Source organism: Pleurodeles waltl, chromosome 11 (genome assembly GCF_031143425.1).
Source record: "Pleurodeles waltl isolate 20211129_DDA chromosome 11, aPleWal1.hap1.20221129, whole genome shotgun sequence".
Lineage (NCBI taxonomy): Eukaryota > Metazoa > Chordata > Amphibia > Caudata > Salamandridae > Pleurodeles > Pleurodeles waltl.
The window spans coordinates 767,500,487-767,572,575 of NC_090450.1; positions in this window are offsets into that span (position 1 = coordinate 767,500,487).

Consider the following 72,089-nt stretch of genomic DNA (forward strand, 5'->3'; position numbering starts at 1 on the left):
CAGGGTATCACTCTTCATCAGCCAGCCTAGTTTAAACCCTAGAAAATCAGGAAAGTCTGGGAAGTCTGACCTGCTTGCCTCACTCAAAGACCAAGGAGACCCCTAAACCTCCCCAGTGCACAGTCCATTGCGGCCCCACCAGACGTAATCCAAAGAATATGGGGCCACCACCCAGTTCACCTGATCTGTAGGTGTAGACATTGGGATGAGAGCAGGACAAACTCGTAAGTCAAGGGGAATGTCAGCCACAGTTCATATCTGCTCATCATTCAATCAGGACATTGGCCAAGCAGGCAAGACCGTAGCTCTCTCACAGCCTGTTCCTCTGTTGGCTTGCCCCTCTGGTGACCCGTAGTGGTGCCGTCAGTTGGGGATGCCGGTGTCACCCTTTACCACCATCCACACCTCATACACTCACTGCACCACCCCTTGGACTCCAACTGGTCCCAGACTCCAGCCATAGACATTAAAGAGTAGAGTGGTATCAGAGTTGATGAGCCACAGCTTATCATAGAACCTCAAGGCATATCGCAGATCCATCTGGCGAAGCTGTTGTTTGACTTGCATAAAGGAGCTGGGCTGGGATTGCACAGTTCACAGGACGATTCTCCATTTGCCAGAGTGCCTTGGCATGTGCCACCTGTAAAATGTGATCTCGGTCTTGGTATCTGAAGAGCTGTGCTGCCACCGTCTGAGGCAGACCCCTGGGGGGGAAGCCAACCGGGCACTCTGTGATCATGCCCAACTGAACAGAAAGTGGATCCCTATCCCTCGAGCACAGTGTTAAGCAACCATCTGCCCTTTCTGTGAGCCCTACTATGCAAATGTTATTACTTCGCATGACTGTCAGTGTACCCAGCTCAGCTCCACAAAAGGGTCACCTCTGTCTGAATAGCCCTCAACTGAGTTTGAATATTTATCACTGAGGGGCACAGGTCAGTCAGTGAAGACTCATCGGATTCCACCCTATTCCTTCACTTGGTTGGGTCTGCCCTAAGCAGAGCCATCTGAACCATCAATGCGTCAACTTGGGATCCAATGTGCTCGTAACGTCCTTAATGGCTCTCAGGAGCTCATCAAACTTTGCTATGGTGGGGGACCCGGAAACCAACTCATTAGGCCCCTCAGCTTCCAGCAGCACAACGCCTGGCAGAAGATGAGACACCCCTCCTCCAGACTACTGGCCACCTTTTAAAGAAAGCTGCTTGACTATGATGGCAAAGCACTAACACACAGAGTTAACTTGGTGGAATGCCACTACCATGCTCACAAGTTAAGGTCTCCTGAGGCCTGCATGGCAGAGATGCACACAGTACTCACAGGACCTCAACCAGGAGGGTAAATTAATGAAAGGTGGTAGTGCAGGAGATGCATTATCGAATGGCTGTAGCACCTGGCACGGGCTATGCAAACACCCACCTGCCATAATCCCCAGCACCACTCAAACTAGGGTGGTGTGTCACCATTCCTGGCTTTAAACCTTAATGTCTGTGGGGGAGCAGTGTCGCATCCACCACTACATATGTGCAGCGCTCTGCCAAGTGGAGTGTCACATATCCAAGAGTGACAGAGGGGTAGCGCAGACTAGTCTCCAGCATCTGTATTTCACAAAGGGACCCAATAGCCCAGGTGCAAATGAATAGCCCAGAGCCAACAAGGTAGGACCTCTCAGAAACACCAGGCCATCTATCCCCTGGATGGGGCCCCTCAAGGGCAGAGCAACAACGTGTGTGCCTCTACTGAGCACAGGGATACTATTCATCAGAAGCCAAAAGTCATAGTGGGAGGGACAGCATAGGCCAGACTGAAGAGAACATATGTCGCAGGTCAGCAATGTGCTAGGCCCATCCACCTGGGCCAATGGCAGTCAAACTAGCAGGTGAAGATGGGTACCCCTGCACCAATGGGGGCCTCCTGGAGCCAGTGGTACTGCCAGAGAGCTCAGCTAACTTCTCCTATATTTCTCCTGCAGTCGCTCAGCATAACCCACTTCCAACAGGCTGCGGGATCGCCCCTTCCACCACACACACAGTCAGACACACCACAGTAGATACCCAGCCTTAATCCAGTCCGCTGCTTCTTTGTGCCTGTTGAGGGGTTGGGGACACATCTCGGACACCCTCGCGTCAGTCTAGGTGAGGCACTGTGTCTGCGCCAACCCTGACCCAATTACCCAGGCCCACCACAATGGGCCTTCGCCAGCAGTCATACAGGTAGTGCCAGCTGCCAAAAACACTGTCAAGGAGAAAGGATCTTCAGCTCAGAGCCCCCAGCACAGATGGGGGCAGAGCAGAACAGTTGTGCATCTGCAGCCAGGCCAGGAAACAAACATCCTCGGCGGCAATCATAAGCTGTGATTACATGCCATGCCTCAGTGGAGAAAAGGCGTTGTTGTGCCCTCAGGAATGTGCATTGGCCTTCGTCATCACTTGGCATTTACCACCTGTCCAGATGTTGGTGGGACAACCCAGGAGTATCGGATGGGAGTCCACAATGCAGCAAAATGTTTTCTGATGTATGAGACATGCGGAGTCCCCTCACCAAACATCTGTCGCAAGAGCCATCTTGGTCACACCCCAGACCCTATTGCCTATAAAGGGAGGCTGTATGATACCTAAAAGTAGGACATTGTAGAACATTTCCTTACAGTGAAACATCCCCCCAAAAAATATTATTATAAAGCAAGGCTGGCTGCTGCCAGAGGATCACTTCACTACATTGTTGCCTTTAATAAATGCTAAATTCAAAGTAATAGAAGCTAAAGGAATGTGTCTCCCAGTCATTTCAATTGTAATTTAAAATCCTTTTTAATTATTGGATTATAAATTATTATTTTGCCACTTTTAGAAAGTTGATATTTCCCTACCCGAGTGGACAACTGCCAGGGCTAATTATGGCTTTCCCACTGGGAAATGTGTATTGGAGTCAGACAGTAAACAAAAGGCACCTGATTGTAGAGGGGAAGGGTTGTTCCTGACAGGATGGCTCGGGAGGAGCTCTATCGTGCCCTGATTACACTGCAAAGGCACCATATTCGAGCACATACAAAAGAACTTGACACCAGGCCTGCCCTTCTTTTTGCTTCACTAGCCAGACCAAAGCCAAACTCACAGAAAAGGGAGAAATTGACCAGATTCAGCTTTAGGGTTAGACAAAAGAGTGTTTACCCTCCCACAGGCTGGTACTGGATATAAAAGTGTTATCCCCAAATTATGAAAGTGAATGAGGCCCAGGGCCTAGACAGCGAGGGCAGTACCACCGTGGACAGTTGAAAAGACAAGTCCTTGATTCCTTGATGGACTAAAGACTCTGTCTGTGCAGGATGGGTTGGGATGGGTCTTTGCAGGGCTAGTAACTCTGGCCCCTTTACATACCCTGAAAGCCATTTTGGTGAAGACCTGGACTTTTGTACCCCAGCAGGAGGAGGGTAGCACCAAGAGCTTGACAAAAGCAAGCACATTCATTTTTAGGCCAGGAGGGCAGCTGAAATGCCTCTTATTTCTAGCCATTTCCATGAGGTGTAAAATGAGCCCAAGGTCGAAGAGGTTGGCTCAACTTGGCCTGCGTTATGGCATTTTAAAGGATTTGACCTTTGACTTTGAAACTAAGGGGCAGATTTAAAGAAGTGGTGCTGCATCCAATGCAGCACCACATTTCATGCACCCCTTAGCCACCATGTGTGTGCCAAATTTAAGATTTGGTGCACAACAGTGGTAGTTAGAGAACTAGCACCAACATTTTTGATGTTATTTTGGCTCTTTTCAGGATTAGCATCAAAAATGTTTACGCTAATTCTGCAAAGCACATTGAGGCCCATTGTAAATAATGGTGTGCCTCCTTTTAATGTCTGCTCTGTGCAGGCATTAAAAATGATGCAGAAATGGCACTAAGAAATCTTTGCGCGTTTTTTTCAGCCCCCCCCAAATGGGGAACACCCCCCTTGCATACATTATGCCTGGTACAGGCATAATGAGGCACAAGGCGTTACAAAGTGGTGCAATGCATGCATCAAACCAGTTTCTAAATCTGCTGTGGCGATTTTGGCCTCATTGGGCTACATTAGCATAAAAAATATGCTAATGTGGCGCAAGAAGGAGCTAGGCCCTCTTTAATCTGGGCCTAAGTGTGTGGCGTCTTAAGGCAATTTCTTCAATTTACCCCAGTGCTGAAGTTCTGGATTTAAATTTATCAATTATTTCACCGGGGGGCCTCTCCTGAAAGCTTATCTCCCCGAAGGTCTTCATCTCACCAGGGGGCAACAAGAACAGAACTAGCCCTGCCGGTCTAGTGCATTCAAGAATTCCATCCTGGGGACCCAGAAGAAAGAAGCTGCTCCCTGCCACAGAAGCACAAGGTAAATGCTTCAGAGTGGCAGAGGCAGGAAAAGAGATGTTCATCAGCTCTTATTCAGCACAGAGTTTTGTGTGGGGAGCTGGCCAGGGTCACAGGGACTTTGAGCTTCTCCTGTGGTCTCAGACATGCCCAAAGCATTGGGGTGTTCTGGGTGGGACTATTTCACCCCTTTTAAAACAGGTGGCACGGTGGCCTCAAAGCAAAAAGAAAGCATGTAAACGTGCTCATTAAATTCACTGCTCTACAAAGAGTGCTCCCCAAAATGGACTGAAAGGGCCCAATTAGTACTGCCTTTCCACTTGTGGTAGCCCCATGGGGGGCAGGGCCACTAATAAAGAGACTTGCCTGAGGGGGCTGCAAAATTTGGAGGGCCATCACCCCCCAGAGAATTTTTGAAAACTACTCTGCAGTCCGTACTGAGGAGCCACCTGCTCAATTCTGCTATGAGTAGTTGTTCATCAGAATGAGACTTGAGTAACTGAAGCCCCAAAGAAAGAGTTTTCCAGCACTTCAAGGCACAATAATGAAGGGGTAAAAAAAGCTTGAATTGTGGCTGCTAATATGCAGATCAGGTGAGGACAAGATCTCAAAGGGAGTCACTAGCGCTGATTTCAGCCCATGCTTAATAACTGAAATTTTCTTGAGGGTGCAGGAGATGGTGTTCACTGGATACCCTAGAAAATCTGTTATTTGGGTCAAAGAGCAGGATGACTTCTTGTGCAAGGGGATTACCATCCAATCCAGATAGCAAGCAATTGTTGATATGGACTGAATGACCAACAGAAACAACTTAATTTTATATATATATATATATATATATATATATATATATATATATATATATATATATGCAAAAAATAATAGAGAACTCTGGGTAGTTCCCAAGTTTAGGTGGAGAGCCCTTGTGTCTGGACAAAGATAACCTCTCTGATGAGCTCTAATGAGAGCAAAACACGTGTCAGGGGCTGCTTTTACTCATTCCATGTTGGCTTGGATGGTATTTTACCAGTCCAAAGCTGTAATACTGTGCCTGGAGTGTTAAATGGCTTTTGCCATTTTACAGCTCGGCAAGGTTGACACTGTGTCAAACTTATGCTTATAGACTTTGCTGTACAAATGGCAAAAGACTTTGTCACTATCTAGCTCGGCATGGATAGCACTGTGCTGATCCAATGATTAGAAACTTTGCTAGATAAACAGACATTTGAGGTGAGCAAATCTAGACTGTTGCTGGTGTTGCAGAGTGCTCCTTACTAGAGCTGCTCTCCACCTAAACTTGGGAACTACCAAGAGTTCTCTATTCTTTTTTGCATAATTTATGCAGCACTCTAACCCTGAAAGGGATTTGTTTTGACTTATACTGTGTGCTCCCTTGTGTCTAGACAAAGCTAAACCTCTCTGATGAGCACTAATGAGAGCGAAACACGTGTCAGATGTTGCTTTTACTCAATCCAGGTTGGCTTGGACGGTATTTTACCAGTCCAAAACTGTAATACTGTGCCTGGAGTGGTAAATGGCTTTTGTCATTTTACAGCTCGGCAAGGTTGACACTGTGTCAAACCTATGCTTAAAGACTTTGCTGTACAAATGGCAAAAGACTGGGTGAGATGTAGGAAGGAAAACATTTGCGAGTCGGAAACTGCGAGTCATTGCAACTCGCAATTTCCGACTCGCGAAATGGGATCCAACAAAAAAAGCGACATCAATTTGCGACTCGCAAATGATGTCGCACCGCAGATTGCGAGTCCGCTGTTAGTGAGGTCGCTTTTTGCGACCTTGCTAAAAACGAACTCGCGAATTGCGAGTCGGGTATTGCAAATTGCGACTGTGCCGCAAATTGCATGCATGTGCAGCAAAACAGTTGGAAAAACACTTCCTGGCTCTTGCTGATGACATCAGAGCCAGGAAGACATCAAATACACCTGGGAGGAGGGAGGACCACACCCTTTTCTAACTGCTGAGCAACTACCTGGAGGAACAGCTGCAACAATGGAAGACACAGGCAGTGCAGGAAGGAAGAGGAAATTGAAATTCTCTGAAAAGGATGTTGAGGTGCTGACAGAGGAATGCTGCCAGCACCATGACCTGCTGTTTGGAAAGGCAGCCCTGAGTGTCCCAGACACTGAAAAGAGGAGGATCTGGCAGGACATCCAGGAGAGGATCAATGCCATAGGGGTGAGCCACAATAGCATCGAGGAAATTAAAATACGGTGGTATGACCTGCGCTCCAGGACATAGGAGAGGGTGACAGAGCACCTCAGGGAGATAAGGGGCACCGGAGGAGGCCCATCCACCATCCCACCACCCACAGCCATGGAGGAACTGGTTGAACAGACCCTGGAGCCTGAGGCAGTGTCAGGAATGGGAGCACTGGACACGTCAGCACAAGGGACATCAAAAAGTGAGTACCATGAAACATACATGTACACCTATAAATGCTATACCCGCACTCACCCAGTACACAGCAGCATGCACAACCAGACTAGCTCCACTCCAGATTAGCACCCACCAGAATGGTGCATTATGGGCAATGTAGTACAGTAGTCAGCTTATAGGCAAATATTTATTAGGAAGCATAAAACAGATGTTAGATACTGACAGTCCCACAGGTCTCCCACAAGACACCCCCACCAGCCACACCATCCAGGGTGAAGAAAGCAGGCCACAGGCAGGGCAGGAGGCTGCAGCAGCCACTACAGGGCCCAGCACCAGACCACCACAGTTCTCTCCAGATGAAGAAGTGGACATGGAGGAAAGAGACACAACACCTGGTCCCAGCCACATTGTGAGACAGCAAGAGCCAGAATCACCACAGCGTCGCAGACTCCAGGTCCAGGCAGTGTCCCAGGAGGATATAGGTGACGTATCCATGTCTGCAGTTGAGGCATCCCTCCTATCTGGTCAGCACCTGCAAACAAGGCAGTTGAGGATTATTTCTGGGGCAATGCATAGGATGGAGCACAATTTTACACATGGCCTGGCAGAAGTGAACACACAGTTCACAACACTGAATGACAATGTCAGTGACCTAGCACTATCCATACGCCAACTGGTGACGGAACTGGTGTCAGAGAGACAAAGTGCAAGGCACTGTGAGTGCCAACTGGTGCAGAGATTAGACCGCATGGCTGCATCCATTGTCCGTCTTGCAGTGAACACCACAGGCCTGTCACAACGTACTGTGAGCTTGCAGGTGGACCTTGGCCACTTTGCAGTGGATGTGGTTCGGGGACTGGGCCTCCTTAGCCACGCTGTGGACATGCTGGAGGCCAGGCAGGTGGCAAGGGACACGGCTGAGACACCTCAGGACAGTTAGGAGGGGTCCACCATCAGCAGCGCAAATGCCACAGACACACGTGTCGTGAGGAGTGGCAGTGCACGTCAGGGGTCTGCTGACCCACCTAGCACAAGCCATGCTGGGCGTACCAGGAGGAGGTGTTAGGCACAAACACTGCAGGACTCATGAGGCACATGGAGTTAATGTGTCCTCATTGAGGGTGGACATGTGCAGCCCCTTACCAACAGTTCAGTTATATAGTTATTAGGTTCACTTATTAAAATGTTTTGTTTGATCCACTTCACAACTGGGCTCTTTGTGTGTGACATTAGTGTGTGTGGTGACAGTTACCACGTACCTTCCATAGTATTGGTTTGCAATGTGGTCCCGTCTCTGTCTGCCTTGATATGCAATGCTTCTATCCCCAGACTGGCGATGTGGTAGCTCTTGCTCGTCATCCTCCGAATCTGGGTCTTCAGGTTTGAGATGTAGCCCACGTCTGGTGGCAATGTTGTACAGTATAGCGCATGCGCCAACTATCTTGAAAGCTGTTATTGAGGCATACTGGAGCGCACCTCCACTTCTGTGGAGGCATCGGAATCTTGCCTTTGACAGTCCAAAGGTCCTCTCTATGACATTTCTGGTCCGCCTATGTGCACTGTTACATCACCTCTCATTCTCATTGCTGGGTGTTAGGTACGGGGTAAGTATCCATGGTCATAGCGCATATGCACTGTCACCTGTGTGGCAAAAATTAACTATGTTAGCAGGGCATTAATGGTTTCTACAGTGACCTGTGTGTATGGCTTCAGGGTGTCTGCAGCAATACCTAATAGATATCCGTCTCCAAACTCCCCACGTTCTAGGCGTTGGTGTATCCCACTGTGCCTGAAAATGTAAGAGTCATGTGTACTCCCTGGAAATTTGGCTACCATGTCAGTGATGACATAATGGGCATCACATACCACCTGGATGTTCAGTGAGTGTGTACACTTCCGATTGCGGAACAGATATTCCAGATTTGCAGGAGGGCATATTTGTATATGTGTCCCGTCTACACACCCTATTACTTGTGGGAAGTTGGCAATTCTGTAGAATTCCAACTTGGTGCTGTTGATTTCTGCCTCATTCCCGGGTAGGTATATGTATCTGGACATGTGTGTGAGCATGGCAGCTAGGAAACATCTGAAGAACCGTGAGAGTGCACTTTGGAATACTCCACCTGCCACTGCAATGAACCCCTGATAGCTACCCGAGGCCAAGAGGTGCAGTGAGCATAGCACTTGCACATGTATGGGGATGGCGCTGCCGCTCATAGTCTGTCGTTGAAGCTGCGGATTGAGTAGATCAATTAATTCTAAAATTGCTGCACTGCTGAGTCTGTATTTGTCATAAATCTCCTCCTCAGTTTGTTGGAAAAGTGTCTGTCTGGTTCTGTATATCCTCTCCTGTCTCTGGCTCCTCCTCCTCCTCTGCTGTGTGTCGTGGACTCTCCTCCTCCTTGATATCACATATATTTCAGCTATTTTGAGTAACCCAGATGCCTTCTGGGTCTCCTTTTATACTTTGGTTATGGTTACCACCTGCTCTGACTTAGTGGTAATTTGGGTGTGCAAAATGGGCTTTTTGTGACTAGTCGCAATTTGCGAGTGGCTTTTTCATATGGTTTGTGACTCGCAAATTGCGTCTACCTATTTGCGGGTCACACAATGGAGTCGCAATTTGCACTTCGGAAATGGGATTTCTGCATCCCATTTCTGATTTTGCGGGGTCGCAAATTGCGATTCGGGCCATTTGCGACTCGAAATTTTTTGCTACATCTGTCCCTTTGTCACTATCTAGCTCGGCATGGATAGCACTGTGCTGATCCAATGATTTAAAACTTTGCAGGATAAACAGACATTTGAGGTGAGCAAATCTAGAGTGTCGCTGATGTTGCAGAGTGTTCCTTACTAGAGCTGCTCTCCACCTAAACTCTGTTTTGATATATATATATATATATATATATATATATATATATATATTAGAATTGGCATCATTAGCATGGTCTCCCCTAAATGTTGCCTCTGTTTCCCCAGTTGTTGATGTATGCTGGACTCTATTTTTGATGTTTTTGTTACTCTGGCCACTTTACCACTGCTATCCAGTGCTAAAGTGCACGTGCTCCTATGTAGAATGTAGGTGCAATTGACTCTCCAGGATTGGCATATTTGATTTACTAGTAAGTCCCTAGTACAGTGGACTAGAGGAGCCCAGGGCCTATAAAATCAAATGCTACTAGTCAGCCTGCAGCACTGGTTGTGCCACCCACATTAGTAGCCCTGTAAACATGGCTCAGACCTGCCACTGCAGTGTCTGTGTGTTCAGTTTTATACTGCCAATTCAACTAGGCAAGTGTACCCACTTGCCAGGCCTAAACCTTTCATTTGTATACATGTACGGCATCTTTAAGGAAGACCCAAGGTAGCCCCCAGGCAGGGTGCAGTGTATGTTAAAGGTGGGACATGTACTTATGTGTTTTACGTACCCTGACAGTGAAATACTGCCAATATCAAGTTTTCACTGTTGCAAGACCCATTTGTCTCATTGGTTAATATGGGGGCTGTCTTTAAATATTAATAAAGTGCAGATTCCCCTTGGGAGCAGACAGAAATTTGGAGTTTAGGGTCTCTGAACTCACAATTTAAAAATACATCTTTTAGTAAAATTTGTTTTTAGATTATGGCTCTCATTACAACCTTCACAGTAAATCCCGCTTACCGCTGTGCTGACGGCCGTCAAGATAACGTGGCCGCGGCAGAAATCCGCTACAGGTATTACGACCCACATCCCGTAATCCACACAATACAGACACCCACACAAGTCTGCCAGACCAAAGGTCAGTGATAAACTGGAGATAGCAAAACCTACACCGTCACACCAACAGAAATATGCCCACAGTATCATGACCCACAAATCAACGCGGCGGTCACTCAACCGCGGTAATCCATTGGCGGTACACACCGCCACCCTCAAAATACACACACATTTACAAAACACAACCACATTGGACAATTCAAAATACACACACCTAATACACATACACACACCACACCCACACACTCACACCACTATAAAACACCCACCCACATCACCCACAACCCCTTAAAACGACTTTATTGTAAGAAGCAGAGAGAGAGAGAATAGCAAACAGAACACCAGCATCCACAGGCACACAACACCATCACTCATACAACATTCATGCACCTCAAAGAACACACACCAACACAACACATCACGCAGCACAACAAACATCACCTCACACATCACCCATACCACATTATGGCACCTCAAAGATACCCCATGTTTTCTGAGGAGGAGCTCAGGGTCATGGTGGAGGAAATCATCCGGGTAGAGCCACAGCTATTCGGATCACAGGTGCAGCAGACGTCCATTGCTAGGAAGATGGAGATATGGCGGAGAATTGTCAACAGGGTCAACACAGTGGCACAGCATCCAAGAACACAGCATGACATCAGGAAGAAATGGAATGACCTACGGGGGAAGGTGAATTCTGTGGTATCCAGACACCAGGTAGCCGTACAGAGGACTGGTGGTGGACACCCACCTCCTCCCCCACAACTAACAACATGGGAGGAGCAAGTCTTGGTGATCATACATCCTGAGGGCCTCGCAGGAGTAGCGGGAGGACTTGACTCTGGTAAGTTAAGACTTTAAGAATATATCCACCCCACCCTACCTGCATGCTATCACAAACTCCTACCCCAACGCTCACACCCATCACCTCAACCCCCCACAGATACCCCACTATCACAATCCACACATCCCAAAACCAAGCCCTGCATGTAACACCAATGCATGGACACCCATCACCAAAGCATGTCCAGTACAGATACTTACCCAGGCCCGAAAATCACCAATGACACAAGGGCAAAGACAATAAGGCAAGCACAGGAGTAGAGGGTAACTCACCCATTGCACAAGATGGCACACACAGATACAATAACTATGCATTTACACCCCAACAGGACCCCTACCCAACGTCACCGGACAGGAGGTGCCAGACATATCCAGTCCCCCCACAGAAGACTACCACAGTAACAACAGCAGCTCGGCACACCTGAATCAAGATGACCAGCCCGGCCCATCAGGGACCTCTGGACAGTCGGTTCCCCTGCCACAGTCACAAACCACCACTGATCCTCCTCCTCAGGAAACACTAGCACAGCAACCACCGAGCGGGCCTATCCCTCTGTCCCCAGGACACGTCAATCAGCAGTGTGTACACCACTACAGGGACCCCACTAACCCAAGACAATCAGGGACCTGGGCTCAATGGTAGTGGGCACACGATTCAGGGGACAGAGGCACAGGATAACAGGGAAGCTGGGAGGACCTCTGTGCGACAGGGGCAGGACAGGCCCAGGGAACCCACTCTCCACGAGGCACTCTCCAACATCATGGGAGCATAACACCATTCCCAGGAGACCATGGGCACAATACTGGCCAAGTTTCAGGAGACCCAGCGGCTGCACGAGAAACAGCACCTGGGGACCAGGGAGGACTTGAAGTCCATTAACACCTCCCTGGTCACCATTGCAGGGGTGCTGGCAGACATGGCCAATACCATGAGGGAGACAGTGGCACACCAACGGGCCCCTGACACTAGCCTGAAAAATGAACAGCCCTCCACCTCCGCCGGCACTAGTGGACAGGAGGTCCTGCCACAGGACCAACAGGCCACCAGCACCCCATCCCCTGTAGAAGGAGAACCAGCCCGCAAACGGTCCCTGAGGTCCAGGAACAAGACAGAGAACATTGTCAAGACCCCCGCCAGGAAATAAGACTCTTCTGATTGTCACCTTTCTGTCCCACTATGTCACCCTGACAACCTTGAACTGCCATTACTCCACCTCCTATGCACCCTTGGACAATGCACCTGTGATACCAATAGACTGGACTCCACCATGGACATTCCTCCACCATCACCCCAGCCCGTTGCACATCCCCCTCCATTATTAGCACTGAAATAAACACCCTTGAATCACAAAACAATCTGGAGTCAGTCTGTACCTTCACAAATGTGTTATGACAACCTCTCTGAAAAATAGCAATGTCAATGTTCATTTTCACATACCAATGTTCGACAGTTGTTGGGCAGCAGTAAACATAGTAGAAGGCAGAAAGTGTACCCAGATCTGTGAAATGGAAAGCCAAAGTGAACTGTCAGGGTCCATACACAGAGGTAAAATGGCAGAATCATGCAATGTCCTACTGTAGTCTGATATGAGAGGAGAAGTGCCAGTCTCTTACCTTTGTCTCACTGGAAGTATTTAATGATGATGTTGTTTCGGTTGTCTATATCTTCTTCTTCTGCCTCCTCCTCCTCACTGTCCACAGGCTCCACAGCTGCCACAAGACCAACATCAGGCCTATCCTCTTTCAGAAAAGGCACCTGGCGTTGCAAAGCCAGGTTGTGCAACATACAGCATGCCACGATGATCTGGCACACCTTCTTCAGTGAGTAGTATAGGGAGCCACCTGTCAGATGGAGGCACCGGAACCTGGCCTTCAGGAGGTCGAATGTCCGCTCTATAATCCTCCTAGTTCGCCCATGTGCCTCATTGTAGCGTTCCTCTGCCCTTGTCCTGGGATTCCTCACTGGGGTCAGAAGCCATGACAGCTTGGGGTAACCAGAGTCACTGCAAATATCGAGGAACAACTGTTAGACACACACCAACCCTTAGGGACTCTCCCATACCCAGACACCAATTTAAACTGTGTGGGGACCTTGGCCTCACCTAATAGCCACACACGGTGCCTCTGGAGTTGCCCCATCACATAAGGGATGCTGCTATTCCTCAAAATGTAAGCGTCATTCACTGAGCCAGGATACTTGGCATTCACATGGGAGATGTACTGGTCTGCCAAACACACCATCTGCACATTCATGGAATGGTGGCTTTTGCGGTTTCTGTACACCTGTTAATTCCTGCGGGGTGGGACAAATGCCACATGTGCACCAATGATGTTGGGAATATGTCCCAGGGCATAGAAGTCACCTTTTACTGTGGGCAACTCCTCCACCTGAGGGAAAACGATGTAGCTGCGCATGTGTTTCAGCAGGGCAGACAACACTCTGGACAACACGTTAGAGAACATTGGCTGTGACATCCCTGATGCTATGGCCACTGTTGTTTGAAAGGACCCACTGGCCAGGAAATGGAGTACTGACAGGACCTGCACTAGAGGGTGGATTCCTGTGGGATGGTGGATAGCTGGCATCAGGTCTGGCTCCAACTGAGCACACAGTTCTTGGATTGTGGCACGATCAAGTCTGTAGGTGATAATGATGTGTCTGTCTTCCATTGTCGACAGGTCCACCAGGGGTCTGTAAACTGGAGGATGACTCCATCTCATCATCTGCCCCAGCGGACGTGCCCTATGGAGGAGAATGGTGAGCAGAGGGTCATACACCACATAGCTTGCACAAGGGTGTTTGGAACAATTGTGATGTAATCGGTGTGTGGCGCTGTCTGTCCGTATTCCTGCCCAAAAGTGCTGTGACACAGTTAGTTGCCCTGCCATGTGGCCCCCTGAAATGGTGGCTGCCTGACCTGTAAGGAGGGACAAGGGGAATTGAGTTAACTGCGCTGGTTGTTGTGCTGCATCGCTGTAGTCGGACGAAGACCGCAGCACAATTCAGCATTGGTTATCATTGGGCCCTATGGGTTCCAGGAGCCAATAACGATGTACGCCGGTGGTAACGGTACGCACTGCCATGGATGTGAGTGCCATTTTCTATCTGTACACTCACTTGAGACCTGACCTTCAACAGGAGAGGACCTACACTGCAAGTGCTGCTGTGACCTGAGTCTGGAAGCGACAATGGCTATAGTGTCTGGGGAAAGGGCCCCTGCCTTCACCGCAGAGGAGTTGGACAACCTGGTGGATGGGGTCCTCCCCCAGTACACGCTACTCTACGGTTCTCCAGACAAACAGGTGAGTACACTGTGAGCATGATGGATGAGACACGAATGTATGGAGTTGCGTAGATGGAAGCTGTGGGGGTGGGCTGAGGCCATCATGTGAGGATGGTCAGTGTATGTGTTTCTGGGCCAGGGTGGGAAGTTGTGGCCAATGAGTAAGAAGAATCGGACAGGGGAGTAAAATCCATTCTTACTTCAATTTTCCTCTAGGTCAGCGCCCACCAGAAGAAGAGTATTTGGTGTGCCATCACCAAGGAAGTGCGGATCCTGGGGGTCTACCATAGAGGGAGCACCCACTGCTGCAAAAGATGGGAGGACCTGCGCCGCTGGAGCAAGAAGATGGCAGAGGCCCAGCTAGGGATGGCCTCCCAATGTGGAAGGGGTGCCTGTCGCACCATGACCCTCCTGATGTACCGGATCCTGGCAGTAGCATATCCTGAGTTGGATGGGCACTTGAGGGCATCACAGCAGCCACAAGGGGGTGAGTACAGTCTCATTCAGCTGACTGCGCGCTGTATGAGGTGTGGAGGAAGTGGGCTGTTGGTTCGCCTAGACCAGGGCAAACGTGCCAGGGTAGATCCATTGTTAGGCAGGCTCTGTGGCACTCCACCCCAAAAGTGGTAGTGGCGATCTACACCTAGCCAGGCTCCTGTAGGTTCTAGGTGTGCATCAAATGGGCTTAGGCACAGTCCCCCATGGACATGTGATTTCCCCCTGAACTGTTAGTGCATGGCTTAGTGCATAGGGCTGCTCCCTGTGTGTTGTGTTTGCCAACAGTGGTGTTGTTGCAGGAATTGACCATGTGTCTCCTCTGTCTTTCACCCCTTTTTGTTTTGTCACCCTGTCCTTGTGTGCATTAGCATCATCTGGCAGAGGAGCAGTGGCACCGGTGCAGGAGGGAGCTGCAACCCACATGGCCCAGGAGAGTGAATGTACGGATTCTGAAGGCACCAGTGGGACGGAGGGTGAGGGCAGCTCCACGACGGGAACAGGAGGAGACACCAGCGACAGCGACTCCTCCTCTGATGGGAGGTCCCTTGCAGTGGCGGGCACCTCTGTGCCCACCGCATCAACAGGTACAGCCGCCACCTCACCTACCAGTATCTCCCTCTCAGCAGCCCCTCAGCGTGTTTCCCGTGCCCACTCACCCAGGAGGGTGGGCATCTCCTTCGCCCCAGGCACCTCATGCCCTGCCACAGTCAGCCCTGCTGCCCTCAGTAAGGAGGCTATTGACCTCCAGAGATCCCTCACTGTTAGGCAATCAACCATTTGGAATGCCATCCAGGGTGTCAAGAGGCATGTGCAGCAAACAAATGCATACCTGGAGGGCATTCATTCTGGCGTGGCAGCCCAACAGAGAGCAATTCAGGCTCTGGCCTCAACACTGATGGCAGTGTTCTCTCTGTTTTGAGGCAGGTGTCATGTGTGGGCTTCGCCCATGCATTTTGGGACCACTGGTCCACGGACATTGAATGAACAGTATCCGGACTTGTGTAGTTGCTGTACATATTTGTATATACTGATCTTTTACAGTTATGTTGGCCTATCTGGATTTTCGATGATTAATCTTGTTACAATCATATCATTTGGTCCTTGGGTTCTTCTAGAGGGTTTACGGGGTGTATATGTAATGTTGATGCATGTATTTGTGTGTATGGTGTTGGGGGTGAGAGTGGGGGTGGGGGTGTTGCGTGTTGCGTGTGTGTGTCACTCTCTTTTTCCTCCCCCCCCTCCCCTGTGTGCTAGGTGCAGTACTCACTGTGGTCGTCGCCACCGTCTTTGATGTTCCTGGTAGAAGAGGAGATGAACCAACACTGGTAACACCTGTAACTCGGGCTCCATGGCGTCCTGGTTCCTCGTTGGGTGTCGAGAGGTGAGTGGTTTCCGATCCAAGTATTGTTTCCACTGTGCTTTTGTTGGCGTTGGTACCGCCCCGGAAAAGCTGGCGGATTGGTGCTTTGTAATACAGTGGGCGGTACATTGTCTTCCACCTTGCTGTTGGCGGTTACCGCTGCGGTGTTTGTTTCTACCGCCGTGACGGTCGGAGTGTTAAAGTGGCTGTCTGTGTTGGCGGTTTCCGCCATGGTCGTGATTCCATTTTGTTTCCACCGGCCTGTTGGTGGTATTACTGCCGCTTTATCACCGACTGCCAGGGTTGTAATGAGGACCTATATGTTTGAAAATGCCACTTTTAGAAAGTAGGCATTTTCTTTCTTAAACCATTCTGGGACTCTGCTTGTTTGTGGATTCCCTGTCTGGGTCAGTATGACAGTTGGGTTGTTTGCACCTCTCTTCTAGACAGTGACACAATGGGAGCTGGGGTGTAGCCTGCATATCCTGATGGGCCTTCTGGGCTGGAAGGGAGACTGGGAGTGGTCACTTACACCTGAAAGGGCTGTGCCTGCCTTCACACAATGCAGCCTCCAACCCCTTGGTGTATGTCTGGGGCCTGGCTTGGGCAAGGCAGGATCTTTAAAACAACAGAGAATTCTCCTTGTAGTAGGCCTACTTCAAAAGCAGAAAGGGGTATAAGAGGAGCACTCAAAACCCCTAAAAATCAGATAAATTCTGGAATCAAAAGGAACCTCTGCCAAGGAGAAGAGCTGAAGAGAAGTGCTGCCCCTGCCTGTTACTGTACTTTGTTGGGCTATCCTGCAGTTACTGCTTCTGGCTGTGAAAGGGGACAAAGACTGGACTTTGTTGTGCATTCCTCCTTGAGAAGAATCTCCAAAGGCTTGAACTGAGCTTACCTCCTGTTGTTGAAGTCTCAGGACCATCAAAGACTTCCCCTGCCAACACCTGGACTCTCTGCTGAGACTCCTGCCAAGTGGTGCCATATACAGTCTCTGGGCCCTTGAGAGGTGAAGCTGGCAGCTAAAAACTGAACTACTGATGCAAAGACCGCCTTGTGGGGAAACTTTCGATGCACCACCTGCCTCGCGTCTGGAAGATCGATTCAACGCGGCTGGAGAAATAAGGTGGAACACCCGCAGTGGCTGCTTTTAATGACGCAAGCCCCCACGCAGCGCGGGTTCTTGACACCGTGTGACCGGATTTCAATGCAACATCGCTGGGCGTGTAAAATCAATGCAAAGCCTGACTGGACCAGAAGTGCCCGTCTGGATCAATGCATCCCTCTCTTGAGGGAGAGAAGAAACGACACACGCTGACCCGACTGAAGGAGGAACAACGCATGTTCTCACTTGCTGTTGAGAAATCAACGCATCGCTGGCCCTTTTCAAAACCTACTTGCCCGTATGGCTTTATTTTGACACTACCCAGGTACTTTTGTGAAATAACAGCGTACTCACTGTTTTCTAAGGATTAAGATCTCTTTAAATTCATAACTTGACTTGTGTATGTCGGATTTTTGTAGTTTTGGTCTTGTTTTGTTTAGATAAGTATTACCTATTTGTCTAAACCTGTGTTGTGTCACTTTGTAGTGTTTTCACTGAGTTACTGTGTGTGTTGGTACAAATACTTTACACATTGCCTCTGAAGTTAAGCCTGCCAGATCATGCCAAGCTACAGGGGGGTGAGTGAGGGTTAGCTAAGGGTGATTCTCCTTTACCCTGACTAGAGTGATGGTTCTTGCTTGGACAGGGGGTAACCTGACTGATAACCAAAGACCCCATTTCTGACATATATGGAACCACTCCAGTATATAGGTGCACCACTATTACACAAAACCTTGGTGAAACACCAGGGGGTGGAGCATAAATGAAGGGAACAGCATTTGTGATTTCCAGGTTTGGTGTACCAATTAAAATTTGAGGAAGGAGTGGTGTTTGGGGCAGATAGGAATGTAGAAAGTAGACAACCATTTGATCAAGCCTTCGCAACTGGTCTGTGAGAAGCAGGGGGTAATGTAAACAATTGGATGATTTCTATCTTGAAGTGGTGGGAAACCACTGTATGATTGATAAAGTGGAGATTTATGACAAGCCAGAGGCCCTGTTCTTGTCTGTGACAGGTGAAGGTGAAACTTGAAAAAAGCATGCCTGCAATCTCTTGGTCCAAAGGGGTAGCTTCTTCCACCAAGAAAAGACTGAGAATGGGACAGCAGGCCTGAGTGGGGTGGGTGACCTAAAAGTTTATGCGTTAGCTGGACACTGCCTCAAGTTTGCCAGTTTGGAAGGAAGAGCGCAAAGACTTGCCTGTGGTGGGACCAGTGGGAAAATAAGAATGAGGAGCTGTCTTTAACTTGGACTGGAGGAAGTATGATTGCTGTTTGAAGCAACATCCTGCACCTGAAAGGGGATGGCATTCATGTGGAAAGAAGGTAGACAGATGGGAGCCAAAGGCAAGGTTGGGTTACCCAAAGAAGGAATGGTGGTTGTTAAGGCCGACTTCTTTCATGGCTTGTCAAACGTCCCTAAAGATCACCAGCTGAAGAAGAAAGTCTGAGTCTTAAAAAACCCTTCTCGAGCTGGCCTTGGCCTTATAGATGAGGGTGAAGAAGGATGATTGCTTAAGAACATTTTCAATACATTTTCCCCCAAAAAAGAAGACCATCTGATGGGTTTGGGATGTGACTGATTGCCAGCCCTCTAAAATCGGGTCCAGCCAGAAGCAAATAGCCAGACGCCTCTCCAAGGAGATGGGGGTGTAGCCATCTTTCAGGAAGACTAAGGAATGGTAGGCACAGCTTTTATGGTTATCTAGATCCAAATCTGAAAGGGATACTGAGAACATTCCAGAACATGTGAGAGGTAGAAGAGGAGGCCAGTGGAGTTAAAAGTATGATCCAGAGAAATCTTGAAGGCACAATTGGCAATCTGTTGGGGATTGTGACCTTGGTGCTGGAGAAAGATTACAAAGAGAAGACTGATATCTAGATAGAGTATGCCTTTCTCAGAATGGAGGGAAGAGGATGCTCTTGATTGAGGGTACCACTACAAAATCTCTGAAAGTGGGCTGAGAACCAATTATAGACAACCTCTGCCACCTGAGGTTTATGTAAGCAGGTCCAGGATCTGAGATGCACGGTAAGAGAAGCCATCTAATTCCCTTCATCAATGATGGTCAAATCCTCATCATCCTACCCGATCTGGGCCTCTGGGGAGGGCCTAGGACATGATCCAAGGTGATGCACTGTGTTTTTTTTGGAAAGGTGCCCCAGAAAACATCACACCTTTTAGCATAAGGGAGGATGCTTGAAGGTCCTTGTGCTTGCAGGGTGCTTTACAGTGCTTTAGTAGCACTAGTGCTAAGTTGTGAGAAGGAAAGGAGGAATCCCACAAGGTGATGAGCCATTCAATGCTAACCTTTCACAGGCTTTGTCTGAAGTAGTTTAGATGTGGGTGCTAGATTCATCAGAGAATTGTTGGTGCAAGTTTGGGAAACAGAGGGAGGAGAGGTGGAATAATCCTCTTTGAAGGCTTCTCATGGCATTATGCAGAAATACCTTGTAGGGTGGAGGACGGAATCAAGCCTCTTGATTAAGTGGAGGGGTTGCCCCTAAACCTTTGGAATATGCTGTTTATCTCCTGTATGGTATAAGACACCCATTACCTGTCTTTACGGCTAGAAGAGATCACATTGCCATGGAAGCTAAGCATAACCTGAAGCGCAGGTAACTATAGCAATGACAACTTAAAGAAGGAAGGCCACTTCATCACTTGATTGAGGAAGAAATGCCTAGCTGTATGGTAGAGATAGAGTGATAGATGGGTGTCATAGAAAAAAAGGCAGTGTAAGTGAAGCAAGGGAAAAGAAAAAGAGATGGCTACCATGTCCATTGTGAGTGAAGTAGAATGTGTGAGCTGATGAGGGTAAATTTCGAACTTAGCAACTTGGGTCTTTGTAAGAGTGCTTCAAAAATAGAGTTCATGACATGGATGAGATCCATAAAATACTGAGGGAAAGTCTTAGTGTGCATATGTAATAGCAAATTAGAAACAAAACAGGTTGATTCGGAAGTGCAGAAGAGCAAAGTGATGTGAAATGGTAAAAAATAAACTAAAACATAAAACACTTGAGCAAGTTCATAATGACTGATAAAATGGAGAGTGATAGAAGAGAAGGGACTGAATCCTAAATATAACATAGAGCTGAAGGAGTGATGTTAGAAATGGGGTCTTTGGTTGACAGTCAGGTTACCCCCTGTTCAAGCAAGGACCCTCCCTGTAGTCAGGGTAAAAGAGAATCACCCTCAGCTAACCAATTCTTACCACCTTGGTAGCTTGGCAGAGCAGTAGGCTTAAGTTCAGAGTGCTAGGTGTAAAGTATTTGTATCAACACACACAGTAACTTCATGAAAACACTACAAAATGACACAACACCAGTTTAGAAAAATAGAAAATATTTATCTAAACAAAACATGACCAAAATGACAAAAATCCACAATACACAAGTTAAGTTATCAATTAAAAATCAAAAAGAGTCTTTAAGTAGTTTTAAACACACACAAACGCTGTCAGCCTGAAAAAATACCTTGGGCGTGTAAAAAATAACCCCGCACGGGTGAGTGCATGTCAAAAAGGGCTTGTGATGCGTTCACGAGCGGGACCATGCGTTGTTTCTCCTTTCACCGGGTCGGGGCGCGTTGTTTCTTCTCTCTGCACGAGAGCCATGTGTTGATCCGGTCTGCACTCTCGGGTCCGGGGAGGCCTTGCGTTGTTTTTCCACGCACAGCAGTACTTGAGTCGGAAATCCAGCCGCACGATGATCCTAAAACCCTGCAGCGTGGGTTGTGATCTCCCAGGGTCCGTCAGCGATGCTGCACATTTTTTCTCCTGCTCCGTGCATTGATTCTTCGGTCACCTTCCCTGTGTGTGTCGTTTCTCAGCTGCGGAGCCGGCGGCGCATCCTGTCTTCAGCTGCAGATCGGAGTGCGTCGATCTTTTCCCCACACAGCGCTCTGTGCGTGGATTTCCTTGTCTTTAGGCTGCCAGCTTCTCCTTTCAGGGTCCCTGGAACTGGATGGGCACCACAGGACAGAGTAGGAGTCTCTCCACAGACTCCAGGTGCTGGCAGAGAGAAGTCTTTGCTGTCCCTGAGACGTCAAACAACAGGAGGCAAGCTCTAAATCAAGCCCTTGGAGATTTCTTCTCAAGATGGAAGGCACACAAAGTCCAGGCTTTGCCCTCTTACTCTGGCAGAAGCAGCAACTGCAGGGTAGCTCCACAAAGCACAGTCACAGGCAGGGCAGCACTTCTTCCTCAGCTCTTCTCCAGGCAGAGGTTCCTCTTGTTTCCAGAAGGGTTTTCTAAAGTCTGTGGTTTTGGGTACCCTTCTTATACCCAATTTCTCCTTTGAAGTAGGCCTACTTCAAAGTAAAGTCTCTTTTGAATATGAAATCCTGCCTTGCCCAGGCCAGGCCCCAGACACTCACCAGGGAGTCGGAGACTGCATTGTGTGAGGACAGGCACAGCCCTTTCAGGTGTAAGTGACCACTCCTCCCCTCCCTCCTAGCACTGATGGCTCATCAGGAAATGCAGACTACACCCAAGCTCCCTTTGTATCACTGTCTAGTGTGAGGTTCAACCAGCCCAACTGTCAAACTGACCCAGACAGGGAATCCACAAACAGACAGAGTCACAGAAATGGTATAAGCAAGAAAATGCTCACTGTCTAAAAGTGGCGTTTTCAAACACACAATCTTAAAATCAACTTTACTAAAAGATGTATTTTTCAATTGTGAGCTCAGAGACCCCAAACTTCACATGACCATCCACTCCTAAAGGAAATCTACAGTTTAATCAGATTTAAAGGTAGCCCCCATGTTCACCTATGATGAGACAGGCCTTGCAACAGTGAAAAACAAAGTTAGCAATATTTCACTGTCAGGACATATAAAACACATTACTATGGGGGTCATTCTGACCCCGGCGGGCGGCGGTCGCCGCCCGCCTGGCGGTAACCGCCATTTGGCCGCTCCACGGTCAAAAGACCGCTGCAGCCATTCCGACCTTCCCGCTGGGCCGCCGGGCGCTTACAATGTTAGCGCCCGCCGGCCCAGCGGGAAGGGGGCCTGCAACACTGAAGCCGGCTCCGAATGGAGCCGGCGGTGTTGCAGGTGTGTGACGGGTGCAGTTGCACCCGTCGCGCTTTTCACTGTCTGCTAGGCAAACAGTGAAAAGCAGGCTGGGGCCCTGTTAGGGGGCCCCTAGACACCCGTTACCGCCAGCCTCTTCCTGGCGGTGTAAACCGCCAGAAACAGGCTGGCGGTAAGGGGGTCAGAATCCCCATGGCGGCGCTGCTTGCAACGCCACCATGGCAGATTCGCCCAGCCGGACCCGGTTTTCTGACCGCGGCTTTACCGCCGCAGTCAGAATGGGCAGGGAAGCACCGCCAGCCTGTTGGCGGTGCTTCCGTCATTCGCGGCCCTGGCGGTCTTTGACCGCCACGGTCGGAATGACCCCCTATATGTCCTACCTTAACCATACTCTGCACCCTGCCCTTGGGGCTACCTAGGGCCTACCTTAGGGGTGTCTGACATGTAAGAAAAGGGAAGGTTTAGGCCTGGCAAGTGGGTATGAATTTACAGTTAAAACTGCACACAAAGACACTGCAGTGGCAGGTCTCAGACATGATTACAGAGCTACTTATGTGGATTTCACAACCAGTAGCATTTGATTTACAGGCCCTGGGTACCTCTAGTGCACTGTACTAGGGACTTACTAATAAATCAAGTATGCCAATCATGGATAAGCCAATTACATACACATTTTGTAAAGGAGCACTTGCACTTTAGCACTGGTTAGCAGTGGTTAAGTGCCCAGAGTAACAAAAAACAGCAAAATCAGAGTCCAGCACACATCAACAACCTGGGAAACAGAGGCAAAAAGTTAAGGGAGACCACGCCAAGTATGAAAAGTCTAACAAGTAACACAAAGTAGAAATTAATTCTTAAATGTAGAGATAATTGGGAAAGGTTAGCAGAGAAGAGGGACACAGAGTGAACACGTATCTGTTGCTAGGAGCAGCAATAAGAGAGGATGAGCAATGCTGGAGAGACTGTACTAAAGGCATGGTGACATCAGATTCTATATGTTATCACATATTATTGCTGTTGTATGGGGTAGCCAGTAAAGCCAATTTGCATAGTGTACCACCTCGTTGTTTTTTGGTAAAATGAAAGAGTTGTGAGACACATTCAATAATTTATTAATCAATTTAAATGATTTCTACAGTGACTCATCTTATGAATGTGATGGTAGGAATGCATTTATTAGATGGTTCTGCTTGTATTTGTGATGTTGAGCATACATACATTTTTAAAGCATTTTTTGTAAATTCACTATCGCACTCATCGTGGTTTTAGCAGACATATATAATTTATATGAGTAGCTGTCCAAAGGCCCCTTGTAAATTGAACAGATTGTTAGACCTGTCAGCATTAGGGTGATGTTTCTCCCAAATTGTTGCCTTTCTCCTCCATCTTTCTGATCTTGTTTTTACTGGCATTAGGACTCTGCTCACTTTACCACTACTAACCAGTGCTAAGGTGCTTGTGCTCTCTCTTCTAAAACATGGTAATATTGGCTTATCCTCAATTAACATATTTAATTTACTTATAAGTCCCTAGTACAGTGCCTAGGGCCTGGAAATCAAATACTACTAGTGGGCCTGTAGCACTGATTGTGCCACCCACTTAAGGAGCCCTTTAAACATGTCTCTGGCCTGCCATTGTAGAGCCTGTGTGTGCTGTTTAAACTGCCATTTCGACTTGGCAAAATAAGCCTTTTGCCAGGCCCAAACCTTCCTTTTTAATACATGCAAATCACCCCAGGTTAATCCTTGGACAGCCAGAGGGCAGGGTGCAATATATTTAAAAAGTAGAACCTGTGCTTTTAAGTTTTATATGTCCTGGTGGTGAATACTCCTAAATTTGTTTCCCCACCAGTTCAGGGTCTATACTTCCCATAGGATAACATGGGAGTTGCCTTATTACATTTTATAAGCATAATTACCAAATGGGACTAAATAGGTCTTTCTAGTTTGTGTCTTTGGAATCACAATTTAAAATACAAACGTATGGTGAGGCTGGATTTTAAATTGTAATTCTGAAAAAAACAATTTTAGAAAGTTGGCTTTTTCTTACCTTAGCCATTTGGTGCCTGCAGCCTTTCTCTGGTCACATCACTGGACGTAGGTAGCAGCGGGACTTCTCCCCTAAACAGCCACACACACTGGGAGCTTAGGTGTGACTTGAGGGGCCACCCTGGGCAGGATAGGAGGGAGGAGCGTGACCTAGCCTCATTTACACTTAAATAGGATGGATCCTGTCCCCACAGAAAGGGCTGCATACCCCCTGTTGTTAGTCTGGAGCCAAGGCAGGGAGGGTAAGATATCCGTGCACTTCAAAGGCATCTCTTTGAAGTCTCCCCCACTTCAAAGGCACCACTGGGTATAAGAAATGGACCTCAGACATCAGCATTTAAGTGCACTTCTGGGCCTGTGGGCCTGGTAGAAAAATGGACTCCTGTGCTGCTGAAGAACGGCCACTTTGCTACACTGTACTCAGCTGGACTCCTTCTTTGCTGTGGTGACCTTTTACCTGCTGCCCTCTTGCCTGGGTTAGGACTGGACCCTCATCTCTTGAACCTAGAAATAAGAGTGACTCCAAGGGCTAGTTGGCTGGCCTCTTAACTGAAGTCTTGGAGATATAAAAGATTTCCAACCACACTGGTTCTGCTCCTGGACTCTGCCATCTGTGAGTCTACCCTGACAAGCAGTGCCACCTCAGTCCTGCACCCTTCGAAGTGAGCCTATAGTCCTTGTCAGAGGAACCAAAGCATCCTCTCTGCTGAGGGGTGCATCCCAGAGAAGAACTTATGTGTTTCCTCAGCTGAGCAGCACATCCTTAAACAGAACTGACATCACCAATGCTGTGTGGATTCAACCTGTGGCAAAAAACTTCCATTGCAGCCTCATCCTGCCCCTTAGGTTTGAAGCATTGCCTTTAGAACTTCTTCTCAACACTTCTCTGAAGCAGATTCTTGCATCACTCATTGAGGGCAGCCTCAAAGATGAAGGAGAAAGCTCCACATTGCAGCCTCACCTTCCATCAGAACCTATGTATCGTCCTGACTCCACAACGTATCCCTGTCACCACACTTCACATCACAAGCCTCGTCAACAGGGACCTTCTATGTCAATGCAACAGAATCTCACTCCGTAGCCTTGCCACATTTCAGATCCGGCGCATTGCTGTGGTGATGCCTTCTTGGGCCCACTTTCGTTCTCCCCTTATTGCTTGGTTTTAGATTTTAATTTTACATGTTTTACGCTGTCATTACTTTTAGCAATGACATTTTACACACTTTATGCTTGCACAATATTATTCTGAGAATTTGCTGTACATGCTGCTTGTTTTTAGTAAGCCTTTCTTGAAATACAATCTGTGCATTCTGTACAAGGTGAGGACCATAGAATAAGATATTCTGATGCTTGCATTGTCCGTTGGAGGCAGCTCCTGAAACCTAGACATATCATTGCATCAAAACTGCGCCTCTAACACAGCATGGTTTTGATTATATAAATGACACTCTGCCCTACAGGGGCCAGAGTAGCACTTTGGCCACGATTGTTCAATGTTCAAATCCTATGTTCAATAAGCAGCTTTGTTGACAATGCTCTTCCATCTTGCAGAGAAGTATTGCCAACTTCACTATATCATGAGTCCCTGGTTCAGCTCTCCAGGGATTAGGGCCTCAGACTGTCTTCCCAAATCCGGCAGAAGATACCTGAAATATGCTCACAGAGTGTAGGTAGTGATAGGTAGGAAAATAAGATTGCCATGGTTAGATTATTTGTTCCATTCACAATTTTGGCACGGCTGGCTACAACACTTTGGCGGTCATTCTGACCGCGGCGGTCGGCGGTCGCCGCCCGCCAAGCGGTTCCCGCCGAAAGACCGCGGCGGCCATTCCGGCTTTCCTGCTGGGCCGGCGGGCGACAGCCAGAAGACCGCCGGCCAGCCCAGCGGGACAGCCCCTTCAACAATGAAGCCGGCTCGGAATGGAGCCGGCGGAGTTGAAGGGGTGCGACGAGTGCAGTGGCACCCGTCACGATTTTCACTGTCTGCAAAGCAGACAGTGAAAATCTTTGTGGGGCCCTGTTAGGGGGCCCCTGCACTGCCCATGCCAGTGGCATAGGCAGTGCAGGGGCCCCCAGGGGCCCCACGGCACCCGTTCCCGCCATCCTGGTTCTGGCGGTGGACACCGCCAGAAACAGGCTGGCGGGAAGGGGGTCGGAATCCCCATGGCGGTGCTGCAAGCAGCGCCGCCATGGCGGGTTCCCTGGGCCAGCGGGAAACCCGGCGGGAAACCGCCGGCTCCCCTTTTCCGACCGCGGCTTTATCGCCGCGGTCAGAATCGCCCAGGAAGCACCGCCAGCCTGTTGGCGGTGCTTCCGCCGCACTCCGCCATGGCGGTCATGGACCGCCAAGGTCAGAATGACCCCCTTTGTTTCCTCTGCCCAATAATATCAGCTCATTCTCTCTATACAAAAATATGATTATTTAAAACAATGTTTGAAAACCTTTATTCTTATCTTCCTTGTATTTACCTTGGGCATGCCCTAGTAAAAAAACGAAAGGTTGAGTTCTCTTTCTGAGAATTCATTGGGTGTCACAGTGTCATGTTCTAGATTGCCAAAACCTACCCTGGGAAGGTTAGGGGTTCAGCTGAGGCACTGTGAGCTAGCTAGGAATAGGGCTGACAGTTTCTGGGTGTATAGATGGACCCAGTCCTCACATCCTGACGTTCTGACATCCGAATATGCAGTCTTACCTTTAAGTGGGAACCGTATATATCTTCACTTCACCTGCACGATGCATCTTCAATGCAGATCCACGCAACTCTCCTCAACCAGGATTTAGGATACTTTTTTCAGTGGGCCTGATTAGGTCCCTGTAACTGGCCTGCGCTCTACCATGGCATGCTTGAACTTGTGACTGTTTCCCGGGCTGCCGCAACCAGATAATCCGAACAGGACTTTGTGCTTTTTGGTGCTATTTTTACGTAAAATTTTCAAATTCAATATCTCTGGTTCGACTAATTGGATTTTTGTTGTTTTGATCTTGTTTTACTTATTAAAATCCACCACATTTTTCTAATCCTGTTGTGGGCTCCATTAGCGGCATATTTTCACTGTGTTACTGTTTCAAGTGCTGCATAAATATTTTACATATTGCCACTAAATTAAGCCTGATTGCTCTGTGCCAAGCTACCAGGGGATGGAGTACAGATTAATTTAGAGTTTGCCTTATCCTGACAAGGATTATAGTTGCATTTTCATCAGGACTCACACCCCAGTCAACCAAATTTCTTACACTGATCCAAAACCAGACCATAGAATGTTGGATTTCTGGACTTGCACTTTTGCTTTAAACTTTTTAAAAATGGCTTAAATACCCTTGTATTGAAAATATCCTTGGCTAAAAGACCAATTGTTGAAAGTGCTACATGTAACATGGGGCCACCTGGCAGCTATGGGAATGTGCTTTTCAGTTTAAATTAAATAAAAAAACTTTACAAAATTAAATGAGAGGTCAGTAGTTTAACCATCTATTCATACAGCCATCACAGATCTCACATTGAAAGCCTAGAGACACAGAAAAAAAACAATGGATGGAATGCTGGAATTAAGATGTGACACATAATATCAGTCTTGACACTGCTCCACATGGTCCAGATCAGCCTGAAAGTCCAAGCCCACTCTGACCATAAATACAATTAACCCTGTACTGATTTCAGCCTAGATGAGCCTCATCAGCGGCCTTTCAGTGTGTGGTGGCTTAATACGGAACTGACAACAAAGATGGTTTTTTATGATGTACACATTTTTAGGCCATACACCCAAAGAATGAGGTGTTCAAATCCTTCTGAGAATAAAAGAACTAGAGGCACCTAGGCGTATCCCTCTCCTGTTCAATCAATAATAGCTTATTTATCTTCTTAAGAAGAAAATACAGAATATCTAAAACAAGTCTGATAGCTCCCCCTTCGTTTCAATTGTATCTTTCAGGTGTCAGTCATCCTGCTTACAGTTTTAAACGCTGAGATTGAAGTAAGTTTGTAGTAGCAGCTTGTAGAAAGAAAGTCTCAATTATCCCAGCCATGCATTCTCTACAATTTGCCATTAACGATTATTTAATCACGTTACATCTGGAATCACAAAAACACTTGATGCATTTCAATAATGAGGGAATACCCAAGGGCTCTGAAAAGTGCATCATGGGAAGAAACCTGCTGCAGACTCCTTAAATTTTGAGAAAGATCTGTCTATCATAAAACACTCCTTTCTAAGCAAGGGTATGAAGTGTGAGGTCACATGACAACTGTCATAGTCCAGAAATCAAACAATATTGCTTATGGTGATCAGTCAGGGTTTATAGTACTCTGGGCTGCAAAAACTGCAAAAGCCACACCTAGGAAGACATGTTCACATCACTGGATTTTTAGCACCCATAAAAGCCAATCCTGCACTATCTTACTGAAGCAAAAGTTATGACATACTACAAAATTCTATTAAAGAGGCTATACAAGTTGAAAGAATTAACTGCCGCAGCCAAACACTAGAAGCCTACATTATTTATTTTGAAATGTATATGGAACCAAATACCACACTGGCTGCTTCAGAGTACCAGGAAAAAACATAAAAAGTCAAAAGACAACTTAAGTGAAGGAATTTAGGGCCAGATGTAGCAAAGGTTTTTACCCATTCTGTGTCTATGGGAAAAAGTGTTCGTACATATGGCCCTTAGAGTCTATCTGTTTGCGAGGACTACCCCCATACTTCTCATGTCATTCCTCAGGTACGCCATTGGTAGTTGAAAAGGTCAAAATCTTGTTTTAACAACTCACTGTCCTTTTCTTTGCTTTCCATGTAGTGACAAAAGTGCAGTGTGTCACAAGCACAGAGTTTATGAAGGTCTGAACTTTTGGAAGCAGTGCTGGAAAGTAGAGGTTTGGCCCTGGATCCTGGTTCCAGAAATGATTTCTAGGCTAGATCTCGAATATTGCCTGCCCAGGAAAATATGATGACTGTGTCCATGGTGTCATTTTAAGATACCTAGAGGCAGTTCCACCACACCCGTGCGTTGTCTGCATTCCTTTCGGTGCAGCAACCTGCTACTTTCTTCTTTTTACTTCCAGCCGGGCATAAAGAAAAGGTCTGATATAAAGTTCCATCAGCCCTTCTTTTGTTCAACTTTCATCCTGGACTGGGGTTATCTTGAACCTAACATCTAGACACTAACACAATGGAAAAAAAAAAAGGCACATAACTTATCACTTAAATACTTTCGATACTTTAGAGAATCTACGACTTGGAGGCAGGTTGTTTACTTTTCTCACCCTCCTGCATGTAAGAGATGTGCATGCATTGTAAAAATGCACGATTTATCTGTGTGTATGAGTAATTGCACTAGCAATTATTTAACTGGCACCTAGTAATATTTTGTTTAGTTCTTTGATAGTGCTGCCTCCCGTGTGTAGAGTAAGAGCTCTTTAATCACACACAGATGCATAATAAAACCTACAAGTATGTAAATCAATGTACAGGAAATGTTACTTAAGACAATGAGGGTTATAGGGTGTTGGAACCACATATTGCCTATACTTGTAGGTATTACAAGGTAAGAGAGAATGGTTTGGAAAAACACTAAGGCCAAGATTTTCAAGGACTTTGCACAGCATTTGAGCCATTTATTTTGGTGCAAAGATGGCGCTAACCAAGTGCCAAATTTGAAAAGTGGCACTAGACATTTCTAGCACCTTTTTTTACAAGGCCTGTGTCATTTTTTTAGAGTACCAACTCATCTTGTGTCATTTACCGACAATGATATGCAAGGTAGGTGTTCCCCCATAAAATATTATGCTAGCCTTCTAGCGTCATATTTACAAGCCTCACGAAAAAAGATGCACTAAGGCAAAATGATGCGAGCCCAAAGAATGTTAATGCTTGGTCAGACCAGGTATTAAAATTATGCACAGTCACAGGTATATAAGGAGAACACCCATGTACCATCACACATGTACACTTACAAGACATACCTTAGACACATGGAAAGTGAGCAGGATGTTGATCTGACATATCCACTAGGAACTTCAACACTACACATGACTGTTTAAATTAAAAAACAATATTTTCCCTAATACACCATAATATTTAGCAAATTTACCATGCCCTGTGTCAAAAAACAATGCATTTCCGCTATGCATCAATTTTTTTGCATTGCGTCAACCAAAATTACGCATACCATGCGATGCGTTGAGACTGTCTAATGTTGTCTTGACATGCAACAAAAAAATCACGCATGTGTGTTTTACGTACAAAACACTGCATTCTCAAAAACGTGATGCATCAGCTGCGGTGGCGTAAAGTCCTCTCCCACATGACCCGTATCTTTGAGGTGGAGCGGACTGACTGGTAATTGAAACACTGCTGGGCAGACATTGTCAGCAGGAAACAGGACCTTCTGGCCCACATTGGCATTGAGGTCAGAGGAACTTTTGTTGAGTAAACAAACTTTGTGATTGATTTTTGCTTCACAATTGCAGGTACATGTTCGTTAGCCATGGAGCCTCCTTTATCAAATGAAGGCAAAGGGCAGGGTTGTAAGTATAGTGTTGGTGGTAAAAGTGCAACCATGACAATGGCAACATCACACCATTAGGAACACAAAAGGCTTAGGGCTAGATTTATGAGCCCAGGTGGCGCAGTTCAGCGCAGCAAATGTCTTGCTGCATTGCCATGGGCCACTGGGAAAGGGCAGGAATGTGTTGTTTCTACAAGATAAGATACGTGTTCTTTCCCCTGTGCTGGTGCACAAGTTGCTGCGTAGCACCCGTGCAAGCACCCTTGCACCATGGTGCAAGTATGGCTGCATTGTGGGGATGATTGTTCTTGTGCAGGAAGGGAAACCTTCCTACACAAAAAAATCAAGAAAGGCATTTTCCTCTTTTTAATTGTCCTGCAGAACGCAGCACACTTAGTGGAAAAACAGGAAGAAAGAGACAAATTTCTCACGATTGCGTAACATCTATGCACCTCTGAGGTGGCATAGAAATTTGACCCATTCCCAGAGTTGTAAATCTGGGAATGCGTGGAATTCCTTAGAATTCGAGGGTGTTGCTGTGGGAATTCCATGGGTGCAGCAACACCCATGGAATGCCCCTTTTATGCTGTTATATGTATAAAAGGGCCTGTATTTAGAAGGCCATGAAAAGCCACAAAAGGTGGCTTTGCGTGGCTTTGTAAATATGGAATGGAACACTGCAACATTGGAGCATTAAGAAAAACTATGCTTTGGTGGCATAGTTTGCTGCTAGGGGCTTGTATATCTGCCCATAAGTGCCTAACTATTGTTGTATGCTGTATAGTCCTGTACATCTGATGTCACAATTCAGACAGGAGTAAAGACAGTCATGGCTGAGTGTGTTCTGTGAGCAATTTATATGCAGGCTGACATCACAATTATCATATGAGTACATGTCAGCCTGGCCTATCTACTATATGTCACTGATACATGTATGATGCCATTCTTGAGTACTTATCAGCATAGGTATACTATTGGCAATGGCAAATGATGTCTGATATGCAATACTTGTCCATAGTGTTCATTGTGCAATATTCACATTGCCATGTTTCATGTTCCGTCCTGCAGGTGGAGCCCAACCATATACAATTGGAGAGGTGGAAAGCTTCAAAGACTCGGAGGCAACCAGTGAGTAACAATCTGTATGTGTAATGTGTTGTACAAATGATGTGGGTGCAGTTGTATGTTGAATGTAATGGCATGTACTGATTGCATGTATGCTACCACTAACATAGGGGCATATTTACAAGCCCCTATTAGCACTCTACTCCACCACAGCATAATTTTTCTTGAGGTTCCGGTGGTGCAGTGTACCATTCAGTAATTACAAGGCCATGCAAAGCCAGATTGTGTGGCTTTACACGACCTTGTACATATGTGCCATTTCACGCATTTAACTATGTGAAAGGGGCTTTCCATGGGTGTTGCTGTAGATGTTTCCCCAGCAACACCCATGGAACGCTAAGGAATCCACTGATGCAACTGGGAAAAACATCATTCATTTAGCCAATTTTTTCCTTGTTAGAAATGGGGTCTTTGGTTGGCAGTCAGGGTAAATGAGAATCACCCTCAGCTAACCCCTGCTTACCTCCTTGGTAGCTTGGCACGAGCAGTAGGCTTAACTTCAGAGTGCTAGGTGTAAAGTATTTGTACCAACACACACAGTAACATAATGAAAACACTACAAAATGACACAGCACAGGTTTAGAAAAATAGAGAATATATTTTTCTAAACAAAGCAAGACCATAATTACAAAAATCCACAATACACAAGTCAAGTTATCAATTAAAAAGCAAAAAGAGTGTTCATGTAGTTTTAAACCCACACTAACAATGTTAGCATGAAAATGTACCTTGGGTGTGTAAAAAATAAACCTGCACGGGTGAGTGTGCGTCAAAAAGGGCTTGTGATGCGTCGATTTCACTCACAAGTGAGACCTCGTGTCGTTTCTCCTTTTGTTGGGTCATGGCGCGTCATTTCTTCTCTCTGCAGGCGAGCGATGCGTCGATCTGGTCAGCACTCTCGGGTCCAGACAGGCCTTGCATTGTTTTTACACGCCCAGCGGTGTTTTTGTCAGAAATCCATCCGCACGATGATCCGAAAACCACGCTGCATGGGTAGCAATCTCACCAGCCTCCGTCATTGATGCTGCTTGTCGTTTCTCCAGTCCTGGGCGTCGATTCTTCTGTCGCGTTACAGGCGAGCGTCGATTTTCAGCAGAGAAGCAGACAGCACATCGATTTTTCAGCCGTAGATCAGAGTTGCGTCGATCTTTTTTCCCGCACCCCGTTCTGTGCGTGGATTTCTTCCTCTTAGGCTGCCAGCTTCTCCTTTCAGGGTCCCAGGAACTGGATGGACACCAGAGGGCAGAGTAGGAGCCTCTCCAGAGACTCCAGGTGCTGTCAGAGAGAAGTCTTTACTGTCCTTGAGACTTCAAACAACAGGAGGCAAGCTCTAAATCAAGCCCTTGGAGATCTCACAAGATGGAAGGCACACACAGTCCAGTCTGTGCCCTCTTACTCTGGCAGAAGCAGAAACTGCAGGATACCTCCACAAAGCACAGTTACAGGCAGGGTAGCTCTTCTTCCTCAGCTCTTCAGCTCTTCTCCAGGCAGAGGTTCCTCTTGGTTTCCAGATGTTTTCTAAAGTCTGTGGTTTTGGGTGCCCTTTTTATACCCAATTTCTCCTTCGAAGTAGGCCTACTTCAAAGCAAAGTCTCTCTTGAATGTGAAATCCTGACTTGCCCTTGCAAGGCCCTAGATACTCACCAGGGGGTTGGATACTGCATTGTGTGAGGGCAGGCACAGCCCTTTCAGGTGTGAGTGACCACTCCTCCCCTCCCTCCTAGCACAGATGGCTCATCAGGGAATGGAGACTACACCCCAGCTCCCTTTGTGTCACTTTCTAGTGTGAGGTGCAACCAGCCCAACTGTCAAACTGACCCAGACAGGGAATCCACAAACAGGCAGAGTAACAGAGGTAGGGATGTGGGCCACTCACTTAGATGGTGCAGTTGTTAATGACTTCTCTTCTTCCCCTGTACATGTCATGTAGGTCAGCACCCACCAGAAGAAGGATATTTGGCGTGCCATCGCCAAGGACGTCGGGACCCTGGGGGTCCACCACAGCCGGAGCACCCACTGCCGGAAAAGATGGGAGGACATTCGCCGCTGGAGCAAGAAGATGGCGGAGGCTCAGCTGGGGATGGCCTCCCAACGTGGGAGGGGTGCCTGTTGAACTATGACCCCCCTGATGTTCAGGATCCTGGCGGTGGCCTACCCTGAGTTGGATGGGCGCTTGAGGGCATCACAGCAGACACAAGGGGGTGAGTACACTATCATTCAGCGGACTTTGCGGGCAGTGAAGGTGTCTGGGTGGGGGAGGAGGGCTGTGGGTTTCCCTAGGCCAGGGCGAGTTCCGTAGGCTAGGCCCCTCCGTAATGCAGGCCATGTGGCACCCCACCCCACCTCTGTAGAGTGCCAAGTACAGGTATTAATGCCCGTGTGTCATCTATGTGTGCAGATGTCGACCATAGCCATGTAGGCCATATCCCAGGAATTGCATCTGTAGAGCCAAACAGCGCGACATAGTGCAGGGGGCTGCTGTGTCTGTATTGTCCGCCAATGGTAGAGGTAAGCCATGCACTCAACCTGTCTTTCTTCTGTCGCCTCCCCCCTTTTTGTGGTCTCCCTGTTCTTGTGTGCATCAGCATCATCAGGTGGAGGTACAGTGGCACCGGAGCATGAGGGAGCTGCATCCCACATGGCCATGGAGGCCCACACCACGGACTCAGAATACACCAGTGGGATGGAGGGCGAGAGAACACCACGGCGGTCACAGGATCTGCAACCAGTGACACGGACTCGTCCTCCGATGGGAGCTCCCTTGTGGTGGGGGCAAAATCTGTGCCCCCCACTTCTACAGGTACAGCCGCCACCCCCCCTACCAGCACTGCCCTCCCAGTCGCCCCTCAGCCTTCACCCTGTGCCCGCTCACCCAGGAGGGTGGGCATCACCTTCGCCCCAGGCACCTCAGCCCCTGCCCCTGTCACCTCTGCTGCCCTCATCGAGGAGGCCATTGACCTCCTCAGGTCCCTCACTGTTGGGCAGTCTACCATTTTGAATGCCATCCAGGGTGTAGAAAGGGAATTGCAACACATAAATGCATTCCTTGAGGGCATTCATTCTGGTCAGGCTGCCCTTCATCGAACCCTGCAAACTCTGGCCTCAGCACTGACGGCAGCCATTGTCTCTGTGTCTAGCCTCCCCCTTCCAACTTCCTCCACCCAGACCCAATCCCCTGTACCCCAGCCTATCCCAAGCACACCATCAGACCAGCATGCACACACCTCACCACACAAGGGAAGCTCAGGCAAACATAAGCACCACACATCCCACAGGCACTCACGCAAGCATCACACACATACAGAGACACCAACATCCACTGCCTCCACTGTGTCCCCCTCCTCGTCGTCTCCCTCCTACCTCCCAGTCTCGTCTACACTCACACCTGCATGCACTACCACTACAGCCACAACGTCCCGCACCAGCACACCCACCACCACACCCCGCTCACGTGCACTCACCACCCCCATTCCCATTTACACGTCCCCTGTGTCCTCTCCCAGTGTGTCTGTGACGCCCCCTCCGAAGATACACAAACGCAGGCACACACCCACCCAACAGCCATCCACCTCACGACAGCCTCCAGCCCATGCACCTGCACCCAAATCCACAAAATTTACACTTCCTTCAACCACCACCTCTTCCTCCACTCCCAAACCCCCTCCATCTACCCGTCCCAGTGTCTCCCAAAAACTTTTCCTGGACCCCCTTAACCTATTTCCCACCACACCCCCGTCCAACTCATAGGTCCCGTACTAGCGCCTCAGCCAAAAAATCTCCGGGACCAGTGGTGCCTGTTGTTACAGGTATGTGGAGTGCACCGGCCACCAGGACAGCCAGTGTGGCACGGAGCCACAGCACAGCCAGTCCCCCCCTGTGAAGCACCAGAAGTTGGACAGTGTCCGGCGGGAGAGGGGGAAGACTCCAGCCAGCAAAGCCGCTCACAGGGGTCCCGGGGAGAGTGTCGACTCAGCTGTGACTCCTCCCAAGGTGGGGAAGGAGCAGAAGAAATCTCCAAAGTCTGGGAGGAGCAGCACGGCTGAGAGGACCGCCATCATCCATGCTGCCAGGAGGCCACCGCCAGCCCCATCGTCACTGCCCAGGAGGCCAGAGTCACTGCCCAGGAGGCCAGCCCCATCGTCACTGGCCAGGAGGCCACCGCCAGAGTCACTGCCCAGGAGGCCAGCCCCATCGTCACTGGCCAGGAGGCACTGCCAGCCCCAGAGTCACTGCCCACGAGGCCACCACCAGCCCCAGAGTCAGTGCCCAGGAGGCCAGCCCCATCGTCACTGGCCAGGAGGCCACCGCCAGAGTCACTGCCCAGGAGGCCAGCCCCATCGTCACTGGCAAGGAGGCCACCGCCAGCCCCAGAGTCATTGCCCAGGAGGCCACCGCCAGCCCCAGAGTCACTGGCCAGGAGGCCACCGCCAGCCACAGCCCAGCTAGCCAGGAGGGTCCCGCAAGCCCCAGCCCAGCTGACCCATGAAGGACCGCCAGCCACAGCCCTGCTGGGCAATGAAGGACCGCCTTGGCAAGCACTGCTGAACAGGCCAGGGACCGCTGAACAGGGCAAAGACCGCCATGGAATGCACCGCTGAACAAGTCTGACACTGGCAACGCAAGCACTGCTGAACAGGCCAGGGACCGCTGAACAGGGCAAAGACCGCCATGGAATGCACCGCTGAACAGGTCTGACACTGGCAACGCAAGCACCGCTGAACAGGCCAGGGACCGCTGAACAGGGCAAAGACCGCCATGGAATGCACCGCTGGCCCATTTGCGGCAGGGGCAGTGACGCAACTGGGACCGTCACGGGGTGTGTGCTGCACTCTGGGCACCAGTCCCCCTCCAGAACCAGTGGAGACTGTTATCCACTTGAGAGACTGTGGCTTTGCACTCCCCAGGATGGTACAGTGGGCAAACCACCCACTGTAGAGACTTGAGAGACTGTGGCTTTGCACTCCCCAGGATGGTACAGTGGGCAAACCACCCACTGCAGAAACTTGAGAGACTGTGGCTTTGCACTCCCCAGGATTGAACAGTGGGCAAACCACCCACTGCAGAGACTTGAGAGACTGTGGCTTTGCACTCCCCAGGATGGTACAGTGGGCAAACCACCCACTGCAGAGACTTGAGAGACTGTGGCTTTGCACACCCCAGGATGGTACAGTGGGCAAACCACCCACTGCAGAGACTTGAGAGACTGTGGCTTTGCACTCCCCAGGATTGAACAGTGGCAAACCACCCACTGCAGAGACTTGAGAGACTGTGGCTTTGCACTCCCCAGGATGGTACAGTGGGCAAACCACCCACTGCAGAGGTTTGAGAGACTGTGGCTTTGCACTTCCCAGAATGGTACAGTGGGCAAACCACCCACTGCAGAGACTTGAGAGACTGTGGCTTTGCACTCCCCAGGATGGTACAGAGGGCAAACCACCCACTGCAGAGACTTGAGAGACTGTGGCTTTGCACTCCCCAGGATACATCAAGGGGCATTGAGCCCCCTCATGGATCTGGCGTGGTGCACTCATCCGGCTGAGGTGCTCCCCCTTCCCTTCCCCCTGAGGTGCCTGTTTTATTTCTATCTGATGCCCCTGCACTATTCTCTCCTTTTTGACCAGGTATCTTGTGTGGGCCTCGCCCATGCATTTTGGGCCCAGTGGTCCACGGACAATGAATGGTGCATTACCTGCACTACTAATCGTGGTGTATATTTTGTTTAATGTGTATATATATATGTATATATTTGCTTCCTCTATTTTGATATATTACAATGGTTCAACTCATTTCCTTTTGTCTTTGCATTCTTCCGGGGGGATTGGGGGGTGTTACTGTTATGTATAGATATGCATTAGTGTGTGTGTTGAAGTGGGTGAGGGTCTGGGTGGGGGTTGGGATGTTGGTTGTGTGTGTACCTGTGTTTTTGCCTCCCCCCTCCCCTATGTCGTAGGTGCAGTACTCACCGTGCTCTTCGCCACCGGCGTTGATGATCCTCGTATAGGAGCAGGAAGACTATCGCTGGCAGAATATGGAGTTCCGGCTCCATGGTGACCCTCTTCCCCGTGGAGTGTGTAGAGGTGAGCATTTTCCCTTTGAAATGGCTGTTTCCGCCGTGTTTTTATCTGCGGTGAATCCGCCCCAGAAAAGGTGGCGGATTGGTAGGTTGTGATACTGTGGGCGGTACATTGTCCTCCGCCTGTCTGTTGGCGGTGACCGCCGCGCTGTTTGTCTGTACCGCCGTGGCGGTCGGAGTGTTAAAATGGCTGTCTTTGTTGCCGGTTCCCACCACGGTCATAATTGCAATTTTTTTACCGCCGGCCTGTTGGCGGTTTTACCGCTGATTTAACACCGTCCGCCAGGGTTGTAATGACCACCTATATGTCCTACCTTAACCATACACTGCACCTTGCCCTTGGGGCTACCTAGGGCCTAACTTAGGGGTGTCTGACATGTAGAAAAAGGGAAGGTTTAGGCCTTGCACTTGCCAAGTCGAATTTACAGTTAAAACTGCAAACACAGACACTGCAGTGGCAGGTCTGAGACATGATTACAGAGCTACTTATGTGGGTGGCACAACCAGTGCTGCAGGCCCACTAGTAGCATTTGATTTACAGGCCCTGGGCACCTCTAGTGCACTGTACTAGAGACTTACTAATAAATCAAATATGCCAATCATGGATAAGCCAATTACATACACATTTTGTGAAGTAACACTTGCACTTTAGCACTGATTAGCAGTGGTAAAGTGCCCAGAGTAACAAAAACAGCTAAATCAGAGTCCAGCACACATCAACAACCTGGGAAACAGAGGCAAAAAGTTAAGGGAGACCACACCAAGGATGAAAAGTCTAACATTCCTCTTGTTATGTGTGCTGCATTCTGCAGCACAAATAAAAAGAGGTAAATGCCTCTTGTGATTGTTTGTATGCAAGAAGGTGTCACATCCTGTACAAAAGACAGCAGGTCAGTGGTCAACATTTCACACTTGAGGGCTTAGTTACTAGTCTCTAGCACCACCGGTGCACAATTTTAATATGGGAACAAAGTGATGCACCAGGGTCTTGTCTAAATGTCCCTTTATCTTGCCAATTTACTAACACCATTGTAGTGTCATGCCCCATTTCCTGAGTCATAGTATCAAACATTTAAATCCTATGTCGTCCTCACGTGTATTATCATGTATGTTTGGCCAGAGGGCTATCCATACTACATTGCCATATGACAAGCCATGAACCACTGCATCATCTAAATATCATGGTCCAGATAGTGTCCAAGATATGACGTAGATACTACTGACACACAGTCTACTGCATTATCCAGTGCTGCTGCAAGATCCCTGTGCAGGTGTTGTGTAGGACGTGCATACACCCACATATGAGGTGGTGGTGCTGAGTGCTCTAATGCAACACTATGAGCATAGTTTAGAACACATACATCACCAATGAGCAGTATAGTGTGATGAAACAGGTTAATCTCGGACTATGCATCAAGTCATCGCACAGCTCTCCAGGTACAGACTGTGTCACTATGAGATTAGTGTCATCATCGTCTGTGAGGCATGACTGACTGCACCACCCTACAATGTCACATATAATGTCTGGCACAATCTGTTTTTAAAATAAGCTATGTGTCCTGACATCTGTCCTTGCCATATGTGACTCTGAAGTGAGACCACATTTTCCCTGCAGTCTATCCTCAGATGAGTTTGTTACATGTCAACAAGTCTGAGGTTAGTTGTGCATGATGAGCAACACACAATGATGAGTATGACATTGCGTGGTCACATGACTGATGTGTATGACAATCTTAGTGAATGGTGACATGGTCCTTCAATTATTCTCAAAGGTTGGGGTAGGAAAGTACCATCTTGCCTGGCATGTTACCCCCATATTTCACTGTATATATGTTGTTTTAGTCTATGTGTCACTGGGACCCTGCCAGGCAGGGCCCCAGTGCTCATAAGTATGTGCCCTGTATGTGTTCCCTGTGTGATGCCTAACTGTCTCACTGAGGCTCTGCTAACCAGAACCTCAGTGGTTATGCTCTCTCTGCTTTCCAAATTTGTCACTAACAGGCTAGTGACTAAATTTACCAATTCACATTGGCATACTGGCACACCCATATAATTCCCTTGTATATGGTACTGAGGTACCCAGGGTAATGGGGTTCCAGGAGATCCCTATGGGCTGCAGCATTTCTTTTTCCACCCATAGGGAGCTCTGACAATTCTTACACAGGCCTACCACTGCAGCCTGCGTGAAATAACGTCCACGTTATTTCACAGCCATTTACCACTGCACATAAGTAACTTATAATTCACCTATATGTCTAACCTTCACCTGGTGAAGGTTGGGTGCAAAGTTACTTAGTGTGTGGGCACCCTGGCACTAGCCAAGGTGCCCCCACATCATTCAGGGCAAATTCCCTGGACTTTGTGAGTGCGGGGACAACATTACACGTGTGCACTATACATAGGTCACTACCTATGTATAACGTCACAATGGTAACTCTGAACATGGCCATGTAACATGTATAAGATCATGGAATTGTCACCCCAATACCATTCTGGTGTTGGGGGGACAATTCCATGTTCCCCCGGGTCTCTAGCACAGAACCTGGGTACTGCCAAACTGCCTTTCCAGGGTCTCCACTGCAGCTGCTGCTGCTGCCAACCCCTCAGACAGGTTTCTGCCCTCCTGGGGTCCAGGCAGCCCTGGTCCAGGAAGGCAGAACAAAGGATTTCCTCTGAGAGAGGGTGTTACACCCTCTCCATTTGGAAATAGGTGTGAAGGGCTGGGAAGGAGTACCCTCCCCCAGCCTCTGGAAATGCTTTGATGGGCACAGATGGTGCCCATCTCTGCATAAGCCAGTCTGCACCGGTTCAGGGATCCCCCAGCCCTGCTCTGGCGCGAAACTGGACAAAGGAAAGGGGAGTGACCACTCCCCTGACCAGTACCTCCCAGGGGCGGTGCCCAGAGCTCCTCCAGTGTGTCCCAGACCTCTGCCATCTTGGAAACAGAAGGGTTGGGGGCACACTGGACTGCTCTGAGTGGCCAGTGCCAGCAGGTGACGTCAGAGGCTCCTTCTGATAGGCTCTTACCTCTCTTGGTGGCCAATCCTCCTAACCTGGTAGTCAAACCTCCTTTCCTGGCTATTTAGGTTCTCTGCTTTGGGGAATTCTTCAGATAACGAATGCAAGAGCTCACCAGAGTTCCTCTGCATCTCCCTCTTCACCTTCTATCAAAGGATCGACCGCTGACTGCTCCAGGACGCCTGCAAAACCGCAACAAAGTAGCAAGACGACTACCAGCAACATTGTAGCACCTAATCCTGCCTGCTTTCTCAACTGTTTCCAGGTGGTGCATGCTCTGGGTGTAGCCTGCCTTCACCCTGCACCAGAAGCTCCAAAGAAATCTCCTGTGGGTTGACGGAACCTTCCCCCTGGTAACGCAGGCACCAAAAGACTGCAACACTGGTCCTCTGGGTCCCCTCTCATCCTGACGAGCGTGGTCCCTGGAACACAGCAACTCTGTCCAAGTGACTCTCACAGTCCAGTGAATCTTCAGTCCAAGTTTGGTGGAGGTAAGTCCTTGCCTCCCCATGCTAGGCTGCAAAGCTGTGTTCCACGTGATTTGCAGCTGCTCCGGCTCCTGTGCACTCTTCCAGGATTTCCTTTTTGCACAGGCAAGCCTGGGTCCCCAGCACTCTGTCCAACAGTGCACAACCTTCTGAGTTGTCCTCTGTCGTCGTGGGACTCCCTTTTGTGACTTCACGTGGACTCTGGTTCACTTTTCATCTTAGTGCCTGTTGGGGTACTTCTGTGGGTGCTGCCTGCTTTTGGGAGGGCTCTCTGAGTTGCTGAGTGCCCCCTCTGTCTCCTCCTCCAAAAGGCGATATCCTGGTCCTTCCTGGTCCTCAGCAGCACCCAAAAATCTTTACCATCACCCTTGCAGCTATCAAGGCTTGTTTGTGGTCTTTCTGCGTAGGAACACCTCTGCAAGCTTCATCGCGACGTGGGACATCTGTCTTCCAAAGGAGAAGTTCCTAGTCCTCTTCTTTCTTGCAGAACTCAAGCTTCTTCTAACCAGTGACAGCTTCCTTGTACCTTCAGCTGGGGTTTCCTGGGCTCCTGCCCCCCCGGACACTGTCACGACTATTGGACTTGGTCCCCTTGTCTTACAGGTACTCAGGTCTGGAAATCCGTTGTCAATGCACTACTGGTGTTTGTTCTTCCTGCAGAATCCCCCTATCACGACTTCTGTGCTCTCTCGGGGTAGTAGGTGCACTTTACTCCTACTTTTCAGGGTCTTGGGGTGGGGTATGTTTCCAACCCTCACTGTTTTCTTCCAGTCCCAGTGACCCTCCACAAGCTCACATAGGTATGGGGTCCATTTGTGGTTCGCATTCCACTTTTGGAGTATATGGTTTGTGTTGCCCCTATCCCTATGTGCTCCTATTGCAACCTATTGCAATTCTACACTGTTTGCATTACTTTTCTTGCTCTTACTTACCTAATTTTGGTTTGTGTACATATAACTTGTGTATAGTACTTACCTTCTTACTGAGGGTATTCACTGAGATACTTTTGGCATATTGTCATAAAAATAAAGTACCTTTATTTTTTTAACTCTGTGTATTGTGTTTTCTTATGATATTGTGCATATGATACAAGTGGTATAGTAGGAGCTTTGCATGTCTCCTAGTTCAGCCTAAGCTGCTTTGCCATAGCTACGTTCTATCAGTCTAAGCTGCTAGAAACACCTCTTCTACACTAATAAGGGATAACTGGACCTGGCACAAGGTGTAAGTAGCTCTGGTACCCACTACAAGCCAGGCCAGCCTCCTACAGTTGGTCAAAGTAATGGTGCTACATAACTAGTCTTGTTGCCATGGACATGGCCAATGTGGAGTTGACAACTGGTATGCAGATGTATGCCCCCCCTTCCCTTCAGGATGTTATGTAGATTTGTTATGTATATTTGTACTGGCCAACGTGTTACTGCTGCAGATGGTACATCCATTGTATGCATATTGTTCATTTTCATCCAAAATACTATTGACTGACATGTCCAAATCATGTTGTAGCTGCTAACATGAATGTTTCCCAGAAGTGTGAGTTAGCATAGAGGGCTGAGAGGTACCGCCACATCAAGCAAGTTGCCAAGGGGTACCAGAGGATGCAGAAGAGATACAACCAGAAGCATGCCTCGGAGGCCTGAAAGGCCTTCCCTCAAGGGAGGCCAGCAAATGATGCATCCACTACCACCATCCAGGCAACAGCAAGACTTGTGGCTACAGGCAGTGCCACTTCTTCAGGGGCAGGATCATCAACTGGATCTGTGACAGCTACACCTGCAGCACATCCCTACGTGGAGCCCTCCTTTGTGCAGGAGTTCTGTACTGAGTTTGCAGATCAAAAATATAGGATTTCAAGGTTGGAGCACCAGAATGGACAAATATGGTTGATTTTCAGAGAACTCAAAGCACATATCATGAGGTGCTGAGGTGACACTTGTACACAGACTTTGGATGTCCCTTCCAATTTACAATGTGCATGTATATAGTTGGGGTATGTAGTTAGTTAGGGTTGGGTAAGTTAAGATAGAGTAGATTAGTTTGTAGTAATTAGTGATAGTTTTTTATCTTAGGGGTGGGGAGTATAGGATTTGTATTTTAGTTTATTTTTTGGGAATGGGTGATGTTTAGGTATGTGTTCATATAAAAAATAAAGAACAACAACATTTTAAAACAAATCTAAAAATGTTTTTTTTTTTTGCTTAGGCCTTATGTTTAGGTAGTCGATGTGTAGCTTTAGTAACTGTTGTCCTTGTCATTAGATGTGTAATAATCGGGTGGGGGGGTTGATGTTTATCATGTGGCATCATATGTTTAGGATAAGTAGTGCTAAGTTAGGTAAGACATAAGTATAAGATAGGCTAAGATAGTGTAGTATAGAATAGTTTAGGGTAGTTAGTTAGTTTAGGGTTTTTAGGCTTAGTTTTATGGTTCAATAAATATATTTTTCTATTCCTAATATGTGGTCTATATTTTGATTTATTGTGTATATGGTAGCTTGTATGCACAGTTAACGTTTGGCACATGCTTTTATAATTAATGGTAATTTTACATGTGTGAATACATGTATTCCCTATAGTCAAGTTTCTTTCAGCTTGGCAGTGGTATCACATCTGCAACTCCAGACATCTATCAGCAATGTATGTGACACTCTCGATGTGCATGGTGACACATCCCAAAAACAAGTATTCATACAGCATGTCTCTGTATTTTCAAGTTATGTGACTTGTATTGTCATTATGTTGTTAAATTTGCACTCCCCACCTAAAACTAGGTTTTTGATAGAGAGTCACTTGTGAATGTCCCTCAAATTCTTACAGGTGCATCATTTATCTCTGCCGTCAATGCTTTTCCTGTTGGTACATCCTCACTAGGCCCAGTCACTTGGGTTTTGATTGCTGTCAGCTATCACAATACATACATGATAACTGCCAAATGCCATTCTAAGGATACTCAGGTTCAACTTGCTTTTTCACAAAACTATCATCAGTCACCGTATTCATGTTGCAGTCAGTTTGTGTGTGTGTGATTTTGTGTATGTCTCACATCTACACGCCATTTAGCTGAGTACTCAGGAGCATAAAGACAGGACTCTAGCACCACCAGAGCATCTCTTCTTGTGTTACTCCAGTGGCATTGTGCCATTTCACTATATGTTAAGGTGGCATAGAACCACTTTGGGTGTCTTAACATCGCACTCTATACATGTCTCTCACCAACGCATGATTTCTGTTGTAGAGAGGCATGCAATGTATGTTGCTGATGGCTAACCCATGCAACACCCATAGCATTTGGTACTGGCTCAGATTTACAATGGAATGTAGACCTGAGGCAATGCCAACATTTTGAAGTCAACCAAAGGGTGTGGTTTGCATGGCACAACAGGGAGATATGCAAATATTTAGGCTAATTTGTCTAGATGTTCGTGTGCTTCATTTTGCTAGTAACATAGTATTAGCAAGGAACATTTAATGTTTGTACAAGTGCAGGGAGTAACACTTCCTGCTCATAGACATCCGATCCCTTCAACGCAAACACCCTTGCTATATGGTGCAAGTGTGCCTCCACTGGCAGTAGACTACTGCATATGCACTAGTGTTAGTCAAAGTACATTTTTGGACATCCTATTTAATACAGTTCACTTATCAGCTTTTAGTTATGTTGCATCTCTGACCATCTCCATTTCTTGTGCCACCATGCTGCCCAAATTTCTTAGGTCCATAGGCACCTCAATGTATAGTCTTCCCACAATGCATAACGTTAACAAAGTTACTGCATCAGAAACAGAATAAAGACATTTGGGGGGTCATTACAACCCTGGCGGACGGTGTTAAAGCGGCGGTAAGACCGCCAACAGGCCGGCGGTAAAAATTTGGGAATTATGACCGTGGCGGAAACCACCAACAAAGACAGCCACTTTAACACTCCGACCACCACGGCGGTACAAACAAACAGCGAGGCGGTCACCGCCAACAGACAGGCGGAAGACAAAGTACCGCCCACAGTATCACAACCTACCAATCCGCCACCTTTTCCAGGGCGGATTCACTGCGGATAAAAACACGGCAGAAACAGCCATTTCAAAGGGAAAATGCTCACCTCTACACACTCCACGAGGAAGGAGGGCACCATGGATCCTGAACTCCATATTCTTCCTGCACTAGTCTTCCTGCTCCTATACGACGATCATCAACGCCGGCGGAGAAGTCAACGGTGAGTACTGCACCTACGACATAGGGGAGGGGGAGGCAAAAGACAGGGACACACACACGCAACACCCCCACCCCGACCCTCACCCACTACAACACACACACCAATGCATATCCAAACATTACAGTAACAATCCCCAACCCCCCCGGAAGAATGCAAAGACCAAAGGAAATGAGTGGAACCATTGTAATATATCAAAATACAGTAACCAAATATCTACATATATATATATATATACATATATATATATACACATTCAACAAAATATACACCACGATTAGTAGTGCAGGTAATGCACAAGTCATTGTCCGTGGACCACTGGGCCCAAAATGCATGGGCGAGGCCCACACAAGATACCTGATCAAAACGGAGAGAACACTGCTGGGGCATCAGATACAAATACAATAGGCACCTCAGGGGGAAGGGAAGGTGGGGCACCTCAGCCGGATGAGTGCACCACGCCAGATACACGAGGGGGCTCCATGCCCATTGATGTATCCTGGGGAGTGCAAAGCCACAGTCTCTCAAGTCTCTACAGTGGGTTGGTTGCCCACTGTACCATCCTGGGGAGTGCAAAGCCACAGTCTGTCAAGTCTCTACAGTGGGTGGTTTGCCCACTGTACCATCCTGGGGAGTGCAAAGCCACAGTCTCTCAAGTGGATGCCTTTCTCCACTGGTTCTGGTGGGGGCTTTGTGCCCAGAGTGCTTCATCCTGTGCAGGACAGACGGAGTGGATGCCGTTCTCCACTGGTTCTGGAGGGGGCTTTGTGCCCAGAGTGCTTCATCCTGCCAAGGACTGAGGTAGTGGATGCATGTCTCCACTGGTTCTGGAGGGGGATTTGTGCCCAGAGTGCTTCATCCTGTGCAGGACAGACGAAGTGGATGCATGTCTCCACTGGTTCTGGAGGGGGCTTTGTGCCCAGAGTGCTTCATCCTGTGCAGGACAGACGGAGTGGATACATGTCTCCACTGGTTCTGGAGGGGGCTTTGTGCCCAGAGTGCTTCATCCTGTGCAGGACAGACTGAGTGGATGCATGTCTCCACTGGATCTGGAGGGGAACTGGTGCCCAGAGTGCATCACTCTCCCCGTGACGGTCCCAGTTGCGTCACTGCCCATGCCGCTCATGGGCTAGCAGTGCTTGAGTTGGCGGTCCTTGCCCTGTTCGGCGGTGCTTGAGTTTGCAGTTTCTGACCTGTTCAGTGGTGCTTGCCATGGTGGTCTTTCCCCTGTTCAGCGGTGCTTGCCCTGCTCAGCGGTGCTTGCCATGGCAGTCTTTGCCCTGTTCAGCGGTGCTTGAGTTAGCAGTTTCTGACCTGTTCAGCGGTGCTTGCCATGGCGGTCGTTCCCCTGTTCAGCGGTGCTTGCCCTGTTCAGCGGTGCTTGAAATGGCGGTCTTTGCCCTGTTCAGCGGTGCTTGAGTTTGCAGTTTCTGACCTGTTCAGCGGTGATTGCCATGGCGGTCTTTGCCCTGTTCAGTGGTGCGTGCCCTGTTCAGCGGTGCTTGCCATGGCGGTCTTTGCCCTGTTCAGCGGTGCTTGAGTTTGCAGTTTCTGACCTGTTCAGCGGTGCTTGCCAACACGGTCTTTGCCCTGTTCAGCGGTGCTTGACCTATTCAGTGGTGCTTGCCCTGTTCAGCGGTGCTTGCCATGGCGGTCCTTCATTGCCCGGCTGGGCTGGGGCTGGCGGTCCTTCATTGGGCAGCTGGGCTGTGGCTGCTGGGGCCCTCCTGGGCAGCTGGGCTGTGGCTGGCGGTGGCCTTCTGGCCACTGACAATCGGGCTGCCTTCCTGGGCACTGACTGTGGCGGTGGCCTCCTGGCCAGTGACGATCGGGCTGCCCTCCTGGGCACTGACTCTGGCGGTGGTCTCCTGGCCAGTGATGATCGGGCTGCCCTCCTGGGCACTGACTCTGGCGGTGGCCTCCTGGCCAGTGACGATTGGGCTGGCGGTGTCCTCCTGGGCAGCATGGATGATGGCGGTCTTCTCCGCTGTGCTGCTCCCCCCAGACTTTGGCGACTTCTTCTGCCCCTTCCCCACCTTGGGAGGAGGCACAGCTGAGTCGACATTCCCCCTGGGACCCTTGTGAGTGGCTTTGCTGGCTGGAGTCTTCCCCCTCTCCCGCCGGGCACTTTCCAACTTCTGGTGCTTCACAGGGGGGGCTGGCTGTGCTGTGGCTCTGTGTCACACTGGCTGCCCTGGTGCCCGGTGCACTCCACATACCTCTAACAACAGGCACCACTGGTCCCGGAGATTTTTTTGGGTGAGGTGCTAGTACGGGACCTATGAATTGGAGGGGGGTGGGAAATAGGTCAAGCTTGGTCAGGAAAAGTTTCTTAGGAACACTGGGACGGGTAGCTGGAGGGGGTCTGGGAGTGGAGGAAGAGGAGGTGGTTGTAGGAGGTGTAACTTTTGTGGCTTTGGATGCAGGTGCATGCGCTGGAGGCTGTCGTGAGGTGGATGTATGTTGGGTGGGTGTGTGCCTGCGTTTGTGTACTTTGGGAGGGGGCGTCACAGACACACTGGGAGAGGACACAGGGGACGTGTAAATGGTAGTGGGGGTGGTGACTGCACGTGAGGGGGGTGTGGTGGTGGGTGTGCTGGTGCGGGACCTAGTGGCTGTAGTGGTAGTGCATGCAGATGAGAGTGTATACAAGACTGGGAGGGAGGAGGGACACGACGAGGAGGGGGACACAGTGGAGGCAGTGGATGTTGCTGTGTCTTTATGTGTGTGATGCTTGGCGAATCCAAGAAATGGCTATTGAAATCCCACACCAATTGTCGTACTAAAAACTGTATCTATATGATTACTTGTCCTTGCAACCTGAAGTATATAGGCATGACGACGAGAATGGTGAAAACCCGAATCAATGAACATCGAAGTACCATTAGATGTAAGAGGTCTGCGACTAAACTGACCAACCATTTTATTGAAAAGCAACACTCCCCTGACGATATCAGATGGATAATACTAGAAAGTATTAAAGGCAGCGAGAACTGTACAAATAGACTTTTTGAAAAAGAACAACGGTGGGTCTTCAGGCTTAAGACCCATGTATCTGGACTGAACGATGAAATTCCGTGGGTCAGCTTTATTCATTAACAGACAAGTCTCTTTGTGACATCATAGCTCACATTAACTACCTGCTACATACTTTTCTCAATAGATATTAACAATTTTTAATACAGGCCTGTTCATCTCCCCTCTGTCCTACTCTTTGAACCAATGAGTACTACTGGGAAAAGTACCTCTTTACAAATGGCCGACACCGTGTGTCCTTTGTCTCTTTTTACATGCACCCCTTAATCCAGTAGTCCTTTGTCGCTGTCCTTCCTTTTCCACCATTTAAATTAAACTCTCTGAGCACACCATGCTGACTTCCGGGGAATGAAGGTGCTTATAGGTGAATCTGACAGCCGTGGTTCCACCCCAAGTAAGTGTTCCCTTGACTAATTCTGCCAACAATGTTTTCATTGTCGTTCGTTTTCCCTTTTATAAGCCCCGTTCCTCCCGTGTTTCCCTCTCTCGGTTTTCAGTAACCTCGCAGTTACGAGCTAGCCGCCTTTACTGCCAACAATACGACCTTTATCAGATACCGACTGATGTGCGTGTATCTGTTTTTTCAAATGGCGAGCAGTTACAAATAAAGAGCGCAGCGAGATGAAATACGCGACGTACCATACGCGTTCTCACTAATCCTGCTCGTCTGTTCCCAGGGCAGCCATCATATCTTATCTATGCGGCCCCGTAACCCCCGAACTAGTTGGTCCGATTATTTTTCACGAACTGACGCCCATTTCTTGAGGTTACGGGCGATATAACTAATACGCCGCATCTCCATTCATTGACGTATTCCTGACCATCGGCTGTGAATTGACCTTGTCTTGCGGCATATGCCACCTAATTACCATGAGTTCTGTATGTGCCGATGTTCCCTATTTGGGACTCTTGACATGATGTGGTGTGGGGCTCGCTATTTACGAACTTTTGCTTCTCCTTAATGCGATATGCCCTTTAAGACATAACTGGGCTACTTCCCAGGAAATAATATTTAGCTGATGCGCTATTTTTCTATATTTTTTTACATTCTTACCTTTTCCTCTTACCCATCAGAAAGATGGACGTAGCTTTCTCATTACTCGTTTTTTCCCACATACAGGAGGACCATATGTGCTGACTTGTTCTCAGCCTTTTAAATTGATATGATGTATGAGACTATTCCCGCATGATTATGACTTTGATAATTAAATGTATGTGTACCCTTCAGTTAAGGTTCAAGCTACTTTTGTACTTTTAACCTTTTTTTACTTTATCTCTGAGTTTACCTGACTGTCCATTGCCCTTGTCCTACAGACATCAGGACTGTATTCCTCCTCCTTCCACCTATTTATGGAATCACTTACCTGCACCTTGCGTCTTGGTCTGGAAACGATAATAATCTTTCCAGTCCATGTGTCATTTAATGTTTCTTTTTTTGAACATCCATGTATATTTAGACTAGAGTGGAGCTCTAAGATAGTCTCTTCCCTGATGGGGCCCACCAGTAATACTTGGAGGGTAAGCATTGATTTTTTTATATATCATATGTCTTTCATTAGCTAACCACTATGGCACCTTGTCACCTGACACCGAGTTTGGTTTTTTCCCACGAGGGTTTAGGGGTATCGCTTCGATTTGCAATAGATATCATGACTGGTGAATACATGACTTTTTTGATATTGGTTTCCTTTTAATTTCTCTAGGTTTTGTGACTTCCCTAGTAGGGAACTCTGATTATCTTTTTTTTCATAAGGATTAGGTACGTATGAAGGTCCTGAAGAATCGCACAAGATCATTTTTTTTTACAAGAAAAGCGAGAAACATGTTGACCCTTTGATAGAGTGGCACAGGAATTCTGTGTCCTCTCTCTTTGTACCTTTCTCACCTTGAAATCCATTTGTACATTTTTTAAGGGAGGGTAGACATAATTTTACCATATCCCTTTATTGTTTTAATCATGTCAGGGGTTTTTGAAATCTAGAATAAATAGTTGTTTTCTAACCCCTAGTCATTTTTATTCTATACTTTTTCCTTACCAATCCTTCCTCATTTTGGCCGGTTTCATAATCAATTTCAAAAGATCTCCGGCAAAGAGCCCCCTTGAGGGGCCCGTCAGGCATTGCAGTGCCGGCCTGACGAGGAGCATGGCCCTATGATGAAGCATGTCACCGTTAGGTGAGTGAGGGCTCTTGCTTGAAGCATATTGCTTGCCCGTACTTTTGGATACCTTTGGTCTAGAGAACTTTCTCTCCTCCCCTCCCGACGGTGTTGGAACTGTGTGTATATACTTTTTTGATACATTATTGGGAGACTTACACACTGGACCAGGAGTTACTTTCTCCGAATCTCCCATCCTTGCCCCTCATTTTTTGTTGTTGTTGTTGATGCTTGCGTGAGTGCCTGTGGGATGTGTGGTGCTTATGTTTGCCTGAGCTTCCCTTGTGTGGTGAGGTGTGTGCATGCTGGTCTGATGGTGTGCTTGGGATAGGCTGGGGTACAGGGGATTGGGTCTGGGTGGAGGAAGTTGTAGGGGGGAGGCTAGACACAGAGACAATGGCTGCCGTCAGTGCTGAGGCCAGAGTTTGCAGGGTTCGATGAAGGGCAGCCTGACCAGAATGAATGCCCTCAAGGAATGCATTTGTGTGTTGCAATTCCCTTTCTACACCCTGGATGGCATTCAAAATGGTAGACTGCCCAACAGTGAGGGACCTGAGGAGGTCAATGGCCTCCTCACTGAGGGCAGCAGAGCTGACAGGGGCTGAGGTGCCTGGTGCGAAGGTGATGCCCACCCTCCTGGGCGAGCGGGCACAGGGTAAAGGCTGAGGGGCTGCTGGGAGGGCGGTGCTGGTAGGGGGGGTGGCGGCTGTACCTGTAGAAGTGGGGGGCACAGATTTTGCCGCCACCACAAGGGAGCTCCCATCGGAGGACAAGTCTGTGTCGCTGGTTGCAGATCCTGTGACCGCCGTGAAGCTCCCCCCGCCCTCCGTCCCACTGGTGTATTCAGAGTCCGTGGTGTGGCCCTCCATGGCCATGTGGGATGCAGCTCCCTCGTGCTCCGGTGCCACTGTACCTCCGCCTGATGATGCTGATGCACACAAGAACAGGGAGACCACAAAAAGGGGGGGACTACAGAAGAAAGACAGGTTGAGTGCATGGCCTACCGCTACCGTTGGCGGACAATACAGACACAGCAGCCCCCTGCACTACGCTGTGCTGTTGGGCTCTACAGATGCAGTTCCTGGGATATGGCCTACATGGCTATGGTCGACATCTGCACACATAGATGACACAGGGGCATCTATACCTGTACTTGGCACTCTACAAAGGTGGGGTGGAGTGCCATATAGCCTGCATTACGGAGGGGCCTTACCTATGGAACTCGCCCTGGCCTAGGGGAACCCACAGCCCTCCTCCCCCACCCAGACACCTTCACTGCGCGCAAAGTCCGCAGAATGATGTTGTACTCACCCCCTTGTGTCTGCTGTGATGCCCTCAAGCGCCCATCCAACTAAGGGTAGGCCACCGTCAGGATCCGGAACATCAGGGGGGTCATGGTACGATGAGCACCCCTCCTACGTTGGGAGGCCATCCCCAGCTGAGCCTCCGCTGTCTTCTTGCTCCAGCTGCGAATGTCCTCCCATCTTTTACGGCAGTGGGTGCTCCGTCTGTGGTGGACCCCCAGGGTCCAGACGTCCTTGGCGATGACACGCCAAATATCCTACTTCTGGTGGGCGCTGACCTAAATGAAATGTACAGGGGAAGAAGAGAAGTCATTAGCAACTGCACCGTCGAAGTGAGTGGCCCACATCCCTACCCTTGCCATGTGGCACATGCATTCACAGTCCTTCATGCACGCAGAACTATGCCCCCTTCTTTCTTACAACCAGCCCTCTCCACTCAGGCATAGCCTATACAACGTGCTCCCTGTGTATTTACCTGTTGGTCTGGAGGACCGTAGAGTAGCGTGTACTGGGGGAGGACCCCGTCCACGAGCTTCTCCAACTCCTGTGCAGTGAAGGCAGGGGCCCTTTCCCCAGACGCACGAGCCATTGTCTCTTCCAGACCGAGGTCACAGCAGCACTTGCAGTGTATGTCCTCTCCTGTCGAAGATCAGGTATCGAGTGATTGAACAGATAGAAAATGGCGGTCACGTTCGCATCGGTGACGTCCGCGGCGGTGCGTACCATCACCGCCGCCGCACTTCGTCATTGGCTCCTGGGACCCATGGGGACCAATGTTAACCAATGCAGCACTGCGCCGTGGTCTTCGACTGCCTACCGCAACGGTATACAACGCCAGAGCACTTACCTCACATCCCATTGTCCCAGTTTAGAGGTCAGGCAGCTGCCATTTCAGGGGCCCACATGGGTTCATTTTTAAGTGCGTCACACATACCTAGGCCTAGACTAAACACACATACAGGCAACTTTTTGGATTATGTTTTGTGTTCTGTGTAGACTGTGGGTACATACCTCTGAGTTGTTTGACTCTGTGCTCGCTGTTGTCCTTCCTAGGCACCGTACGCTGGGACATGTGAGGAGATGGTGGAATCCTCCGTTGTACCGACCGCTGGTGGACCTGTTGACAATGGAGGAGCGACATTTAATCATCACCTACAGGTTTGACTGTGCCACAATCCAGGAACTGTGTACCCAGTTGGAGCCTGACCTGACAGGAATCCCCCATCAAGTGCAGGTGCTATCAGTGCTCCATTTCCTTGCAAGTGGGTCATTTCAAACAACAGTGGCCATGCCATCAGGATGTCCCAGCCTATGTTTTCCAACGTGCTGTCCAGAGTGTTGTCTGCCCTGCTGAAACACATGCGGAGCTACATCGTTTTCCCTCAGGTGGAGGATTTGCCTACAGTGAAAGGTGACTTCTATGCCCTTGGACATATCCCTAACATCATTGGTGCCATTGATGGGACCCATGTATCTCTGGTCCCCCCCACAGGAGTGAACAGGTGTACAGGAACCGGAAGAGTTATCATTCCATGAATGTACAGATGGTATGCTTGGCAGATCAGTACATCTCCCAGGTAAATGCTATGTTCCCTGGCTCTGTGCATGACGCATACATCCTGCGGAATAGCAGCATCCCTTATGTGATGGGTCAACTCCAGAGGCACCGGGTGTGGCTATTAGGGGACTCTGGTTACACCGACCTTTCCTGGCTACTGACCCCAGTGAGGAATCCCAGGACCAGGGCAGAGGAACGCTACAATGAGGGCCATGGGCGGACTAGGAGGGTGATCGAACGCACCTTCGGCCTCCTGAAGGCCAGGTTCAGGTGCCTCCATATGACAGGTGGATCCCTATTCTACTCACCAAAGAAGGTGTTCTAGATCATTGTGGCCTGCTGTATGCTTCACAATTTGGCTTTGCGACGAAAGGTGCCTTTTCTGCAGGAGGATGGTCCAGATGACGGTGTTGTGGCAGCTGTGGAGCCTGTGGACAGTGATGAGGAGGAAGCAGAGGAAGAAGACATTGACAACAGGGACTCAGTTATCCAGCAATATTTCCAGTGACACACAGGTGAGAATACATTCCTGCCTACTACAAGTACTTTCACACTTCTACCTCTATCCTGTCTGTTCGTTTCAACCAGTATATGGTAAGTGAGTTGTACATTTCCATTACGGTTTCACAGGTGTGGTTTCCAACGTGTGTCATCTGCTTAGATTCCTCATGGACTTGAGATGTGTGACATAGGTATGTTGACATTACATTTGGAAAAGCATTTTGTCACTGTCATTGCTAATATACATTATCTAAATCACAGACTGACTCCAGGTTGTTTTGTGCTTCAAGGGTGTTTATTGCAGTGCTAAATATTGGAGGGGGGTTGTAAAATGGTAAGGGGTGATGGTGGAGGAATGTCCATGGCAGAGTCCAGTCTATTAGTCTCACAGGTGCATTGCCCATATGGGCATAGGAAGTGGAGCTGGGGCAGTTCCAATATGGACAGGGTTACAAAGTGGGACAGTAGGATGACAATCAGGGTGGTCTTATTTCTTGGCGGGGGTCTTGGCATCGTGCTCTGTCTTATTCCTGGTTCTCAGGGACCGCTTGCGGGGTGGTTCACTGTCTGCAGGGGGTGGGGTGCTGGTGTGGTGGTCCTGTGGCAGTGCCTCCTGTCCACTAGCGCCGGCGGAGGTGGTGGGCAGTTCATCGTCCAGGCTAGTGTCAGGGGCCCCTTGGAGTGCCACAGTGTCCCTCCTGGTGTTCAGTATCTCCTTCAGCACCCCTACGATGGTGCCCAGGGCGGTGCTGATGGTTCTGAGTTCCTCCCTAAAACATAAATACTGTTCCTCCTGCAGGCGCTGGGTCTCCTGAAACTTGGCCAGTACCGTTGCCATCGTCTCCTGGGAGTGGTGGTATGCTCCCATGATGGAGGAGAGGGCCTCGTGGAGAGTGGGTTCCCTAGGCCTGTCCGCCCCCTGTCATACGGCAGCCCTCCCAGTTCCCCTGTGTTCCTGTGCCTCCGTCCCCTAGACCGTGTGCCCACTACCACTGCCCCCAGGTCACTGTTGTTGTTGGGGTGGTGGGTTATCCTGGGTTCCCTGTAGTGGTGGACACACAGCTGATTGACGTGTCCTGGGGAGGGAGATATGGGCCCGCTAGGTGGGTGCCGTGCTGGTGTTACCAGAGGGTGGAAGCTCTGTGGTGGGCTGTGCCTGTTTGAGGGTAACCGACCGTCCCGAGGCCCACGATGGTCCGGGCTGGTCATATAGATCCAGCAGGACAGAGCTGCTGTCATCACTGTGGGCCTCTTCTGTGGGTGGGGTGGAGATGTATGGATCCTCCTGTCTGGTGACGTTGGGTAGTGGTCCTGCAGGGGTGGAAAGGCATGATTATTGCATCTGTGTGTTTCATGGTGTGCAATGGGTGGGTGACAGTGTACCCCAGTGCTAGCATTCCTGTGTGTGGGCTTGTGTGATGATGGTTGAGAGGGTGTTATGGGTATGTGCAGTGGGCATGCTTTAGTGATGGGTGTCCATGCTTTGTTTTTGCATGCAGGGCTTGGTGTTGGGATGGGTGGTTTGTGATATTGGTACATTTGTGAGGAGTTGGAGTGATAGGGGTGGGTGCGAGGGTGGGGGTATGTGATAGCATGCAGGTAGGGTGGGGGATATGATAGTTAAGATTTGACTTACCAGAGTCCATTCCCCCACTGACTTCTGCGAGGCCCTCAGGATGCAGAATAGTCAAGACCTGCTCCTCCCATATTGTTAGTTGTGGGGAGGAGGTGGGGGTCCGCCGCCGGTCCGCTGTACCTCGATATTGTGTCTGGAGACCACAGAACGCACCTTCCCCCGTAGGTCGTTCCACCTCTTCCTGATGTCGTCCCGATTTCTTGGGTGCTGTCCCACTGCGTTGACCCTGTCGACTATTCTTCTCCATAGCTCCATCTTCCTAGTAATGGAGGTGTGCTGCACCTGTGAGCTAAATAGCTGTGGCTCTACCCGTACGATTTCCTCCACCATGACCCTGAGCTCCTCCTCAGAGAACCATGGGGTGGTATAGGTGATGTGTGGGGTGGTGTATGTGGTGATAAGTGTGGTGATATGTAGTGGTGTGTGGTGTTTTGTGCGTGGAAGTAGTGTGGGTGATGGTGTTGTGTGCCTGTGGCTACTAGTTTGTGGATGGTGGTGTCTCTATCTGTGCTTTGTTCTCAATTGTTGTCGTAGGGGTTTGTGGGTGATGTGGGTGTGTGTTTTATATTGTATTGAGTGTGTGGGAGTGGTGTGTGTATGTGTCTCAGGTGTGTGTCTTTAGAATTGTCCAATGTGGAGGTGTTTTGTATATGTGTGTGTATTTTGAGCGCGGCGGTGTGTACCGCCAATGGAATACCGCAGTTGAAAGACAGCCCGTGGATTCATAGGTCGTGATAGCATGGGCGTATTTGTGTTGGTGTGACGGTGGAGGTTTTGTTTTCGCCAGTTTATCACTGACCTTTGGTGTGGCGGACTTGTGTCGGTGTCTGAATTTTGTCGGATTTCGGGATGTGGGTGATAGTAGCTGTGGCGGGTTTTGTCGCAGCCACGGTGGTGTGTTGGCGGTCTTCTGCATGGCGGTAAGCGGCTTTTACCGCCAATGTTGTAATGACCCCCTTGATGTTTTGAGTGAATGTATTAGAATGATAAATGATAATATTGGTTTTACGGTATAGTACACAGGAGACTAACCTCATTAGAGATCCCAAATCACTGGAAGTCCAGGCAGAGTCCAAGGGAAGGGGAATATGTCAGGAGACAGCTGTAGGGGAGGAGTGCATCAGTGAGGAGGTGAACACAGTGCCAATAGGTGGTATTGGCCAGAATGGCAGTACACATGTGTGGTAGGTCAACAGTGGAGAGTGAAGAGGGGATGTTGAAAGATGTGACACTGGCATGATCATCAGCACAGTGCAAAAGAGGAACTGTCCATGTGCCACAGACTATAGCAACCGGATGGAGAATGATGTTCCTTCCACATCTTCATCCTCTAATGTATGTGTTGCCTCCTGTGACATGGATGGTGCTGGTGTTGAAGTTGATGGAGGCACACACACATCAGGATCTGGTAGCTTTCATCTGTGGAAAGATGAAAGGCATCACTGCAGCAAGAAGGTGCTGCTGGGTTTGCAACACATGAGCTACATCATGGGGTCAGGCAGCCAGATTATCACTAAGGGAGCCCAGCATCCGATGTATGGACTCTAGTGTAGTTTGGATAGCACCCCATCTGTTGTCAATCATGCTAGTGCCACTTTGAGAGGGTAATTGTTCGAGCCTCATCCTCAGGACACCAGCTATGTGGGTCAGAGACTGCTGTAGTCTACATAGCGGAGAGTAGGTGCTCATAAAGCAGCAGAGTTGTCCTTATTTGGATTCAGGCACTCCAGCTAGGCGGTCCGCCATAGTCTCCATTCCCATCCACACATGCTGTGGCAGCTCCTGCTGGACTACTACTGCTGTATTTTGAAAGATGATGTTTGGGTCCTGGGAGTCCAGGGCTGGTGATGAAGTGGCATGTGGTGAGTTTTGTGTTGGGTGGTTCATTTGGAGACACTGCAACACTTGGTGTCCTCCTTGCAACCAGAGATGGTGTGTGGATGGCACCCAGGATCTGATGGAGAGTGTCAAAATTGATGCTTTGCAGCAGGTCATCACCATCATTAGAGAAGTCCAGGACAGGCAGCTGGCCATGAGGTACGGTATCATCCTCTGCAAGGAGATAAAGATATGTCAATGTTTATCTGTGTTAGTGGTTCACATGAGTCAATAGGTTGTTAAATACAGTGCCTCACTGACATGGTGCAGAGCCCGCCAACAGATTTCTGCATTTACGGGCCCTAAGTGGCACATTATGCCATCAGGGTGTCATTTGTTTGAACACACTCCTGGAGCTATATGTCAGGCCAACTTTCCTAGTCCTATCTAAGACATGTTGTGTTTTTTTTGCACAACTGCATGTACACCCCTTTCATGCATTACACTGCATGGCAGTTGCGCTGCATGGGTGCTGTTCATGATGTTACCCGCAACACCAATGGAAACTTACAGATTCCGTTGCATTGCCAGATCAGTTTCTTTTTGTGTGTGACTGTCTGTTGGACCTGGCATCCTTGGTGTGGTCTCCCCTAACTTTTTTCCTCTACTTCCGAGGTTGTGTTTGTGTGCTGGACTCTGTTTTTGTTACTTTGAGCACTTTACCACTGCTGACCAGTGCTAAAGTGCAAGTGCTTCCTATGTGTAAATTGTGTATGTATAATTGGCTTTTCCATAATTGGCATAGATTGGCTGGAGATGTTTTTACATGTCCTAACAGTGAAATACTGCCAAAATGTGGGTTCCACTGTTGCAAGGCCTATCTATCTTATAGGTTAACATGGGGGCTGCCTTTAAATATCTTTAAATTGCAGTTTCCCTTTGAGAGCAGATGGTAATATGGAATTTGGGGTCTCTGAACCCACAATTTAAAAGTACATCTTTTAGGGAAGGTGTTTCTCATTTTCTTGCTTAAACCATTCTGTGACTCTGCCTGTTTGTGGATTCCTTGTCTGGGTCAGACTGACAGTTGGGCTGTTTGTGCATCTCCGCGAGAAGGTGACACAAATGGTACTGAGGAGTAGTCTGCATTGCCTGATGGGCCATCTGGGCTAGAGTGGAGGGAGGAGTGGTCACTTACACCTGAAATGGCTGTGCCTGCCCTCACACAATGCAGTCTCCGACCCTCTCTCTGGTGTTTCTTGGAAGCCAGGCCTGAGCAAGGCATGATCTTGTAAATAACAGAAACTTTTCTTTAAAGTTGGGTAACTTCAAAGGCAGAAAGGGATATAAGTAGTGGATCCAAAACCCCAGACCTTAGATTACTTCAAGGATTCAAGAGGAACCTCTGGTAGGAGAACAACTGAAGAACTGAGGAGAAGTGCTACCCCTGCCTGTGCCTTGTTGGGCTATCATGCAGTTTCTGCTTCTGCTTGTGAAAGGGGACGAAGACTGACTTTGTTGTGCATTCCTGCTTGGGAGGGATCTCCAAGGGCTTGGACTGAGCATGCCTCGTGTTTTTGAAGCCCAAGCGACAGCAAAGGCTTCATCAACCAGTTCTGAGTCTGCATGCTGTGGACTCCGGTTTGCCAGAGGGTGCCATTCCAGTTGCTGTGTCCCTGGAAGTAAATTTCTGGTGAAATTCTGTGAAACGATGTTGAACAACTCTGAGCAACTTCGTAAAGGACGCCACTGCACAAAACATGAGACGCTGCCTACACCTGGACCAGTGGACCTCGCCAAGGTGCAAAGACCCCACCGTCAATATAGGTCCAATGTCGCTGCAGTCTCTGGCGTCTGCACAAACTCATGGGTTGAAGTGTTGTACACCCAATGTTCTGATCGTGACCGCGTGAGGTCATCCCGCAGCACCATGGCTGCACCAGACTTCAAATCTGCCAGAGGTGCCAAGGGACCGACTCCTGGCAACCAACGCCGCCTCACCTCCACCGCTCCGCAGCATGGACCTGACGCCTCCACTCCTTTGCCCTACAACAATGCAACACCAAAACTGATGTCACATTGGATCCAGCAACTCCTAGCTCCCTGTCTCAGAGCATCAGCCTGTTCTTCCACACTTTTTTGATGGTACTGTACCTGGAGGGTCTGTGTAACTCCGTAAATTATGCCAATGCCGTTGCATTGTGGAAAACAACTCCGTCATAACGTTGCTTTTAACATCAGATTACAACATTTGTGCATCTATGCACTATTTTTGTGTTTTTGATTGCAAAAGTCATATTTTAATAGTGTTGTGTGGGTTCTTATCGTATTTGATCTTTTTGATTTAGATAAATATTAACTATTTTTCTAAACCTGTTTGGTGCCTATTTTGATGTATCAGTGATGTAAGAGGGGCAACTGCCTCTCTTGCATTCTCCTCATCACCTCTTACCATGTGTGCTGTATCCTGAACCACCCATAGTAATATGTAAACACCTGCCAGGTATGGAATTGCACAGGAAGGATGCCTTTTCCTGCATGACCATACCTATACCTACAAAACAGCAACACTTGCACCCATACTGCATGAAGGCCTGTGTTGCAGGGATGAGAGTTGTCATGCAGGACGGGGCATCCTTCCAGTACAATCCCATTGATTAGAGATGGTTGCATCTTACTATGGGTGGTTCAGGATACAGCACACATCATAAGAGGTGACAAGGAGAAGTCATGTGGACAGTTGTCCCCCCTTACATCACAGTTGAAACACACTTGGGTTATCATGAGGAGTTGACACATTGCCAAACATTTAAATGTTTTAGTGCATCAGGTTGGAACACCACCTCAAGGGTGGCATTGTAGTGGTGCTGCATATGACTGACATTGTGGTGGGCCCTTATAATCCATCTTTTTTCACGTGTGTTGCAATTAGTAACAAGCAATGGAAATGGCATATACCATTCCTGGGTGTTGATGTAGCAGGGTGTGTCCATTCCTGCACAAGTGCAATCATACCATGAAACACAGGTACCCCTACACCATGCTAAATGTGTGGTGGTGTTAGGCATCAGTAAGTGCCCCATGACCTAGGTTATTAAAGGGATGCATTACATATTAGTGACAACCACACATTCCATCACATTCATAATGATGCAGCACAGCAGGGTGATCTGCTGTAGTGCACTGCATCATTTCATCATATATGGATGATAATGGCCCACATTTCCCATAGACTGACTGCAAACTGCTGTACTGAGCATACTTGTTATGTTACACTCCAGTGGGGCAGAGTGCCGGTCCATATTTCCTAGGCCAAGGAAGGCACCTTGTATGGCTTTTGATAGCCTGGTATTATGTGCCCCTTTCATACCTCACACTGCAAGTAGGCATTATTCCATGTGTGTTGCTAGTGTGGTTCCCACAAAACACAAGTGTAACCCACCCAACTTCTGTAGCCTTCCCAGATATTCACGTCTGGGAAAGCTGCAGTTTTATTCACCACCTCAAGTCTTGCTTAGTAGTAACATGGGGACAAGCATAATCTTTGTTTGTACTAGTAAAGCAATGTTACTCTATGTGCTGAATTGTGCATCACACATAGGGGCATATTTACAACACCAAGCAGCACACTGTGCCACCAGAGCATCATTTTTCTTAACGGTCTGGTGGTGCAGCATGCCATTCCATATTTACAACGCCACATAAAGCCACCTTGCGTGGCTTTTCATATCCTTGTAAATATGGGCCCTTTCACGCAGATAACTGTGTGAAAGGGGCATTCCATGGGTGTTTGCAGTGGGTGCTCCCAGATTTACAACTCTGGGAATACATCAGATTCGTACCTCAAAGGTGGTGTAGAGGCGACGCAACAGGAATAAATATGTTTATTTCTCAATGATTTTTCCTCTTTCTATGTGCTCTGAAGAACACATAGAAAGAGGTAAATCCCTCTCTTGATTGTTTTTGTGCAGGAAGGTGTCCCTTGATGCCCAACAGCAATCATCCCCAATTCAGAGGCACCCCTTCAGCATGGTGCAGGTGTGCCTGCATAGGCACATGACAGCTAATTTTGCATCAGTTCAAACAGTAATGAAAGAAATGCCCCATATGTTGAGTTTATGTTAGATTTGTACCCCATCCCAGTGGCGAAAGAAGGCGTAGTACATGATGACCAATGAAAGTTATATATGACCAGATGGTTTGGTTGCTATGGTGAAGGGAGTTGTGTGATTATTTTGAAGTTGTGTATACATATGTTGGGGGGGTCAGTGCAGATTACATGTGTTTGGTGTTTTACCCTTATTGTGCCCTCTTGTAACCATTTTTACATGCAAAGAGTGCCTTCAATGTGCTTCCCCTTGTGCCATTAGTTTTCAAACACATTCCCCCCCCCCACTGAAACTTACCCTGTGTTTGTTATTGCTCATCATGTGCCAAAGTTTCCTGCCCCGGGATTCTGGTGACCACGTCCTCCAAGATGACTGCTGCGACCATCTCCACCAGCTCATCCAGATCCTCCTGGTGTGCCGGACTTCCAACTCTGGTCTGCAGTGCTGCCTTTCAGTTGCTGGCCAGTTTCTCTTTAGTTCTGCACTAACAATTGGGCCAGCCTTCTTAAGTCGGTGACAGTCTTCTTCACCTCTGACACTCTGTTGACTTTATTGACTATGGACTGCCATATGGTCTCCTTCCTACTTATTGTCACTTTAGAGTTGATAAAGAGCTGGTGTTGATGCCCATCACCTTTCTAACCAAGATGTTGTTCTCTTTCTCACTGAGGTGACACTTTCCTTTCCTTCTCCTGTGAGTCTGACTGTCCATCCTGGCTTTTACTGGGCTGATTGGGGTCTCTCCTTTCCTGATTTCTAAATTTTTCTACCTCGTGGCTTCTGTCTGGCATTTTTGCCTTTTCTTTAAAATTCTTTTAAGAAAAGAGTGATGCTAGGACAATAAAGGTGAAAAACAAGCTGCTAATAATATTAGCAGCATTTTTCTGGCAGTAGCTTCATATTTTTTCCAACATGTCGCAAGGGTTACCGTATTTTTTTTTTTTACGCTAACCATTCCTTACCGCCTTATTGCACCTATTTTGTAAATATGGTGCAAGCATGGCGGTAAGAAGTGACGTTAGCCGGTGCTAAAATGTTTGATGCACAACTGTGCTATCCAAGTTGTGCTTCATTTCTTGTAAATCTGGGCCTAAGTAAGAATATCAGATGTAAGACAGTGAAAAGTGTTGTCCTAACCAAAAAGACTTTGTCCATTTCCACAGGAGCCCCTATTTGCAAACTTAGAATAACAACAGATTGAGAAACAAAAATAAGAATGTAAACCCATGACTTACAGTTTGCATGCAGCTACTTGATGTCTGTAAATACATCACATATCTTAGAAGGACTACAACTTATGAACTGGTAGAAAATGATCTCCAATTTCAATTTCTTCAGTTTATTTATTCATGCTTTGGAACTCTTAGGAGGTCCACACAGTCAATATAATTAATAAAACATAATACAAAAACAATCATATAAAATCTACATCATAATTCATATTATTTACAAAATAAAGTGCATCCATATCAGAGCACACTAAATTTTATGTTACAGTACATTTCCTATTGGCATGGACAATTTATAAACTGCATACATCTCTTTAAATAAGTGCATTCTAAAATAGATCCTTCTATAAAAGACTGTCAATTTAAATTTTAAAATGCCTTTAAAAATTGAAAAACCTTAAAACAGAAGATTTCATTCAGAGGATTAAACAAAACTTCCAGAGCGTCACTTTCTGAGTCAATATTGAGTTTCAAAAATAGTGTTTTCAGCCATTTTTCCTTAATAGAATTAAAGGGGGACAAACAAATACAACATGCTTAAAATCGAAATGTCCGCATAATACAAATCACACATGTTAGAAGTATCATCCCATTTAGAGATCAAATCTTTTAGAGGTAGTATATTCAATCTCAACAGTATATAAAACTGACTCACCCATTGCGGAAGATTCCAAAATAGATAAGGCTGAGTGTTAGAAATTGGGTCTTTTGTTGGCAGTCAGGTTACCCCCTGTCCAAGCAAGGACCCTCACTCTAGTCAGGGTAAAGGAGAATCACCCTCAGTTAACCCCGCTCACCCCCTTGGTAGATTGGCACAAGCAGGCAGGCTTAACTTCAGAAGCAATGTGTAAAGTATTTGTGCCAACACACACAGTAACTCAATGAAAACACTACAAACTGAAAACACAGGTTTAGAAAAATAGGTACTATTTATCTAAACAAAACAAGACTAAAACGATAAATATCCGACATACATAAGTCAAGTTATGAATTTAAAAAAAGAATACGAGTCTTAATCCTTAGAAAACAGTAGAAGCGCTGTAATTTCACTAGTGTATCTGGGTAGTGTCAAAATAAAGCTGCACTGGCGAGTGTGCATCGAAAAAGGCCAGTGAGGTGTTGATTTCTCACCTGCAAGCAAGAATGTGCTTCGTTCCTCCTCCAATCAGGTCGGCGTGCGTCTTTTCCTCTCACCTGCAAGAGAGCGATGTGTCGATCCGGACGGGCACCTCAGATCCGGGCAGGCTTAGCATTGATTTTCTGCACCCAGTGATGCTGCTTTGAAATCCGGTCGCATTGTCTCATGAAACCGTGCTGCGTGGGGGCTTGTGTTATTAACAGCAGCCACTGTGGATGTTGTGCGTCATTTCTCTGCCCCCGTTTCATCAATCTCCTAGCCACGATGCAGGTGGAGCATTGATTGTAGCCACAAGGCCGGCGGCGTATCGTTTATCAGCCGCGAGTCAGGTGGTGTGTCGAACGTTTCCCCGCACAGCAGTCTTTGCATGGATTTCTGTCCTTTTCCACCAGCTGAACTTTTCAAGGGCCCAGAGACAGGTTAGTGCACCGCTTGGCAGGCAGGCCACTCAGCAGAAAGCCCTGTGTTGGCATAGAGAATTCTTTGTTGGCCCTGAGACTTCAAAAACAGGAGGCAAGCTCAGTCCAAGCCCCTGGGGATACATCACCAGTAGGAAGTCCTACAAAAGTCAGTCTTTGTCCTCTCTCAGGCAGAAGCAGCTACTGCAGGCCAACACAGCAAAAGCACAGTCACAGGCAAAGGGACAGTACTCCTCCTCCAGCTTCTCCAGCTCTTCTCCCAGGCAGAGGTTCCTTTTGGTTCCGGAAGTAATCTGATTTACAGGGGTTTTGGGTGCTCTTCTTATACCCCTTCCTGCTTTTGAAATAGGCCTACTTCAAAGAAAAGTCTCTGTTGTTTTCAAGATCCTGCCTCGCCCAGGCTGGGCCCCAGACACACACCAGGGGTTGGAGGCTGCATTGAGTGAAGGCAGATACAGCCCTTTCAGGTGTAAGTGACCACTCCTTCGCTTCCCCCAGCCCACGTGGCCCATGAGGATATGCAGGATACCCCTCAGCCCCCTTTGTGTCACTGTCTAAAGGAGAGGTGAAAACAGCCCAACTGTCAAACTGTCCCAGACAGAGAATCCACAAACAGACAGAGTCCCAGAATGGTTTAAACAAAAAAATGCCTACTTTATAAAAGTGGAATTTTCAAACACACAGTCTAAAAAACAACTTCATTAAAAGATGAATCCACATGTCTATCTGCTCCCAAAGGGAATTTGTGCCTTAATAACATTTGAAGGCAGCCCCAATGTTAACCTATGAGAGAGATAGGCCTTGCAACAGTGAAAACTACATTTGGCAGTATTTCACTGTCAGGATATGTAAAACACATAAGTACATGTCCAACCTTTTACATACTCTGCACACCACCTATGGGGTTATCTAGGGCCTACATTAGGTGTACCTTACATGTATAAAAGGGACGGTTTAGGCCTGGCAAGTGGGTACACTTGTCAAGTTGAATTGGCAGTTTAAAACTGCACATACAGACACTGCAGTGGCAGGTCTGAGCCCTGTTTACTAATGTGGGTAGCACAACTAGTGCTGCAGGCCCACAACAAGCATATGTTTTACAGGCCCTGAGCACCTCTAGTGCACTTCACTAGGGGCCATATGTACGAACACATTTTCCCATAGACATAGAATAGGTAAAACCCTTTGCTACATCTGGCCCTAGAAACGTACTGGTAAATCCAATATGCCAATCATGGATAAGCCAATCTACACATACAATTTATACAGGCAACACTTACACTTTAGAACTGGTCATCAATGAAATAGTGTCCAGAGCCAACAGAAACAGCAAAAACAGAGTCCAGCACACAGACGCACCATGGGTAGAGGCAAAAAGTTAGGAGAGACCATGCCAATGATGCCAAGTCTAACACTTAGGTACTTTCGGAATAGCTGACCTAAACAAAACATCAAATCTCCTCTTTTGATGACATAGCTCCCTGTCTAACTGAAATGTTTTACGCATTGTAGTCTCTTTTAAACTCTGTTTCATTTGAAGAGGTAATGAGGCCAAGATTAGATCAGAATCAAGCTCCAACAACTGTAAGGCATGATTGTAATTTCTAAAAAACTGAGATTTTTCTATTTGCACACCTAAGACTTCCTTATACACAAGATGCCTTAAGGTAGATTCAGTGTGGAATAGGCAAAATGTGCTCCGGGCCACCACTGCTAGGTCTTGCACAAATGCACTCTTAATGCTAAATTCAAGCCTTAAGGCTGCAGTACATCCCAAGATGTTGCAGGGAATCAGGCGCCTTAAAATGTGCCCTTCTGATTCATCAAAAAACTCCCAATTTGCAATTTGTATACATTCTATTACATGCAATAAGGTGGCCGGAATCTTTGCTTAGTAGACAGCCAATAGGTGCATAAAATGTGATCGATCAACTGCTTTATTAAAAGCATTTAGTCCTTGTGCTTGAGAATGTGCCTTTCTGACATTATTACATATATGTTCCCAGTCACTAACTGAACTTGACAAAACTTTCCCCAGAAAACAATAAGACTTCACCCGCTCAAGCTTGTGATGACCCACTGATCAAGGGAAGTTTATTTTCTAAGATACTTTTTTCCCTAAAAAGCAAGCTACTTGCGATTTCAAAACATAATTTTTTAAGAAATGCTTGTCAGTATAGCAGTTTAGAGCTGCCAAACGATTATTTAATCTTTTCTGAGTGAGATGAATCACCACTATGGTGGTCATTACAACCCTGGCAGTCAGTGATAAAGCGGCGGTAAGACTGCCAACAGGCAGGCGGCAAAAAACTGGAATCACGACCGTGGCTGAAACCACCAACAAAGACAGCCACTTTAACACTCTGACCGCCACGGCGGTACAAACAAACAGCTCGGCGGTCACCGCCAACAGACAGGTGGAGGACAATGTACCACCCACCGTGTCATGAGAGGCCAATCCGCGACCTTTTCCGGGGCGGATTCACCGCAAACAAAAACACGGCGGAAACAGGAATTCAAAGGGAAAACGCTCACCTCAACACACCCCACGAGGAATCCGGACACCATGGAACCCGAGCTCCAGATCCTGCCAGCCCTTATCTTCTTGCTCCTTTACCAGAAGCACGAACGCCGGCAGCGAAGACCACAGTGAGTACTACACCTACGACACAGGGGCGGGGGGGAGGGAAAAAACAGAGACACTCACACCCAACATGCAACACCCTCACCCATGACAACACCCACACTAATACAGCATGATACATTACAGTTACAGCCCCCAATCGCCCTGGAAGAATGCAAGGACAAAAGGAAATGAGTGTAACCTGTGTAATATATAAAAATCCAGTACACAAAAATATATATACGCTATAAACAAATATATACACCAAGAATAGTAGTCCAGGTAGTGCTCCATTGAAGTCCGTGGAACACTGGGCCCACACGGTATGGGCGAGGCCCACACTCAATCCCCGAACATGACGGAGAGAACACCGCAGGGGCATCAGATAGCAGTAAAACAGGCACCTCAGGGGGAAAGGAAAGGGGGTGGCACCTCAGCCGGTTGAGTGCACAATGCCAAATCCACGAGGGGGCCACATGCCCACTGTTCCATCCTGGGGAGTGCAAAGCCACGGTCTCTCAAGTCTCTACAGTGGGTGGGTTGCCCACTGGTCCATCCTGGGGAGTGCAAAGCCACAGTCTCTCAAGTCTCTATAGCGGGTGGTTTGCCCACTGTTCAATCCTGGGGAGTGCAAAGCCACAGTCTCTCAAGTCTCTACAGTGGGTGGTTTGCCCACTGTTCAATCCTGGGGAGTGCAAAGCCACAGTCTCACAAGTGTATAACAGTCTGCACTGGTTCTGGAGGGGGCTTTGTGCCCAGAGTACTTCATCCTGCCAAGGACTGAGGTAGTGGATGTCATTCCCCACTGGTTCTGGAGGGGGCTTTGTGCCCAGAGTGCTTCATCCTGCTCGTGACGGACTCAGTAGCGTCAGTGCCCTTGGCGCTCATGGGCCAGCGGTGCTTGTTGCGGCAGTGTCCTTGGCAGCGGTGCTTGTGGCGGCAGTGTCCTGTTCAGCGGTGCTTGTTGCAGGGGTGTCCTGTTCAGCGGTGCTTGTGGCGGTGGTGTCCTTGGTGTCCCTGGCAGCGGTGCTTGTGGCGGCAGTGTCCTGTTCAGCTGTGCTTGTTGCAGCGGTGTCCTGTTCAGCTGTGCTTGTGGCGGCGGTGTCCTTGGCAGCGGTGCTTGTGGCGGCAGTGTCCTGTTCAGCGGTGCTTGTTGCGGCGGTGTCCTTGGCAGCGGTGCTTGTGGCGGCAGTGTCCTGTTCAGCGGTGCTTGTGGCGGCAGTGTCCTGCTCAGCGGTGCTTGTGGCGGCGGTGTCCTTGGCAGTGACTCAGCTGCTGGCGGTCCTTTCTGGCCCAGCGGGGCTGGTGCTGGTGGTCCTTTATAGCCCAGCAGGGCTGGTGCTGGCGGTCCTGTCCTGGGCAGCTGGGCTGGTGCTGGCGGTCCTGTCCTGGGTAGCAGGGCTGGTGCTGGCGGTCCTGTCCTGGGCAGCTGGGCTGGTGCTGGCGGTCCTGTCCTGGGCAGCTGGGCTGGTGCTGGCGGTCCTGTCCTGGGCAGCTGGGCTGGTGCTGGCGGTCCTGTCCTGGGCAGCAGGGCTGGTTCTGGCGGTCCTGTCCTGGGCAGCTGGCTGGTGCTGGCGGTCCTGTCCTGGGCAGCAGGGCTGGTGCTGGCGGGCCTGTCCTGGGCAGCAGGGCAGGTGCTGGCGGTCCTGTCCTGGGCAGTTGGGCTGGTGCTGGCTGACCTTTCCTGGGTAGCTGGGCTGGTGCTGGCGGTCCTTTCCTGGGCAGCAGGGATCATGGCGGTGGCCTCCTGGGCAGCGGGGATGATGGCGGTGGCCTCCTGGGCAGTGGGGATGAAGGCGGTGGCCTCCTGGGCAGCAGGGCTGGTGCTGGCGGTGGCCTCCTGGGCAGCAGGGCTGGTGTTGGCGGTGGCCTCCTGGGCAGCAGGGATGATGGCGGTCTTCTCCGCCGTGCTGCTCTTCCCAGACTTGCTGAGTTTCTTGTGCCCCTTCCCCACCTTGTAAGGTGTTGCAGCTGAATCCACACTCCCACCTGTACCCCTGGGAGCGGCTTTGGTGGCTGGAGTCTTCCCCCTCTCCCGCCGGGCACTGGACAACTTTTGATGCTTGACAGGTGGGGGACTGTCCATGCTGTGGCTCCGTGCCACACTGGCTGCCCTGCTGCCCGGTGCACTCCAGATTCCGGTGACTACAGGCACCACTGGTCCCGGAGATGTTGTGGCTGAGGTGCTAGGTTGGGACCTGGAGAGTCAGGCCCTAGGAGACTGATGGGGTGGGGGAGGTGATGGAAAGAGGTCAAGGTTGGACAGGAAAGTTTTTGGGGAACACTGGGACGGGTAGCTGGAGGGGGTTTGGGAGTGTAGGAAGAGGTTGTGGTTGTAGGAGGGGTTCGTTTGGTGACTTTGGGTGAAGGTGCATGCGCTGGAGGCTGTTGTGAGGTGGATGGCTGTTGGGTGGGTGTGTGGCTGCGTTTGTGTATCTTGGGAGGTGGCGTCACAGACACACTGGGAGAGGACACAGGGGACGTGTGAATGGTAGCGGGGGTGGTGACTGCACGTGAGCGGGGTGTGCTGGCGGGTGTGCTGGTGATGGAAGTAGTGGCTATAGATGTAGTGCATGCAGGTGTGAGTGGAGACGAGACTGGGAGGGAGGAGGGAGACGAGGAGGAGGGGGACACAGTGGAGGCAGTGGATGTTGGTGTGTCTGCATGTGTGTGATGCTTGCGTGAGTGCCTGTGGGATGTGTGGTGCTTATGTTTGCATTAGCTTCCCTTGTGTGTTGATGTGTGTGCATGCTGGTCTGAAGGTGTGCCGGGGATAGGCTGAGGTACTGGGGATTGGGTCTGGGTGGAGGAAGTTGGAGGGGGAGGCTTGAGACAGGGACAATAGCTGCCATCAGTGCTGAGGCCAGAGTCTGAAAAGCTCGCTGAAGGGCCGCCTGACCAGAATGAATGCCCTCCTCACTGAGGGCAGCAGGGGTGACCGGGGCAGGGGCTGAGGTGCCTGGGGCTAAGGTGATGCTCACCCTCCTGGGTGAGCGGGAATGGGGCAAAGGCTGAGGGGCTGCTGGGAGGGCGGTGCTGGTAGGGGGGGGTGGTGGCTGTACCTGTAGATGCAGGGGCACAGATGTGGCCGCCACCACAAGGGAGCTCCCATCAGAGGACGAGTCCGCATCACTGGTGTCAGCTCCTGTCCCCGCCGTGGAGCTCGCCTCGCCCTCCGTCCCACTGGTGAAACCCGTGTCCATAGTGTCGCCCTCCAGGGCCATGTGGGATGCAGCTCCCTCATTCTCCGGTGCCACTGCTCCTCCGCCTGATGATGCTAATGCTCACAAGAACAGGGAGACCACAAAAAGGGGGGGGAGACAGAAGAAAGACATGTTGAGTGCATGCATTACGCTACCGTTGGCGGACACGACAGACACAGAAGCCCCCTGCACTACGCCGTGCACTTGGGTTCCACTCTTCAATCCCTGGGACATGGCCTACAAGGCTATGGCCAACATCTGCACACATGGATGTCACAGGAGCCTGACTAGGTGTACTTGGCAGTGTACACAGGTGGGGTGGGGTGCCACTGGGTCTGCCAGAACAAGTGGACCTAACTAGCACACTCGCCCTGGCCTCGGGAAACCCACAGCCCGCCTCCCCCACCCAGACACCTCCACTGCACGCAAAATCAGCAGAAAGAGAGTGTACTCACCCCCTTGTGGCTGCTGTGAGGCCCTCAAGGGCCCATCCAACTCTGGGTACGCCACTGTCAGTATCCTGAAAATCAGGGGGGTCATGGTGCGATGGGCACCCCTCCCACGTTGGGAGGCCATCCCCAGCTGGGCCTCCGCCATCTTCTTGCTCCAGCTGCGAATGTCCTCCCATCTTTTACGGCAGTGGGTGCTCCGTCTGTGGTGGACCCCCAGGGTCCGGACTTCCTTGGCAATGGCACTCCAAATAGCCTTCTTCTGGTGGGTGCTGACCTACAGGAATAGTACATGGGAAAAGGAGAAGATTTAACCGTCCGCACCGTCATAGTCATTGGACCCCTTCCCTACCCTTGCCATGTGGGACATGCACTCACCGTCGTTTCATGCACACCTCAATCCCCCCCATCTTTCATCCACCCCACTCCACACAGGCATAGCCCATATAGCATGCTCCCATTGTATTTACCTGTTTGTCTGGAGGAAAGTAGAGTAGCGTGTACTGGGGGAGGACCCCATCCACGAGTTTCTCCAACTCCTCCGATGTGAAGGCAGGGGCCCTTTCCCCAGACGCACGAGCCATTGTCTCTTCCAGACCGAGGTCACAGCAGCACTTGCAGTGTAGGTCCTCTCATGTCGAAGATCAGGTATCGAGTGATTGAACAGATAGAAAATGGCAGTCACATCCAGGGCGGTGCGTACCGTCACCGCCAGCGTACATTGTCATTGGCTCCTGGGACCCATAGGGTCCAATGTTAACCAATGCAGAATTGCGCCGCGGTCTTCGACCGCCTACCATGACGGTGTACAACGCCAGCGGAGTTACC